General features: G+C 38.6%; 4 protein-coding genes across 5 annotated transcripts; 2 read left to right on the top strand and 2 right to left on the bottom strand.

Annotated features, from left to right (window-relative positions):
- Positions 1-5,523: 5,523 nt before the first annotated feature.
- LOC311268981 (sorting nexin-12) lies at positions 5,524-15,297 on the bottom strand (the record flags this gene model as incomplete). Of its 2 annotated transcripts, XM_084372969.1 has the most annotated exons (5): positions 14,873-15,297; positions 12,097-12,192; positions 11,658-11,782; positions 10,499-10,589; positions 5,524-9,969 (listed from the first exon to the last, which is right to left on the bottom strand). In XM_084372969.1, exons 1-5 carry the CDS (start codon positions 15,029-15,031, stop codon positions 9,964-9,966), a joined length of 477 nt encoding a protein of 158 aa, XP_084229095.1. In that variant the 5' UTR covers positions 15,032-15,297. The 2 variants fall into 2 exon arrangements, with proteins under 2 accessions (XP_084229095.1, XP_084229094.1); XM_084372968.1 differs by lacking the exon at positions 5,524-9,969 and having other exon boundaries at positions 10,487-10,589; positions 14,873-15,296.
- Positions 15,298-15,348: 51 nt separating this feature from the next.
- Positions 15,349-21,479, bottom strand: LOC311268980 (cytokine receptor common subunit gamma-like). The gene is made up of 8 exons (XM_084372967.1): positions 21,361-21,479; positions 20,654-20,744; positions 19,884-20,053; positions 19,509-19,642; positions 19,240-19,405; positions 18,064-18,172; positions 17,337-17,394; positions 15,349-17,222 (listed from the first exon to the last, which is right to left on the bottom strand). The coding sequence occupies exons 1-8, from the start codon at positions 21,422-21,424 to the stop codon at positions 16,959-16,961; spliced, it is 1,056 nt and encodes a 351-aa protein (XP_084229093.1). The 5' UTR covers positions 21,425-21,479; the 3' UTR covers positions 15,349-16,958.
- A 3,283-nt stretch (positions 21,480-24,762) lies between these two features.
- LOC311269643 (sodium/hydrogen exchanger 6-like) lies at positions 24,763-39,063 on the top strand. The gene is made up of 16 exons (XM_084373950.1): positions 24,763-25,150; positions 26,360-26,559; positions 26,897-26,974; positions 28,028-28,104; positions 28,209-28,321; positions 28,469-28,574; positions 30,024-30,165; positions 30,416-30,521; positions 31,167-31,255; positions 32,808-32,921; positions 33,176-33,287; positions 33,738-33,891; positions 33,979-34,009; positions 34,103-34,191; positions 34,467-34,572; positions 35,983-39,063. Exons 1-16 carry the CDS (start codon positions 24,874-24,876, stop codon positions 36,304-36,306), a joined length of 2,118 nt encoding a protein of 705 aa, XP_084230076.1. The 5' UTR covers positions 24,763-24,873; the 3' UTR covers positions 36,307-39,063.
- Positions 39,064-39,996: 933 nt separating this feature from the next.
- LOC311269293 (four and a half LIM domains protein 1-like) lies at positions 39,997-55,088 on the top strand. Its single transcript, XM_084373365.1, has 6 exons — positions 39,997-40,122; positions 52,587-52,772; positions 52,875-53,049; positions 53,356-53,525; positions 53,701-53,887; positions 54,003-55,088. Exons 2-6 carry the CDS (start codon positions 52,617-52,619, stop codon positions 54,152-54,154), a joined length of 840 nt encoding a protein of 279 aa, XP_084229491.1. The 5' UTR covers positions 39,997-40,122; positions 52,587-52,616; the 3' UTR covers positions 54,155-55,088.
- The last annotated feature ends 10,678 nt before the right edge of the window (positions 55,089-65,766 follow it).

Raw genomic sequence — 65,766 nt, 5'->3', positions numbered from 1 at the left:
AAGAGAGAGGTCTACGTTTACTGATTTTTTTAAATACCTGAACAAACTAAATAAACAAACTCTTTGTTTTCACGACTGAATAAACTGAATAAACAAACTGACCTTAAAGGACAACGCTATTTCATACTGTTTTACTTTGTTTACATTTGGCGGACCCTGCCACCTTTCTAGCTTCAAACGGTGTTCTGCGGACCTTATTTTCCTCTGAGAACAGCTTGTTCAGTTATGGAAAAATAGATATTTCTGAGGTTTTTTTGTTGTGTTTTTTTTTGCTAAAGAAGTCCTCCATCAGGTCACAAGTCATCAGATGTACTTTCAGTATTATTAACTAATGCAGCTGCTTTTCATGTGTTGCAAGAGAGGAAAAGGGAAAAAGGAATGTGAAATGATTGATTTCATGGAAATATATATAATAAATGTGTCCTGTCACAAAAACTCCAAGCCACTCAAATGCTGTTTTTCTTGACTGTTTAATTATTTTTAATAATTGTGTATTGCTCACTTTTTATGTGACAGTTTGGATTTGATTGTTCTTGTTCATGGGAAAGGCTGAATGTATTGCTTTTCATGCCTTGGACTAAAACCAGGGGTGTAACTTTAGATAAAATGGATTTGTAAATTGCATTTTCTCCCTCTCCCATCGCTCTCCGTCTGATGGTACTATAGTAGCCACTCGTCTCACCTTTTGTCCTTGCCCAGTCACACTGCTTTGGGTTGCTCTTTCAATTTACTTCCACTTTATCAGGCTAACCCAACTGGGTGTCTCTGCAAACACAACAAGCGTCATGGCTGCACACTGGGCTCCAGCGTTGGAACCGCTAACAAAACACCACCTAATCTCTGCCTTGGCCCGCTGTGTCCGTCCTGTCTGCCCACTTTCATTACTCAGGACATCAAAGCTCACTAGTTTTGTAGGTCACAGCTCTGACTGATAAGGGAGGTCAGGGTGGGTGCATGTATCCCAGGGTTCCTCTGCATTTTTTAAAATATCATTATTCATTTTGCGTTTTTTCTCTCTGGATTTAGAGATATGTGGTTGTGCTCTATATTATTTACTACTAGATGATTACTCTTCACAGCATGTGTGGATGGCTGGCAAAACAATCTCATCACAAGGCAACATCCACTGAGGTGTGACTGAAAGCTCAGAACTACTGAATGGACCTTGTGTGAAGTTGTTGTCGACTATTTACAAGGTCAAGGATGAGCTTTCAGTGTTTAATTCCAACATTATCTCTCCCAAGAAACTGTTTTTCAATGAAAAAAATAGACAATTTCACATAATTCTGGACCATTATTATAACAATATTTGTATATACAGTGTGCTGTAATATAAGATGAATGAGAGACAATACTGGTGAAAACAATTTTTTTCATTTGATGATCAGTTTTGAGATTTTGCTATTTTGCTACCATGTCTTATTTCAGACAAGTGGAAAGAAAACACACAAATTACAAATTAATTGTTAATATAAGTAATCACAATGGGATGTTTTATGGCGATATCTATCAGTTAATTTTTGTTTTTTACCTTATTTACCATTTTCTGTCTTTATTAGACTGTTGACCAGAATATGTGTGGAGCTGGACATTTTACAGGTGAAAAATTAACTAATATGATATAAATCAAACTATGTAATGGCCCCACTGTTTCATGACCACATAAAGCATTTGTGGACAGAAAAATCTCACCACAATTTACCTCATAATTGACATTTTTCTGAGCACTTTGTACGAATTTCATTCACCTTTTCACACCTGAGCTGTGGAACATCAAACCCGCATGAACCGTGTAGAGATCAGGGTCATGGCCTACATAAAATAATCAGACATTTTGAAAAGGGTCGCTTAAATTTTTTTTACTTTAGATTTGTCACCAGAACATGTTTGGGGTTGGACATTTACTTCCCTTAAACTAGGTTTAAGGTTTTTAAAGTCGTCTTTTTCCGCACTATATTCTGTACCTGCTTGGTCAAACTTGGTAAAACTATATGATGCTTATAGTGAGTGACATACTTAGTACTGGACACAGCACAGGGAGAGTCTGCATCTGCTTTTTCTCCAAGTCACAAGCCAACAGATGCACTTTCGTTATTATTTACCGGTGAGATCACTTGAACTTAGAGACTCATTTCAAAGAAATGCTGTTTGATGCAATACCATCACTATGTGGCATCAGCCATGAATCCATAAATCACATTGTAAAACCCTAATTGTGTTTTCTTACATAGAATAATAAGACATTTTATGAAAGGATCACTGAATTTATTGTGAAAGATTTGTGATCGGAATATGTATGGAGTTAAGACATTTTGAATGTTGGATAGTTTCATGGAAAATACGTGTTTTCTCCGAAGTTCTTTTTTTTGGTCTGAAAAGGATGTAGGACTGTGTGTCAATACCGAACTTAGTAACACAGCACAGGGAGTGTCTCCATCAGTTTTTCCTGCAAGTCACACCATGGTCCTAAATTAACAAATGTACACGTAAACAGATGTACTTTCATTATTATTAACTAGTGAAGAAATCCATAACTGCTTGAAATGTGTTGCAAGACAGTAAACGGGAATGTGGACGTGAGTCAGTTCATGGAACCGTATAAATATTGTTTATTCCATTTTAGCATTTTTTTTCTTGATGTATTTTTTTAAGAAGTAAAAGCAACAGCACGCATAATTTTTTGTCTAAAATGTATAATATCTAACAAATATATATCTTTAAAGGCTGTTCATTGTCTGATTTACAGAACATTTGATTCTTATAAACATAGCAAAAATTGATAATTTTCTTTGTTTTTATTGCTGCTATTTTATGGACTGATAAAAATAAATATCCAAAATTCCCTCTGTAAAAACTCTAATATGAAACAAAGGGTTTGCACCTTATTCATTTATTCAATGTTAAGATTTCTGTTCTCCTTATGCCTCATTTGCACTTCCCACTTTTATTCCCATCTATATTGTGAAGTTTATGACAGCAGGGTTTCCTTCATATATCATTCATTATCCGATTTATATAACATTGTATTCCTAAAAACATGGCAATAATTGATTAAATAAATAAATATCCCAAATTCCCTTTGTAAAAATCGTTGACTCTAATATGTCAACAAAATGAAACAGTTAGTTTTAACCTGGCTTTAGCCAATGTTCAGATTTCTGTTCTGGACATGTATGCAAATCAGTGAATTTTTAATTAGATAATGCCTAATTTGCATATGCTAACATAACATTTCAGAAAACTTGTGATACAAAAAAGTAATTTTCTTAATGTAAGTGATCAGCTGGGGAAGTTTCATGGTGGAAACTATGAGTTTAATTTTTTCCCCCTTTAAATTTAAAGATGAGCAGCAGCATTTCCCCTGTTTCGACTAATGCTGAATTATAAACCTGTGATTTTTGGAGATTTTTTTTTTCTAACAGGGAACCTTGTGATCTTGTGCAGAACTGTACAACTTGCAACAGTGTATGAGTCTCCAGTGTATAATACCTTTCTTTAATTCATGTGGAAGCCACAATTGTGTCCAATTACAGTCATGTCTGCTTCGGATCGCCTGCAGGTCAAGATCTGCATCACAAGATCACTATTCTGGGACAACTTTAATCCACCTGTGGCCAGAATTCCCCTGTTAATCCCTGAGTTTCCTGATGGCGAACTACATCAAGAAAAAGATTAGAGGACTTTAACATTCATGTTCAGTGAAACAAACAGACCCAGTGTTGCCACTTTAGTGCCACAACTTGCACTTATTATTATTATGATGCTTCCTTCCTGCTACAAAAACTAGACTTTGCTCAGGTTTAATCTTTTTGTTCATAAGATTGTTGTGTATGTGTTGGTAACACATAAAGACTGTTTAAAAGCACTGTAAAGTGTACTTTTGTTGAAAGGTATGGTTCAGTACATTAGTTAACACATTGCTTTAGTTACTAGTTACTTTACAGATTTGGTGGATTGGAGCCAAAGAAATACATTTTTAAACTAGAATGGCAGAGTGAATAACTCCACCAAGGCCCAACAGTTGCCTTTAATTCAATCAAGCCTAATCCAACATCAATTAAAGCAGGGTTGAAAGGTTGAAACACATCTCGCAATGTTAAAGAAAGTGAGAAAAAATTATTGGATCCGCTCCAAAGGTAAATGGGGTCTATTCTGGACTGAGACTCGTCCTCCATGCAAGTTTCATGGGTATCCATTCAGTAGTTTTTGTGTAATCCTGCTGACAAACCAAGCAACCAACCAACCAACCAACCAACAGACACAGGTGAAAACATCGCCTCCTTGTCAGAGGTTATGAATTTATTTTATGAACAATCAGATTTTGATCTGATACCAGAAAATTGCTCAATATAGGATACGTAAACAACCAGGTGGGTAATTGGTTGAACCATAATATACAGTATATACATACAGTACATGTAAATATATATGTATAATTGACTAAGTACATTTGTTGCCAGAAAATTACTTTTGATACTTTCAGACTTCAACTCAAGTACGATTCATATGGATGACTTTCACCTTTACTGAAGTAATGTTTTAACACATAATCTTGACTTTTGGGTACTTTTTACAACACTGATGAAGAGCCATAGCTGCCAACCTTTAGCATTTCTAAATCAAAGCAGGGTTGTGAGGGTCTAGCCCTTGAAAATGTTGAGATTCAGGGACTGTGTTTCCTGCATTCTGCAAACTTTTAAAGAATGAAAATGACAAAATTAGGTAAAATGCAACAGCATGTTTATATTTAATACTTAAATTCTCAGCCTACAACTCAGTATACGTCGCCCTCTAGTGTAAATCTGACATAAATCAAAATTTAGACCTCCTCCCCAGGGCGTCTGAAATTTGTTCAAATATTCCTTCTCCTCTACATTTCTGTCCGTCTCTCACACACTAAAAGGGAAAAAGTGTTAAAAAATTGTCATAAATTGGGAGAAATACTGGAGAACTGTGACCCCGAGAGGAAACCAGGAGAGGGCAAAGAAAATCGTGAGGTTAGGTAAGTTTGCAAATAGTTGCCAGTAAACCATGTCAGCCGTAAATAGTTACATAAACAGCTTTAAACTGGGAGACAAGTACCGATTTAACACTGCTATATTATTTGTGACATATTGTGGAGGGTGTTTCAGTCCAAGGAAAATTAACATTTAACAATCCTAGGAACTCACAAAGATGAAACATGGTGCTCTTCTGATCTCACCGCACCTGCGATTTTGTTAAATTACAGGTGCGTGTTAAAATGTAGTCAAATCTTTTCGCATGTTGGAAGATTTATGCAAATAATCGTAAAAACTTCCTAGAAATGTACACTCGGTTCAACCGCTTCCATGTTCTTTCCCATTTCACTGTTGAATTAGGTCATCCGTCACTCTGCAGCCGTTCATCCAGCTGCCGTGACTCTCTGATCTGTCTAACTGCTTCTCAGTGTGACGCACTGATCTCACAGAGTAAATGGGGAGTTTGAGTGGCTTTGTTTCCATTTCTTCACTTTATAAACTGAAAAGAGACATGTAGACATGGGACAGCAGGCAGCAGGAAATTTAATTGGTGGACAGAATTAACAAGGAAGTTCCTCGTCACCCATAGTGGAACTGCAATGGTAACATGTATTAATACACTTCACAATAATATTGATAGAAAGAATTAAACAGCTGAAAATAAGCGCAGAATAAGCCTTATTTCAGATCAATAAACCAGATGCTGATTACGCCTTTAAACAATGAAATATTGTTCATATAATGAACCTCTTGTCACAGTGCTTAGATATGGTTATTTATCTAACTTAACATTCCCAATAGCTGATTTGACAACACACAGCCAAAGTGTAGGCATGATGATGTAACTAAGACAGCAGAGTTAAAACAATTAATCAGGGAACAATCCCGTCTAAGAGCATGTCCAGAACATAAAACTCAGGGGGAAAATAGTTTGATTGGAATGACATGTCTGTGTCCTTTTTCATGATGCTACATGTTGCTCAACTTTGGGAGGTTATCATCAAACTCACATCTCCGCTAGCGAAAGAAAACTCTAATCAAAGCAGGAAATTACCCTCATTTTAAAGTTGATCAAATCAATTAAAAAAAAAAACATTCAGAAAAAAACAAACAATCATTGTAAAAAAAAATCTAGCTATGACAAAAGGATATATGGAACATTTTCTTCGCTGATTACTGAATCAAAAATAATGTACATAGTTTATGTGGAATGACTGAATAAAGACACGACATCAAACAATTTATAGATTGGATCTCCGGGAGCAACAGTTGTGTTTTTTTCCTACACCGTTGATACTCATCAGTTCTGACATTTTCCACCAGCTTTTTAAATGACGTGATGTAGAAATAAATGTACATGGGGCAGGTGCAGCAGTCTGTATTGTCTTTGCAATAAGAGAGAGAAAGAGACAGACAGCAAACATGAGAAATAATGTACAGACATGGTCGGGCGGTCAGTGCTGCGAGTCTCTCTGAGCAGATGCACTGACCGATGTAATGGCACAACATTTGAATATTATACAGAGAAAACATTGTTTGATGATTTGCATTTGTTTGTTAGAGGAGGCAGGTGCTTGGGCAATAGTTAAAAGACATTGAACAGAATTGCATTATGGTCTCTAGAATCATTTTAAATTAGTGTATTCTTGTTTTCCTTCATGGAAAAAGGAAAACAGACAGAACCAATATACAGACTTTTGCTGTAACTCATTCTGAAAGCACCACACGTATTTTGCAACAGGAAGAGCTGGGGAGTGAGACGTTGTGATGTGAGACGATAGATTTAGGATATCATTATATTGTGATGTGGCCTGAGTGTTGTCTTTTGTTCCTGGTTTTAAAGGCTGCATTACAGTCAAGCGATGTCATTTTATGAACTTACCAAAATGTTCTTCTTGTTCTAATACTCGCTTTTTACCACGTAGTCATCATATCCACATTACTGATGCATATTTATCAAAACTCTCATGCACCAATAGTCATCCCTACAATATTATATATATCGATATCCAGGCATCTGGCTAAAAATATCACGATATTTGATTTTGTCGTCTAGGCCTAGCATTTATGAAGTACTTTAGAGGAGATTTCAAAATATCAAGATATTTATAATTTAATGCAATATATAAAAAAAACCCTCCCAACCATCACTTGTGATTGTTTAGATAACTACATTTAATTATAATTTTAAATCGTGACCATTTTACATGACTATCATTTTATTTTACCTAATAGATTATCTGGCATAACTGCAAACTTTTAGGAGTTTTATGTAACTGAATATTATATTACATTATTTAAATTTGCATCAACTTTTTCAAACTTTTTTTGTTTTGTTTTTTGTAATGGCTTTGGCTATTTTAGCCTGTTGTGGTACACAGAATCTTCCCTAGTATGTTTTATCCTTTTTGTTTGATATGCTGTCATTATAAATGAGGGTCACTCCTCAGTGTTCTCTCTACTTCTGGCTCCCTTGTCCCTCAAAAGTCAATAGCCTTTGAATTGGTTTTTGGTTTTATGCCTGAAATAAGGTCTGTGGTTAAGACAAGCTTAGGAAATTTGAACTTTTGGTTTTACGACATAAAATACGTCACTCATTACCCCACATTTGAATTATAAAGCCTTCATGTGGTAACAAAATGCGGTTGCTTACAAGTGGCTAAATGAGACGACAGAAGTTGTCGGGGAAATTAAACGAGACTTAAATGAGACTCATTTACTCACTAGACCATTGTAAATGAAAACCAGTTATCGTAAAGTGTGTGTAGTATACTGGTGACGTTTGAGATGATGCTACCATGACAGTTGGTTTCCAGCCTAATGTGAGCCTTTTACTTCTGGAGATCGCATTTATGCTTCAAAAAACATGAAAGTATCATAAATTTGTGTTTGCCACAGAGCTTATTTTCTGCAATAATCTCATAGGCTTTTTGTCAAGGGAGCCAGAGCGAGCCTAATTTTTTTTTTAAGTAAGTCATCCCTGCAGCAGTCTACAGCTTCAAAATATCCAGGTATTATTTCAAGGCCATATCACCGAGCACTATTTTGTAAGTGTCGTTAAATCCTGGAATAAAACTGAACATGCTAACGCGTGCTCTTTGTTGGTGTCAGATTTAAAGCAATAAAATGTATCTTTCTGGCAAGAGAGCTGATGGAGTCTCATCCTCGGGTCATCAGATACTGACACTTTGGGCTGGCAAACGCACCAACCCCTGACATCAGCATTTGACAATCTGGAAATGAGACGTAACAATCAACGATCTTTCTCCAGAAAGTTATTCATACTCAAACTATACTAAATCATTTTCTTAAACAGCTATTTGCTTCTATTAAGGTACTAAGATTGACAACACTGGACTTATTCAGTTAGGCAGGCAAGTAAAAAAAAAAGAAAAAAGATGGCAGCTCTAATACGAGCTAAGCATGGTACATCACACAGGACTGCATGCAGTTTTCATGACATGGAGTCGGAACAGAAAAGACATTCCCTGAGCTGAGGGGTTACTGTGCATCAGACTTAAAGAGTGGGCATCATGCAGTGAAGATGTTCGCATCACTAATGTGTCATTTTCAATGTTTTCTGCAGTGCTATTAATTCATCACTTGCATGTAACCGATATGCAGTTAGTGTAATGCAATCCTTATGTACGGACATTCAATTTAATAGGACATTAAAACGAATTTAGCTCATTAAACATAAACAATGTCTAATGAACTGTACATATTGATGGTAGAATCGGATGCAAAAGACAAGGGTGACATAAAAACGCTGTTTTTTCAATATTTACTTATCAGCTGCTTTGTTTTTCATGTCTGGAAAAAAATATTGAAAGGTTACTCTGCCAATTTTATACATTAAAGTGTGTTTACATGTCTTGGGGAGTATTACTGCATATGTGAAAAAAGTAGTATAAAGCCTTTTGTGGCTCCAGAGGAAGCTGCATGTAATCTAATAAATTGCCTACGTTGATGTCACTCAGTGTCTATATTGAATTGTGGGTAATGTGGGCATCAGGTTTGAAAAGTGCGATATCTTTGGTTCTGCTGTATTGATTTTGATCATTTGTTTTAAAACTGTCCATAATGAGTCCAAAAATGTCAGAATAATTGATAATGGTCGATGCTAGACCAGTGAAATGCTTTTCAAAACCAGGAGCCTACATTACCCACAATGCAACTTAGTCACTGACTTTTTTCACATATGCAGTAGCACTCCTCAAGACCTGTTAACACATTTTATGGTGTAAAATTGGCAGTTGCCTTTAAGCAAGTAAAAATCTGAATCAACAGACTGAACAACATGATGGTGATCAGAACATGTAGTGTGTAAAATGAGCTGTCAGCGAGACTGACACACATATTGCAAAAAAAGCGTGCAAGTTTGCCATGCAGCCAGTGATTAGCGTTACTGATAATGACAATGTATCAGAATTAGTTTGAAAAGACATGTTTGAAACAAAAAGCAGCTCTAGTCATTGGTGATGTACAGTACTTAATCCCATTAAACAATAGTTCACATAACTCAAAACATGAGTGGTGGTTTGTATTTCCACTGGTGGACTGAGAAACTTCTGCAAGCCTGTTTCTGAGAAATTAACTTTATTGCACACATTATCAATAAAAAAAGCTTTTTTTTCTCTCTTTTTTCCCACAATTTTTCTCTTCATCCAAAACAGGCTTGCAGGATGTTCTTCCCTTTGCAACACACCATGATCACTACAACAATTTGGGGGGAATAACTGGTTGTTTTATGTGACAACCCGGGACTATGTGCGGCACATTTAAAAGGTTAAAAACCACAGATTGCAGTCAGATCTCTTGTGATCATTTACATATGGTATTATCATTGTTTTCCTCAAGTATTTGTGAACTATCGTCTTTGGTCTTTATGGTGCCCATGCAACCCCCTTTAACTTCCAGAAAGCTCTTGAAGACAAGATAAAGTAAAGCAAACTTACTTCATTCATACCTAAAAAAACAAAGAGAACAAAACATGATCAGTACTCTCCTTCACAGTCTACATGTATCCCTATGGTACACATTAGCGCCAACACACATATTTGGACATTATTCTACTTTATTCACATTATATTACAATCATAGATATATGACACTTGTTAGGGAAAGACTGAATGTATCGTACATTATTTTCATTCCTGAAAATTGTGATTAAGAGCCAAATCTTCACGATACAATCACAACTACTGAGGGGTTGCTTTCCTTATTGTACAATTATAAAACAAATGCACAGAAAGGGGGAGAAAGAGTCACAGAGTTGTCTGAAACATTATCAATATGTCCTGATATATAGCAGAAGAACATACTCTAACCCAAAGATAGTGTCAATATGACTTTATAATGATATACACAGACTGAGAGAGAGAGGCAGAAAGAGAGATTAAAGAGACGACGGCAGGGAAGAGAAAGGCAAGAGACAGTCCAACCTCCACCCCAGAGTTTAACCACCCCCACCTCCCTCAATAACCCTAGTGTCGTACTTTTCCAGGAATGTAGTTACGGTCAATGCTTTCCTCTTGCAGAAACATGTGAAGACAGCGCTCGTTCTGGGCCAAGGGGTGACCTGCAATTCTACAGATACGTACACACAGACGGACAACAGACATAAGGTTAAGCCGTGTGAACGGCTTAACATCTTTGGTAATGTCTGACTCTGCTAGATAAGTGGATTTCTGTTTAGGCTCACACAGTTTGTGGCTAGAAAATACAGCTTTAAATATGATTTACACTTAAAAACATAGCATGTATTTTAATGTATACCCCTATCACACTGGACAAAAGCCCCACTAACATCTGGCTTTCATCTTATATGTGAATATGTATAATCAGCATTTGCTCCTGGTTCAACAGAAAGCTCTGGGGTGTGATAGGCTGTGATGGAAACACAACACGCAGGTGAACAAGCTAATATTCGCCCCTCTTCAGAAGCGATTATACTGTATGATGTGACAGGTGTAGAAGTTAAGGCTGCTGGCTTGTAAGTACTTTTCCATCTGTCTTTGATCAAGCAGCACTCGAACATCATTCAGTTGACACCGAGTTTGATAGAGAGACTGAAGCAAAAGACATTTAAAAGTAACCGTTGTTCAAGGCTTTCGTGCTCGTCAGCTTGCAAATTTTGCTGTCGTCTCGATGAAGACTGATGGGATAAAGACTGAAGAGGATTATGATTTGCTCCCGACTATTAGTAAAATATCAGAAAATGTTGAGGCTGATTATTTTAAATGGTTTTCGATAAAAAAAATTGCAGTATCGACATAAACAACTGTATTTTTTATTCTTCTCTCTGACAGCAACTTGACACATGCACTTCTGAAGTGCCCATTTAGTCCCACCTCCTCCAGAAGTAAATTGACTTTGTTGCTGTTGCGCTTAACAGACAGCAGCCTTGTTATATATAAATGTTATTCCCTCATCGTTGCATCAATTGTTCCCTGTGGTATCGAATATGGATATTTTTAAAGGTATTGTATCGAAGTTAGGAATTCCAGTATTGTGACTACTTTCTACTGCTGCATTCGTGATAACGAATGTGGCACAAAAGACAAAAAAGTAAAAATCAGAAAGGCAATCTTGTCTCCTGGCAATGTGAAAAAGTCTAACACCAAAAGTGGTATCAAGACTGTTAAATTGACTGACCTGTTGATGAACTGCTCCAGGCCCATTCGCCGCTCCTCAATGAAGGACTCGTCAAAAAGGCCCTCATCTGAGCGGAATGGCAACTGTCTCTTCAGGGCTTTGCCCGGCAGAGATGGTACTACAATCTGCAGGTGACAGGGGTCAACACAGGTGATAGCAACAATGAAAAGTCAAAAATCCACACCTGCTGTGCTTTAAGGTCAAAGCTGCATACATTTCTATAAATATACTTAACTCACATTTTCATTTACTGTCAACACAGAGGACAAACCTACAGTGTAATCATACTGTTTACTTTACATGATCATCCATGTAGGGCTTCTATTGTTCTAAATGCAACACAAACATCGTCACTCATCAGATCACTGTAATTATTAGTTTGTACCCACCAGCCTGCTTAAATGATGGATCCTGAACCATGTCATTATTGTGCACTCACCTTACTGTCTCTTTCCAGCTCATTCTTTAACCACTCAAAGTCACTGTATCTTCTTCTCACACAGGAATCCTTCAGTTTGAAAATGGGAAGGTTTGTCTACACAAAAAAGAATAAGAAAAAACACACAAAATAGCCACTGATTTAATCTACATTCAATCATTATGGGTTAGGGTTAGTTACTATCATGACTGAGTGATGAGGGTATTGTAGAAGTGCCTTCAGAGACAAAGGTGTGACAAAACATATCTCTTACTGCCATATTTTGACCAAATTATTGTGATACAAGTCAAGAATTAGACTAACAAACTAGTCTAGGGTGAGAATTTTCTGTGTAAATCTCTGGTGGTTGATTATTTTATGGGCAACTGATCATTTAGATTTCATGTCGGTAAATAGTGAGAAATGAGCGTGCCCCAATTGTCTGTGCAAGTTTTGCTCAGTGGTTTGTGGTTATTGAGGGGGAGACCCTTTAACATGACTTCCTCATGATTCACTGCTGTAGACAGTGTGAGTGGGCTGTAATGAAAAATGTGTTCCCGTAAAGATTGGCTGGTTTGCTTTGGTCTGTCTAAAGTTGTGAGACAGCACTATTTAGATATGTAAATGAACAAAAATTAACATTGATTAGTGGACTTCACCTCCGGGGTTGCCACGTTTGTTTACCATAAGTGACCTTGAGCTTGCAGCTTTTTCTGCAAAGTCACTTACAAATTTTAGCGAGTTGCATATTTTTTGGGCTTGTTTCCCAAGTGTAGCTGCTTCTTTGAGCTTGGTCCCATGTTTCCTCCCTACTCTGTCAAATAAAGCTTAAATGCTAGAGTTTGACATGTTTTACTGTCAGTTCACAACGCCGTTCCCTCCGCCCCTCCCTACCCCCCATACACAACACAGACACGGATGACATTTTAAAGAAAAACAGTGTGATTATAAAAGGTATTTTTTAGCTACAGAGCTAACAATGCCAGGGACAGGGTGGGCGAAATATGGGAGAGTGGGAGTAAGAGACTGTTTTGAAGGACTGGATTAGACGTCCTTAGATGTGGCATTCAAAGGCATTCTGCAGATACTGTAAGTTTAGTGTGAAAAATGAAGACGTCATGCAGATCTTCTTCAACATACCAGTTTTCACGGATGATAATGCAGTAGCCTACTTGATAAAGTGCAGTGATATGATTAAAATCCCAAATATGAGGTTACATTAGGCTACAAAGAACCACTGACATTTGGCCCGCTCATTATATGCAAATTAAAACATACCAAAAAGATGTCAATTGAATGTCTCTGAAGCCGTCCAGTGGACAGCCAGAATGAAAGATTTTTTGGACGTCTTTTCAATGTTCACTATTGATGTCCAAGTGACATCCTTGCAGTTTTTACAATGAAGTCTTGACATCTTTTCAACTTCAGTCAAAGACGTCTAAAAACTTCTTGTCGCTCAAAATGAAAGTTTTTCTGATGGCCAAATTTTATTCCATGCAGCAAAAGCTACAGAAGGAGTTTGAATGAGCCGTGCACTCTACCAGGAGAGCTATTAATCAGGTTTACAGACCATGTTTTGGTCATCCAACCTGTCACCTGGACATCACTGATGAACGCTGAAAAGACATCTAAAACAGGCGTCATCTTTCATTCTGGCTCTCCAATGGATGTCTTTTCAACGTTGAATAGATGTCTTTTGGATATGTTTTTGCATGTTTTTTTGTCAAAGCCAGGTCGCTTCTTTTGGGCTTGTTTCTCTCGCCAAATCTGGCAACCCTGCTCACCTCTGCTCCAAATAACTATCTACTCAGTGGCAGTACACCTGCATGAGATCACGAATGCTATTGGCAAGCTGTCCAACAAGTAGAGATCCACAAAACACCATGAGTTTCGGGATCTCTTGTCGAGACAAGCCTAATAAGTCTCAATTACGCAATCACGGCTTTAGCATAAGCTTCCTGAAAATGTTGCTCTCAAACTTAGCTGTGTCAGGGATTTTTCAGCCTCCCGCTCGTACAAACTTAACTGCCAGTTGACCAAACGAGGAAGTTAAACGTACCACACCTCTTACTATGTGTGCAAGTGTTCGTATATTTACCATTAAATAATGAGAATAAAAAACAGGCGACGCTGCATACCACTTCTCCCGTTTCCATACAAACATCGACATTGTTAGCATTACCATTTATTTAGCTACGTCGCTAGCGTTTTCACTCGCCTCATGTTTACTGAGCAGTAGTATCGTTTCTTGTATGTCTGTTGACGTTGTCGACCAACCTACTTTCACATCTCTATATGCTGGTAATGTTAAATTAGTCCTTACTTTCTTGACAGGGAGTATGTAAGCGCCTGTAGCGTTTAACGTTAGCTTCTAGCTTCACTGTGTCTGCTGGGACTCTAGTGATGTTTCATTACGTTTCACAGGATTTAGTTTGTTTAAAAGACTGTAACTTTAACTCTAAACACGTCACATGGCTGAAACTGTATGGTCACAAAACTTCAAGCTAGTTACACGCCAACCTTGCTGCTTAACCAACTACATCAAGCAGCCTCTGGTAAAAAAAAACCCACACTGCAGGCCGCTGCCAATCCCCGGTGCTTGATTTTTACTGGCGCGCCATCTTGAGCTACTCCAAGCGCCGAATGTCAACGTCACAGCCGCGTCCCTGCGTTGACTCCGGCACAGCGGCTAGCTATGCTAACTGGCTAGCAACAACACTGTAATTACCAGTTAGCCTAGCGAATAAAAGCTAATGCTGCGAAAAAGGTGTTGCTGGCTCGCGGTTCGGACACCTACCCGCATGCGAACTTCGTAAGTTGTGTACCGGGTCCGTCCAACTCCAATGGTTTGTGGATCATAAACGTCTATTTCCAGAAAATTGCTGGGGGGGCCGTAAGCATCCAGCAGGTCCTGGGGCTTAGAATTCAACCGGCGAGTGTCGGCCACCTCTGACATTTTGTCGGGCTGTAATTTTTTGGACGACCAACGGCGAATTCAAACCAACTAGATGCACATTAAAATCTTAAATCTCATCTGAAGACATCAATTGATTGCGATAGCTGATCGGTTCAGCTAAGGAAGTAGCTGACTTGTATCTCTCTCTTCTTGCGGGGGCCAGCCGCCCTGCGCCCTACCCTTCTTGAATCTGAAAAATGCGTTGACTCAGTTCCGTGCTGTGCGGGACACTGCACTCCCTCTAATGGGCAATGAAGATAAGTGGACAGGGCAGATTGAACTAGGTTACCCTAATGTCATGTACAGTTGCACACGTATTGTAGCAGAGGTTTATTTAGATTTATTTAGCACACAGGAAAAAAATACAGCAAGACTGCACAGCTGAGATACAGATGTTGGACACAAGTATAAAAGTATAAAAACAAAAATACACAACCAAATTTAAAAAGTACATTCAAATACAGTAAGACATTAAAAAATTAAAGGAATATAATACACACATTATTATGTTCATCTTGATATCAGCACATTAGATCACCTGAGTATTAGACTATCAGTTGTGGTGTCACTATACATAGTAACTAATGGCTTTATTGATGCATAATGAATTATTCAGCAATGCTTTGTAGATCAATTGCAAGAGCTTAATTAACTATAATGGCACTCAGTAGAGTGCATACCTCCACCAAGGCCCGACAGTCGCCTTCAATTCAATCGAGCCGAATCCAAATTCAAATAAAACAATTTTATATCCGCTAGATTTGTGTTTTATTTGGATCTGCATCAAATTAAAGCTACTCACTCACAGACACCAGCCACCTATATACACAAAAAAAAAAATCATCAACATCCATGCATTGTACCCTGTGAAATTAACAAAAACATTGAAAAACACCTGATCTCACAATGTTAAGAAAGTCAATAAAAAAAAACAATCATGGATTCACCCCCAAAAGATAAAGAGGTGTATTGCGTGCTGAGACTCCATCCAAGTTTTGTAGAAATCCGTTTGGCTTTAGCAAGATTTCTGTAATCTCGCAGACAAACCGACAAATGAGCGGACGAAAACATAAACTTCTTGGCAGAGGTTAGAACAATGAATGCTGCCTTTCTAGACATTATATATTTAAAGTATAAGTATAAGTATTTATTATAAGTATTTCCCCTTTTTAAGTTGACCTAACTTTCAACCAGCTATTGAAATGCTTCCCTGAAATAGCCGAAGAGAGGTGAGTGAATGATATCATATTTCAGAGTCTGTAAATCATATTCCCAGTGCACAATATAAACTAGTCTCCAATTTAAGCAGAAGAATAAAACTTCAAAGCTGAAAATAAAGCTGCAAAAGTTTTCTTTAAATTGTTTTTTTGGCCTTTGTTGATAGAACAGCTTCAGAAAAATGACAGGAAGCAGGGCAAAGCCTCTGCACATTGGACCCGTTCTACCAACTGAGCTGATGGGCGCCCCAAGTCAGGGAGTTTTAAGAAACATTGGATATTATATTCCACATGCAGACTTTAATATATTCGCTTGCCATAAGTAAGTCCCTAATGTGAAAGATTTTTCTCTCATAATAAACTATGTTTTAGGAGTAACTGATGTGTTTTTAGAACATTTATTGTTGTTGTTAACCTTAAAGCAGACGTTGTAAGGAATTAGAGGAAGTGATTGTTTTAAATGCCCTTTGTCTTTTATGTGAGGGGAACTTCCATTGTGGTCCCCTGGTGTAAAGAAACACACAGACCATTGATAAAGGTAGGACTCACAGTAAAGCACTTTGTGCTGCACGCCCGTGTATGGAAAGTAATCTATAAATAAAGTTTGATTTGATTTGATTTGATAAATATAGGTCATTTATCCACTTTTTTTTATCCTTGGCCTTGATTATAAACCTTTGGTAAAAACCCAACCGTGCCTGAGCTGCCTCCTAAACAGAAACCTTCTCAGCCTCCTCAGATGAGACGGACACTGTGGAGGTGGAAGAGGAGCAGGAGGTAGGCAGGTCTGACCCGTCCAAAGGGATGAAGATGGAGCAGTCGGTTTGGTCGGTCGTGACGGAGGAGGTGGAGCAGTCGGAGCTGTCGCTGCTGGACTGGGAGACAGGAGAGTACTCGCGGACGGGACAGACATGCTCATTGTAGTTAGGGTAGAAACTCTCAGACTTCAGGCAGTTGGACTCTTGAAACCATTCCTTTAAAAAAGAAGTTGTAGGCTGCTGAATGTACACTCTCAGTCTTCTCATATAATCCTTTCAGTGACTGCCTAAAAAAAAAATAGTACAAATACAAATCTGGATGGCACTAACCTCTTTGAAGTTGAAGGTCGGCTTGGGAACAGGCACAGGCATCAGGATGACTCTGACCCTGTATGGAAGGAAGGCACATTTTCACTTTTAGACGATCAACAACAACTCATGTTTGTTATGTTTGTTCTCTACTCTTGTGCTTGTTCTGTTTTTGATTCTGCTGTACATGACCTCACTAGCATCTCGTGACGACATAATCTCTCAAAATGTTTTGAATTACAAAGTGCGTTAAACAAACAGTGTGCCATTTCTGCCACTAGGGGTATCTCATCAAAACAAAACAAGAGAATTAAGTAGCGTGAAATCATGAAACCTATCTGGTGTGACTCAGGTTGAAATGTTCATCGACAAACTATAATTCGCACAATGTTTGGTCATGTTACTTTCTCACTTTTTGATTCTTTCCAGGAATATAGCAACATTCGACCACATGAAACACATCGTTACCTTGAGTAAACGTGCAGATTTCCCTGGTTTGAGCTTTGGGATAATGTTAGTGCCCAACTCAAGAAAATATATAACATTGTCTAGTTGTTTTGATGCAGAAATGTCACAATATCTTTAAAAATTTGGCTTTTATTCCCATCACCACTTACATTTACTCTCCCTTTAAACAATTCACATTTCTACAGCATAATGCTAACAGCTGATAACAGTTTGATCAGGAACATGTTGGTGGTACTAAAGAAACTACCATGATTTACACATGACATATCTGCCAACTCACCTTTCATGGTGCAGCAACATTATGGCCATTAGGATGAGGGTGAGAGCACCCAAGACATACATCAATGGGGTCCACACAGACATTGAACCATCCTTTGGATATGATTTGTCTGTCAGGTGGATAGAGAGTGAGAGAGAGAGAGAGAGAGAGAGAGAGAGAGAGAGAGAGCAGCATTTCACCACTGACCTCCAGTCATGTGTGCTTACAGGACATTAAGATTGCCAGTAGTAGTACTGGCTGTGATAGGCTGTAAATGGGCTCTATTACATTTCTCGCCATGAAAGCTGATTTATCAACATGCATTGTATTTGGGAACAAACAAATAACAGTGCGTACCTCTACCAACACTATGCATTATTGTCAAACTGCCAATTCTGGCATGATTTTGATTTACAATTTAAATGTTTCCTGTTTTATTTTGTAGAATTCATCCTCATGTGTCTTATTGTGACTTTCAACGTCCTGTCTTAGTCTTTTTTCTTGCCCCTTTTCTATGTACTCCTGTTTTATTTCTTAATAAGTCCCTATGTATTAAAGACTGTGTTTTCCCTGTAATCTTAGTGTTTGTCTGTTTCCCTGCGTCAGTCCTGCGTTTCCGTTCTCTGTTCCTGTTTTTTTCCTTGAGTCTCTTTGTTCACTCTTCTTGTTCTCTGCCCTCATGTTTTTTTGCAATTCTGCCTGTGTTCCCCCGAGTTTCATCCTGATTTGTACTTTATTTAGTTTTTTTATTTTCTTTAGTCTTTTGGATTCTCCCCATCTTGTTTTGTCAGTATTGTTGCCTGCCCTTTTTGTGGCCTGGATTTTTATACTCAGACGACAGTTCACGTTATTGAAGCTCGCTTTTTGTTTCTTCACTGTCATCGTGTCTGCATTTGGATCATCATCTTTTTGCAAAACCAATAACAAGTTTCACATGTTCGAATTCATCAATGATCATAACGCTTAAATCTATCTTCACAGAACCTATGTTCATTTTTGAAGAAAGTATAGGAAATAAGTCATGAGACACATCTGGTCAAATTTTAGTCCCATTTAGGCATTCTAGCTCATAATAACTTTAGCATGTGACTGTATGATATTAGGTAATGATGCAGTTTCTATTGGTTGCCAGCAGAAGTCAGTGATTACTTCATTCTTTTAGTACAAACTACTCTAAGTTACTGTACATAAGCTTACCTGTGCTGTTGTTGTTTCCCCAGGACACAGGCTCACTCCAGTTACTCCAGATGTCAGATTCTGCACAGGTTTTCCCAAATTTGCTCCGCACCTGAACCTCATAAAGTGAACTGTTGGAGGGCAAGTTGATGCAGTAATTCTGAATCCCAGTACTGACAGGATCTGACTAAAATGGATAAAAACAATAAAAAAAAGGCAAAGACACATGAACAAAAAAAAGATTATTAAAGATTGAATGGTAGCTTTTTTATTTCTTCAATTTCACCTACATTCCAGATCTTGTTATTGATCCTGTAGCGAGCTTCACTCTCCACACAGCCTGAATAACTCTGGTTCCAGTAAAACCAAAGGTTGGCGTCGGATTCCATCTTAACAGTCAGGTTGGCTGGTGGATATAACATGACTGGAGACGACACAGACCATTCAATGATAGAAAATATACAATGTGATGAAAAGGTAATGCCAAATGCTAACATTGTTTTTTCCTTGCCTAGAAAAAGATTATAGAGTTACAGTAATTCTGCACTAGTAGATATAAACACAAATTCTTCCCATAAAATTAAACTGCCTCTCCTTCATTAATTGGTTTACTGTTTTGAATAAAGCCTCCAAATATTATATTGCCCCCCAAAAGATAAGCATACCTTTTTCTTTAAGCTCATGCTGCTTCTGAAAAACATCTTGGCCATGTTGCAGTTTGGTGTGAAATGTGCTGAACCTGTCGTTTCTGTTCAGATAGAGGTGGTTACATCCAGTGATTGTGCTGTTCTCTGACAGATAAGTGGTGCACTCGCGCTGGTTTTCATTTTCAAACCTGTAAAGAAATTACATTTAGTCATTCACACACAAGGCAAAGTAGCTAAAAATGTGGTAGTGATCACTTAATCTTTCAGTCATCTGCAATAGGAATATTTGGGAATTGACACAGAAAGGGTCACATGTCCCATTGGCCTGGGGACAGGATAAATTAAACATATTACAATATGACAAGTTTTTCTTTTCTTTGTGATGTTCCTGTCTGTAATTTACTAAATTGAGATATTAGGGCCCATATTTATTTATATTTTATATTTATTTATACTTTATATTTATTAAACCTCCAAGGGGCCTTCAGTGGTGCACAGTGCAGAACAAGTGTCTTCAGTTTACAATGAGGTCCCTTAACTCCCTTAAGTGATCACATGATTAATCGCAAACAAGAAAAGGAGCATTTTAGTTAAAAAGAAATGCCATTAACAGCTTTTTTAAAATCATTTTTAAGTTTGAGGGTGAAAGTAAAAGTGAGGGATTTTGACTTTTATCTTTTATCAAGTCCAAAATGTTGCTCTTGGCAGTTTGATCAATTCAGATGTCTTTACAAAATGTGTTTCATGGTTTCGAATTTGCTCGGGTTAAAGTCACAAGTTATACAAACCAGCCGTAGAAGGTGTAATTGACCTCTGGAGTCCCCTGCTTATTCCAGGAACAGTGGACATATTTCATATGCACCACCAAACAGTTCACATCTGTCAGAGACACGAGAGGGATGGGACCAACAATTCATGAAGAAAACTGAACAAACATCATCAGAGTGACACACACACACACACACACACACACACACACACACACACACGTAGACTACAGTAATAGCAGACACACACATAACTAGGAAATGGTGACTCATTACGTCATGGGGAATTTACAAAGAAATGCCCTTAATTTACAGTTTGATTCAATTTATTATTGGATTTCAATGTATTATTTATTCAATCATTATTTACTCAATCACAATACATACATTATTTACAATATGATGACTTAATTATATTTAAAGACACGTGCCATCCACGTCTTCTTTCTAAACTGGGTTTTATTTTTTAGGTAAGTTATCAAAATGATAATGGCGATAATAAAGATTTCTGTTTATTATAGATTATTACTAATACAAGAAGACAAGAAAGGCGGATTCACCCCATGATAACCAAATGTAAAACAATATGATTAGATCAGCAAGAAGCCCTTTAGCAAATTGAATAACTGCTCAGACAAACACAAATAGTTTAAAGACAGGTATCACTGATGTCGTAGTTTACCTATGATTTAAAAAAAGTTATTTGTTAGCCTTGAAAAGGTTGTTACCTGGCGGTTTCTTGGCAAACACATGTCCTGTCAGACAGAGAAGTAAAAGCAGGCGAGTTGGCATCGTGGAACTTTGAAATAGGAAGCTTTCAGCGAGAGCTAGAGGTCGTCTACATCTGAGTTTCTCTACATTTTATAGTTCACTTCCTTGTTCGCTGCTTGATTGTGTGGGCTGCTTCCTTTCACCGGAAACTGATAGGGCTGTATATTAACATGACATGGCCGCAGATAGGCCTCGTGCTGTACGCAGCCTACGTATAATGTAAAATAACACACAATTTTCTGATATATTTTATAATGAAATTTGGTGAAACCAAATACTACATTTATCCCAGTTCTTTTCAAAAGTTCTATAACCAAATTCTTAACTTTCAAAAATGTATCATTTAAAGTTAACAAACTGAATACCTTATGCAAAGTGGTCTGGCTGATGCTGGGTCACAGGTGACCATGACATAAATCTGGGTTCTGGGCCAGACATACTGATACAGCTGCTAAATTCAGGCCCATTTCATGTGCACCTGCATGAGCATGGCTGCCAGATCTGGACCACCTGTGGAGTGTAATTCATTGCTGTATGTGGGCCGAGTGTAAGTGGCTGTGTTGCCCGTCACTGGGTCGAACCGACTTTGCTATGTGGTGTGTGTTTGTGTATGTCTTTCTGTAAAAATGTGGTTATGTTATTGGCCACTACAGCCACTACCACACCTGCTTTTAGCCAACTGGCATGAACACAAGCACTTTTACTTGACCTCCATGCCTAATTTCAGCCTCCAACGGTGAAAACTATGCCTGCAAAAGGGTGGGGAAATTTTTTGTGGCCGGACCAGACTGATCAAATCTATGGAAAATGTCTTGCCGGTCTATGCAGATAAAAATCTGTTTTGCAAATGTAGCTTTATAGCAGATAGTAAAGTCACAGTATGTTTCAACACTTTTTGAGTCACAAGGATATCTGACAGTTGTACAGCACATGCACAGTCAATGTCTGTTTCAAGGATAGCCATTACCGCTCTTTACTTTTTAACAAAAGAAAGATAAAGTAGAGAGAAAGCTGTCAGGTTTTTTGATGAAATGTGAATGCAATAGTTTACCAAATTCAAATTTGGTTGTTTCCACCAGCATATGAATGAACAACGTGTCAGAAAACTCTCATGTTGCCCCAATTAAATTATCTGTCAATCATTATTTCTACACTTATAACAAGCAACCAAGAGCTAAAATGTATCTTGTGCATGACATAGGCCTGTGCATGTCGCTTTCTGTGTGCGCTCCAAACTTGAGTTTTGTGGGTTTTTGTTTCCTACCAGAGGAAACCATGTCAAAAATAATGATTGGGTAGGTACACCTAGTGTGTATGACAGCACCCAGGCACATTTTCTAATCTTCATTGAATAATCAGAGATATGCTGATATTTTAAGAACCTATGTGCTGCAATTCTGGAGAAACTAACCCTCCAAATATGTACAAAGATTCATAGAGAGGAACACAAAATGCATACAATGGCAAAATACACAATGCTGAAATAGGTTTTGTAATGTTTCCTTAGAACATAAACACGGTCATCTTCTGCCCACATCAGCGAAATCAATAATTTCATCAAGAACAAGCACCCAACCCCCATATTTGCGTCAAACCTTTAACTTGCCATTTGATCTCTGACTCAGTTAACAGTCAGCTCATCTCAGCTCATTTCCAGTGAATCGGACATTGGGTTTTTTTTTTCTTGTGACTGCTCTTTTTCCTGTTTTGTGTCTCTCACACATGAACATGCAAATGAATTTTAGCTTTTATCAGATATTGAAATTATTCAGACATGCTCAAATACCACAAAGAAGCTGAGGGTGAAACTACATTCATGCAATATTAATGTTACACAAGATAGTGGTTGATGAAATGTATATATGATTGAAAATCATATTTTAAATTCAACTATCCCTTTCCGTTTCATCATTATCATGAGTATACTTATTCTATTTCCATTTTGTTTTTCCTATATTTATCATTTATTTTATTGGGTTTTTGTGTCTGTATTCTTAGTTTTTGCTGGTGGATTTCTTGTGCAATCTTGTGCAATGACAACAATCCCCAACATAGAAAGTGTCTATGAAGATACTATTATTATTATCATTATTATTATTATTATTATTATTATTATTATTATTATTATTATACTATAGTAATAGTAACAGAGTATTATATACAACGCTGGCATGTAACTAAGTACATTTACTTAAGTACTGGAGTTTTACTCCACTACATTTTTTGATAACTTTAGTTACTGGTTACTCTACAGATTGCAGGCTACATCAGAGTCAAAGTAGCACAATATTAAATGTATTTATTTTATCAGCAATCAGATAAAAAAAAAAAACAGAATCAGAATTGATAAATGAAAAATCGAAGGCTGAATATGCAGATCACTAATCAGCCAGGCAAATAATCTGTCGACTGTTAGTATACAGTATGTACAGTACATGCATGTAAGTTTACTACATACCATCCTTACCATTAATCACTACTACTGTTATCACTAGTAATCACATTTCCATGTGCATTTCATTATTATTGCTGTAATACATCTTTATGTACTTTCACTCCTGTCAACCATCGCTTATAATTGAATACATTGTGATCTTGTTGATCTGCTCTGTACATGCGACATCTATTGCACGTCTGTCCGTCCTGGGAGAGGGATCCCTCCTCTGTGGCTCTCCCTGAGGTTTCTTCCGCATTTTTTTTCCCTCTTAAAAGGGCTTTTTTTTGGGGCAAGTTTTTCCTCAGTCGAATCGAGGGTCGAAGGACAGAGGGTGTCGTCTCTGTACAGATTGTAAAGCCCTCTGAGGCAAACTGTGATTTGTGAATTTGGGCTATACAAATAAAATTTGATTTGATTTGATTTGATTTGAAGTATATGTATAATTTACTTGTACTTGTACTTTTTATACTGAAGTACATTTGTTGAAAAAGGTGTAACAAAGGTATAACAACATGGAACCAACACTGAAACAATGACAGCACAACAGGAAAACAAGACATAAACGTAGACACGATGGGCAAATGTATATACAACAAACAATTACAATTACTGTGATCAGCGATTATATTAGATGATATGATTAGAGTTCAGCATAGGTAGGTTTGGTAGGTGTGTGAGTGAGGAGAGGCCTATGAGTGGCAGGGGTTTGGAAATGTGGAAGGAGGGAAAGAAAAGAAAAGAAAAATTGATATTGTGATTCTAAATATCATGTTATTGCAAAAAGTAGGAGATAATGGTAAAATATATATAGAGTAATACAAAAAAGAAGATTGTATATACTGTATATATTTTTGCAGGGTTTAAAGTGTCTTTTATTTTGAAGAACCGGAAGTCCCAGTGTTTTGATAACGGCTGCGGAAGAAGCAGTCATTCGCTCCCGTCTCGCCGCTGTCTCTCGTCCCAGCTGTAGTTTCCCATCAGAAAAAACGATACCAATTAAACGACAGATGTAACCGTTTCACAGAAAGCCACAATGGGACTTTTACCGAGACGCTCTCCCGATGTTAAACCGTCGAAAGCGCTCCTGTTGTTGCCTTTTCTGTTGACATTCCTGCTCGTCGGGAGCCAAGGCGAGAGCAATGCGATGGACAACGTCGCGACTGAGAGGATGGCTGAGGAGAGCCACCGACAGGACAGTGCCAATCTACTCATATTCATCATGCTCTTAACACTCACCATTTTAACCATATGGCTGTTCAAGCACCGGCGATTTAGGTTCCTACACGAAACGGGACTTGCCATGATCTACGGTAGGACCACTAATGCTAGCTAACGCTAATGACAGTCAGTGAGCCTGGCATGCTAGCTGGCTATGATGCCGTTAGCTCCACCAAATTAACCACTAAGCTAACGTTTACTTGACAGCTTAGTGTTAGGTGTCAAGGTAGGCCTGCTTATATACCAGCACACTGTTCGTGTTAGCAGCTCATGAGGAGTATTATTTATCTAGTGGTAGGGTGTACGTATTGTTGATATTCAGCAGTAACCAGAAGGAATGGGGAATTGGAAATATGTGGTATTTTTGTTAGTTTGTCTTCTGTCAGTACATAGAAAATACAATAGGATACGAGGTAGTAATGGTAACAGCGTTTGATGGAATGTAACTTAAGTAAATTTACTCAAGTACGATACTTAAGTGCAGGCTTGAGGTACTCGAGTATTTCCATTTTCTTCTACTTTAAACTTCCAATCCAGTTTTTACTCACTACATGTATTTGGTAACTTTAGTTACTAGTTACTTTAAAGGGGCACTATGTAGTTTTGGAGAGGAAATAGTTACAGTGTAAGACAAGTATTTTTTTTCCACGACTGAATGAACAAGCTGTTCTCAGAGGAAAATAAGTATTTTTAAGCTCGAAAGGTTGCAGGGTCCGCCGATGATAAACAAAGTGAAACAGGATGAAACTGTGTTGTCCTTTAAGGTAAGTTTGTTTATTCAGTCATGAAAACAAAGAGTTTATTTAGTTAGTCAATGAAGATATTTCTCTTCTGATTACAATTTCTTCCCTAAAGCTACATAGTGCACCTTTAAGACTATAGAAATGTATGTATTTGATTGGCAATCAGGTAAAAAAAGAAAAAAGAAAACATGTTCTCTTAAAATCAACTAACCCTTTCAGTTTTTCTTAATTCAGAATTCTACTTAATATTTCCATCATTAGCCCCTTAAACTAGTTAGACAGCTGCACCATCAGCCATATTCAGTGTTCAATGAGAAGCTGCTTTGATGAATCTGTTTATTAGATCATGTCTTCTTTCTCAATAAAGCCCATCGCTTTCATAAAAATTAACTTTTGGTAAAAAAAGGTTAAAATATTTTGGTTAAAATATTTAGCACACCCAAATAACTCAGAGCAGGTGTTTTAAGTAGGATATCACCCTATTTTGCTGCAACCTCAGATGATTTTACATACACTGGCCTTTAATTTTTTTTACGCTGCATTTTTTCCTCACTGCAGGCCTGCTGGTGGGTGTGATCTTGCGGTTCGGTGTCCACGTGCCCCAGAGCATGAGTGACGTGATCCTCAGCTGTGCTGTCAACGCCAGCCCCGCTACTCTGCTGGTCAACGTCAGTGGGCGATTCTACGAGTACACTCTGAAGGGGGAAGTCAGCCGGGGCAAAGGTCACCAAGTGCAGGACGATGAGATGCTGAGAAAGGCAAGGGGGTTACAGATGGAGGGTTGAAGTGGTTGTGTTTGGTGTGTCGCTCTCACCGAGCATATGAAATAACAGCTGACAGGCTCTAAATGGCAGAAAAATATGTCTTATAGATAAATTGAAGGATTGACAGTAGCTGAGATGAAATCTAAACATAATCTCTGTCTAGTAAATGTAAAAACGTTGGCATTTAAATTATATGTTGATGTACTAGTTTGCATACACAAACGGACACTATGGTAACACTAGTGTTTGGTAAGATGTGTCCGATTCAGCATGCGGGGTGTTAACTTCTTGAAAATATTCATGTAACCTCATAACCTACTACTGTGTTCAGGTGACCTTTGACCCAGAGGTGTTTTTCAACATTTTGCTGCCTCCCATCATCTTCCACGCCGGTTACAGTCTGAAAAGGGTAAGAAGACTGACTATGCACTAATGGACTTGTCACGATAACTGCTACGATATATTTAGAGTTGCAGCAATAACAATGATTAATTTAATCCCCAACTATTTTGATAACCGATTAATCAGGTTGAGTAATCTTTTTAAGGTCAATACAGCTTCTTAAATGTGCATTTTTTTCTGGTTTCTTTACTTGGAGGATGTCATCCTAGTCTTTTGGAAGCACTTTATTGACATTTTCACAGTTTTCTGACATTTTATAGACCAAACAACTAATTGATTAATCAAGAAAATGATTGACAGATTAATCGACAAAGAAAATAATCATTAGTTGAAGCCCCAAATATATAAACAATATCATTGTCATTTAAAGACCATTTTATGCCACTGATATAATGAGAATCTACTAGAATATTGATACAAGTACATCCTTTCAAAGACCATTGATTATTTAATTCTTCATAATTTTCAGATATTGAAATTGGAAGGTGAAAAAATATTAAATATCTGAAATAAAGAAACCTAAGAGAAATAAAACAACACGTATTTTTATTTTATATTTTTATTTTATAAAATAATTTTTTTATTTTATTATTATATTTTTATATTATTCATACTTGAATATTTGGAACAGGAGTATAGTCATTCATCCCTTAACAGGCAATATACTGCCAATACAGTTTTTGTTGATTTTTGTTGGGCGTTGTCCATATATTGAGAAGTCGGTAAGATATGTATGATAAAATATGTACGATAAGTCAGTAGCATAATGATTGTGACAGGCATATGCACTAATTATTTGAATTAAAGATTCAGATCTATCATCGATGAAGTCAAACTAGATGATATTTTTTTATTTATAGGCCGTATCATTCTCTATCGTACATTGTCATTCAGCAGAATGCAATGAAAAGCTTTAAATGTGATATTTTTACATTTAAATTTCTAAACATATTGAGATATCTTTATGAGATTAATGATATATATGTCTATATTTCCCCAGCCTGACTACCAGTACTAGAAAGCCTCTGTTTTAATAAATCTGTGTTCTTGTCTGTCTCAGAGACATTTCTTCAGAAACATCGGCTCCATCCTGGCCTACGCCTTCATGGGGACAGTCATATCCTGCTTTGTCATTGGGTAAGTCTTTGTGTTATCTTTAAAATTATTATAATTTTTTTTACCACTTTGCCCTACATTGCCAGTGTCTTTAATGACTTGTACATGTCCCTATTTCCTTCTAGGCTGATCATGTATGGCTTTGTGTCGTTCATGAAAGTTGTGGGCCAGCTTGGGGGAGATTTTTTCTTTACTGACTGCCTCTTCTTTGGGGCCATTGTTTCAGCAACAGACCCAGGTAGGTAGCGCCATAAAACATGGTTTCCAGAGTCAGGCTTTATTTTTTTCCCAGATTTTACACAAATTTAATAAGGGCTTTCTGCACTCCTGTCCTGCTGTACGATATTTGTGTATCTTTGAAGTGTTTTTCTCTTCTGTGTCTCAGTGACAGTGCTGGCTATCTTCAATGAGCTAAAGGTAGACGTGGACCTGTATGCTTTACTCTTTGGGGAGAGCGTCCTTAATGATGCTGTGGCCATCGTCCTCTCTTCGTAAGCATTTAATAACACACTGCAGAAATATACACACACACAGCCCACGCGGCAACAATATGTACATTTCAAGAGTTATTACTCGCCATCCCCTGGTCCAAAGTTGCCATGAATAGATCCCTTCCTGTTGTCTTGTCTCGCACAGAAGAATAAAAAATCAACAAAATCCAGCCTTTCATTTTCCTATACAGTGTTTTGTACCTGCTAAGCTGCAGCTGTGGCACAATAAAACAAGTGGGACAACTGTAACTCTAGAAGATACCTGCTTGTTTTGTCTGAAGTACAGTTGAAGCCTAATATCAGCTTCTGTTGAGCTTCAAAATACATTTTCACACATAGCAAGGACTGCAGATTTCATCCCCCATCACTTAACTTAAGATAGTATGAGATATAAAGTGTCCAGTAACTCTTGAAATGTACATAAGTATTGTGAATTTAATCTGAACCCACCCTACAATTTCTACTGAGGCCAGCTGTGGCAAATTCAGCTTTGTGTGTTGTACGTTGCACATGAATGTACACTAACCATACTAACATCACTCCCTGTCATTTCACTGCTTGCCTACCTTCACCCGTCCGTGTCATTCATCGCCCACCTGTACGTATGTATGTATGCAGTGTTCTCCTCCGCTTGGAGAAGCAGGGTAGACGGGGGGCTGGAGCTGTGCTCTCCCCAGGTGATAATGGCCCAGTGTGGCCAGACAGGGCGGAGGAATGGCTGGAAGACAACCAGACATTAACTCCCCGGTGGGTGGGTGGGTGGTCTGGTGGGCTGTTTGCGTTGGTTGTGCTGGCAGAGTTATAGCTATAGTTATAGAACCTGATCATCTGAGCTGAATAGATGTGATGCAGATCTTTACTTTTAGACTTGAACCACCACCCATTAGGATGATCTCCACCCTCCCCTACACCCTGCTGCCAATGCAACCTTTTCTTTCCGTTTGTGTGTGCTCTATAGACCCTGTAAATGACCAGAAGACAACTTTTTTTTTTAATAAAAACCTGAATATTAGTGCTGGTGATTTGCTTTGTTGGTCTTGAGGTAATTTGGACACTGCTCCTCATAAAGTTGTAGCATTCTTATTAGATATCAACCAAATGGGGTTGAGAGATCCAAGAACCACTTAGAATTAAGCATGCAAGACCCCAACTCCCTCCCTTTTTATGACTGTAAAACCCAACTCCAGCCCACGTGTGTGAAGTCTTTGTTGATATTTTTAAGGGGGAACCAAAATCCTCTGAATTTAGATCAAATCAGATAAACACTTGACTGGAGATTTGGGTTGCTGCAGGTTTGATTTGATGCCACCTCATTTCATTTGAGAATCTCTCTGTGTTTTTATGTGAGCATGAACATTTGACCACTTCCCCTTTCTGGATTCTTAGTGTCTATTTCCTGTTTCCATGTAAATTATACATTTTTTCCCTCTTTGTCTCTCTGTCCCTCAGCTCCATCGTGGCCTACCAGCCTGCAGGAGACAACAGCCATAGCTTTGAGGCCATGGCCTTGTTGAAATCCTTTGGCATCTTCCTGGGCGTCTTCAGTGGATCCTTTGCTCTCGGGGTTGCCACTGGAGTCATGACTGCTTTCATATCCTTTCACCGGTTTCTTATCATCACATCATGTACATTTATGTTCATAAGCAGGGACAGAATGACACAACAGAGTTTAAAACAGCTGCTTTCTGGCTGTTTGAACGTGTATATAGGCACCTTCAAGTTGTATTTGAACAAGTAAAACTCTTGTGTGATGTGTTTCTGTGTTCACTTGTGAGGGCTGCGGCTTGACTATGGATGTGTCGCCTCTTTGTTTTTGCTCCTTGACTTTCAATTTCGGTCACGTGACCAAGTTCACGAAGCTCAGGGACTTCCCCCTGCTAGAGACGGCTCTCTTTTTCCTAATGTCCTGGAGCACGTTTCTGTTGGCTGAGGCCTGCGGGTTCACAGGTACGCCTGCACACAGCACTCAGGCATACAATTTAAACAGTGAATTGTTTTGCATCTCACAAAAATATAAAGAACTTGTAGTGGCATTTTAGTTATTTAATAGATAATCTGTAGTGCTGTTTCTTCAAGCACGCAGATATTTTTTAGCTGTCTTAGCTGGTAAACAAATCCTGTGTACTACTACTACTACCACTCATGGTTTAGGAGAATAACACACCTATGACATGGCGTGATAAACCAACACCAACATGTAGCTTGAGAGGGTGTTTGAGATGGTCTGATGTTTTGCCCTGGTGTCACTGACTCATCCTTCTTTACCACACTAATTACTAATCATGTTTGATGTTTCATGTTGCTCTATTGAATATTACCAGCATCAGGACTTCGTACAGTATGTTGGATTGACTTAAATTTAAAATAAACAACAGGCTATGTTCATAATAAGGGACTGTCTCACCCTGTGCAATGGTGTAGCTCATACAGTATTTTAGGACTAATTCATTGCCCTTTTTGGTCTTTTCATGGGTTTTACCCACAATAACAAACACAGAATATCACCAGACTCATCTGATTTCTAAATGCGTTCGTTCTCCTTCTGTTTTGTTTTGAGAGATGTTTGATTGAGATCTGTGTAATCTTATTCAGGTGTCGTGGCTGTGCTGTTCTGTGGGATCACTCAGGCTCACTACACCTTCAACAATCTCTCCCCTGATTCACAGGACAGGACCAAACAGGTAAGATGCAATCACATACTGTATCTTTTATTATATTGTTATATTGGTAATAATAAATACCTTTTTTGTGTAAGATTTCAAAAAGCTAGCGTGCAAGTACAGAACAACACAGAAGAGATTAAAACAGAGAAATGCGTTGAAAGACAATAAACAGAAGGGAGGACGTTTTGAAACATCTGTGCTTCTTTGGAACTGTTGCAAATGTCAGTCATATTTTTGTTAAGTTGCAAAATGTTATGAGAAATCCACCAGCTGATGTCTTTAATGTACTGAAACACAGCTGTTTCCCCCGAATACAGCTGTGTTTCATCTACTGTTGAAAATAGATGAGATGCTGAATAACATTTACCCCGGTGCCACAGGGTAGCACACTGTTTCTGATGATAGGATCTGAACTTGTGTGCTCATCTGTACCAACAGCAGCAGTGAGTCGGAGAGTTTCTGGATCTGTAATTACCTAAAGATGAAAACTGTGGGAAATTCAGTTTGAGCGCCTGAAAACCAAACTGAATGTTTTCTTAATAAGATCCTTTGTGTTTATGATGCACATTATCCCCTCAGTTATATTCAGGACAACAGCTGACACAGTATAAGTCATGTTTAAATGTAAGAAGGAGGCACAGTTTGAGGATTTTCAGAGTAATGTAAGTAAATAAGTTGACATGAATCTTATCTTTTGTGGCCGTAACTTGACAGTTTTCATGTGATGAGGATTTACATGAGAGCTCTATAGCTGTATATTTATATAGGTAGGCAGTAAATAGGGTTGAGCAATACTAATTGTATTTATGTTAACTGTGTTCTAGCATTGTACACAGTAGACACACAGAGACTGTAATGAATATTTTTGACTGACTTGAAATGAACTATAAATCCTGCACACTGTAGGTCACGTTTCCTCACTTTATGTAGCTGGTAATCCTGCCTAGTTTTGGGTTTCCAGACTTTTTGGTGTTTTATATGTTGTCAAAATCAACAATGCAAATTTGTGAGGGGTGTCGGGGTTCACCAAATTCACACTAAGATTTGACTCCCTAGCGATCAAGCGATAGTTGGTTTATTGCCCTGACAATGGTCATTCACATTTAAAAAATTCTGTAAAAATATGCAGGTATTTTACAACAACAGCTTGACTCTATACTGGCGGTTTGGGTAAGGCAAGTTTCTCATATCTGTTCAGACAGATCAATAAAGGATCTTTGATAAAGTAAATTAACGCAACATCTCCGACGCAGTGTGAAGTTTTTTTTTTTCTTTGGATGTGTGCAAGTAGGCAGCCGTGATAGAAAACAATACTGGGAGAATCACTGATCCTGCTTTTGATTGTGATGATTGAAATTGAAAGCTTTCCGGTCGATGTTGTGTCTGTGAATTTAATAAGACATTTAACATTTTGCACTAATTCCAGCTTCCAACAAATGCTCAAGTGAATAAATGAAAAGTTTAACCACAAGAGAGTTTCTCATCAAACTTTCCATCCAAGGTGACGTGAATTTTTCCCTTTGTTTCATCATTTACAGTATGTATATTTGTTTGTGTCCTCCCCCATCAGTTGTTCGAGCTGCTGAACTTCCTGGCAGAGAACTTCATCTTCTCCTACATGGGTCTGACTCTCTTCTCCTTCCAGTCACACGTCTTCAACCCTCTGTTCATTATTGGAGCCTTTGTATCCTTCACTGTGCTCTATGTCGAAGGGCCACGCAAAGAACTCAGATAAGAACGTTGTTCCACGTAACCACTTGTTCTTTTGACACCCAGAAATTCAGTAAATGTTTTGATGATGCCATAGTTCTTATAGCAGTCAATAAGTATTCATACAGAATATGTATTTTGAAGATTATGTAAGAAAACAAATATAAAAGGGCCAGTGGTATGTTACTTCGCAGTCTGTTGTGTCCTTGACCTTCCTGCGTTGTGTAGATTGCGGTGTTTCTCGGCAGGGCGGCAAACATCTACCCATTGTCCTTCCTGCTCAACCTGGGCCGCAAGAACAAGATCGGATCCAACTGTCAGCACGTCATGATGTTTGCAGGTACGGACCTCAGACAGTCTCAACAGTGTGCTAAGAAGTCCTTTAAGTTTCTCAGGCACAGAAATGACTTTGTCTCACCTGGGAGTTGGTTCCATTAAAGCAGTAAAGTAGAACAGAGCCAGACCCAAGCCTGGAGTTTAAAAAACATTAGCCTAGATAATGGTGTGTCTCCTTCTGGAACATCAACTCCTACTCAGAAACGGTAATGTTGTGAATAACAGACCCAACGTCAGCTGACCTTACATATGAAACCGTCTAATAAAAGAAATCCCCTAAATGTCCCTGCAGGTGTTTCTGTGTCTGAACCCACAGCAGAACATTTGAACCATTTGTGAGCTTACCGACTAATGTGCAGCTGCAAGTAAAAAATATTTGTTTGTATTTTTTTTCCGTTAAACACACACACTGCTTCTCATTCTCACGCTGTCTTGTTTTGTTTGTCGCCCACAGGTCTGCGTGGGGCGATGACATTTGCTCTGTCAATCCGAGACACGGCGACTTACGCCCGTCAGATGATGTTCTCAACCACCCTCCTGATTGTCTTCTTCACTGTCTGGATCTGTGGAGGCGGCACCATGCCCATGCTGTCCTTCATGAGCATACCGTAAGGCTGGGCATCTGTTTGTGTGTATTTTGTCTGTCTGTCTGTTCTGTTGAATACTTTTCACTGTTTCTACCTTCTCTCCTTCAGGGTGGGTGTGGACTCTGATCAAGACACCTCAGTAAGTAATAAATACAGACTGAAATCTCTTGTTTTTGACCCCAAGTAAAAAAAATAATGTTTAAGTTATTAAAACAAATCTTGTGCTTAACAGAGTTCTGCAGTGTTGGATGGGTCACAGCGGAGGAACACCAAACATGAGAGCGCCTGGCCCTTTAGGATCTGGTATAACTTTGACCGCAAGTATCCTTTGAGCCACAGATCACATGTTTAAGAGCCTGTCCTCAGAAGTGTGGGTGCTATATTCACTTTTGGACACCAGGGGGTGCTCTTTACAAACTGTGAGAAATAGGCAGCAAGCCTCATCTTTCTGTTCAGGAGGTTTACAGTTCTTCAGCATCAGACACATTATTTCAGTTGTTTGTAGCATCTACCTTCGACGTACCAGAGTCGGCACAGTTTCCTTTAATTGTTGACCAATAAAAGTGTTAATAATTCTTGACAAGCTTGTTCTCCAGCTACCTGAAGCCCCTCCTGACCCACAGCGGCCCTCCTCTCACTGCGACTATGCCTGCTTGTTGTGGACCGCTGGCACGATGCCTCACCAGCCCGCAGGCCTATGAGGTTTGGACACACAGTAGTTTTTAAAGGCCCAATATGTAACTTCTTGACCATCTGAAATACATTCATACTTACATTTACAGAAGATTAGTGTCATTCGAGAGTTTGATATTTTCGAGTTTCTTGACTAATTCTCTTTTGAAATATAGGTAACACAAGAGACACGTATTCATCATTAACTTATATTGATATATCGACCAATATACGCTCATTTTTTGCTACAATTCCTTCAATTGTGGTTATCAAACACTCCTGACAAAGATATGTAATGAAGGTAGGATATTTTACAGTTCGACAATAATCTTTATAGTTTAAACTGACATGGTATACCTCACTTTACTAATTGAATAAATGTGTAGTTTATGAATGACCTCAAGCATCTTTTTCTGCATCATACTCTCAATAAACAAAAAAGTTGTAATAAAAATAAAAAGCAAATCAATAAATCGGTCAGACATAATGTAGGTGCTAACTTCAAACAAAACTCATTACGTCAACAATGTTATGTGTTGAAAACAGACACCAGAGACACCATTCGCCCTATTACAAGACACTACCATCAAAATGATTTTGGGGCTGTTATTTTAAGGTAAAAAGTTACATAATGTTGCTTTAATAGACAGTTAGAAGCAAGACTGTAACCTGATGCTCTAGATGGTCTGGTACACACAACAATCTGGAAAGGAAAAGAACAGGGAGTTTCAAAAGATACTTGGCAAGTGATTGGACGAACCATCCGTCTGTCATTGTCTATCATATTTCAACTTCAAACTGTTACTGAAGCCAGTCGAGAGAAGAGAATACTCTCAGGTTCTGATATAATTGATGCTGTAGCAGCTGCTACGCTATACTCAGGAGGAGCTGCCGTAGTTTGTTACTTCTCTGGCTGGTTGTCACACCTAAACCACAACATCCGCTGCCAGTATTTCCTCAAAGGATGCTGATCCAACTGTTGTGTGTTCGGCCACAAGCGCATAGCTTGAAGCCAGGCTGGACTGCAAGGCCTCAATTCAGAATGGGAGACATATTCTGAGTTAGAAAGACGTAATTTAGAGTTGGTTAGAAACTATTTTCATTCCTAGTTTTGTCATATAAGAATAGATTAAGTTTTGAGCAAAGCAATTACAAATGCTGATTGTAATTAATGAACCTTAATGAAACAACTTCCTTACTCACTATAAGTAAGCAGCAGTTAGCAGGTTACTGAGGGAAAGTATTAGTTAAAGGCCTAGTAGTTGGAGAATACGGTCATGCAGACTAAGGCATTAATAAGTGCTTTATAATGACTAATAAAGAGTTAATATGCTACTGATATGCATGCTAATAAGCCACGTAACCGACGTATATACCTGTATTATCTTATTAAAGAAAAAACTTTGAAACTTCCCTTTGCTTTTCTTTTTACCCTCTCAGAACGAAGGCCAGCTCCACGACGACGACTCTGACTTCATCCTGAATGACGCCAGCGTGAGCTCCATGTACGCCGACGTCACAGTCAGCACGGATGCGTCCGGATCCCGCACCATCAACCGCAAGCGCTCCTCCACCGCCAGCACCGGGGGCGGCCCGTCCGACGAAGGTCTGGATCACGAGCTCGCCTTGGCGGAACACGAAGTGGCGATCAGGGGCACCCGCCTGGTCCTGCCCATGGATGACCCAATTGATCCCCCGACCACCGTCACCCTGCCTCCGCCACCCTCCCCGCCCCGCTCCGACCCTCGCAGGCACAGACTGTAAGACGGCTCGCACTTTGTTGCTCTCAACTTCAAAAACCACAAATCATCCAAACGGCGTCTGATTTGTTTGGGTTTTTGATTGAGACGTCAAACTGCTGCATACGAAAGCACCGCCTCTCTGTCTAACGTGGTTTTAAACTAGTCTCAGCTTCGTGACAAACTTGAGGCTTGCTTGATTTAACTCACCTTTTGGGTGGATGACTGTAATCTGGAATTTGAATGCACTACATGTAAGGTAAGGTACCGTAAATCAAGTGCACCTCAAGTTGTAAAGGTTACTAAAAATCATCCAAGATGCACATTTAGCAACCGTTTGAGGAAGCTAAAAAAATATGGGGCTATGTGGTATTTGCTCCTAAGTTTGTACTACTGTGGTGATATGCCAGTGCTGTTATCTATGCTCTCTGAAAGCCCCAACTTGGGGGCGATTCCTAAACGTTTCATATGCAGTTTACTCTTTTCTCTGTGGTGAGTTGCTCCTGACTACAGGACCTGTATTTGTCTCGCTTCCTTGTAATATGACCTACAGTAACACTAACATGAAGGGCAGTTCACTTTGCTCTGGTACTGCTGTTAAAGAGCATTTACACTACAGTTACTAATCTTACTTACCTATCCTCAGATTGCTCAGTGTCTCGTATGTTTGCCTCCCTCTCAAAGTTAATTAATTGAGAGGATTGATTGACTACACAAAGACAGTGATGTCTGTGACGGAGGCAGTCGTTGCAGTTTTGAATTGAAACTTTATTGGGCCAAAAACTCAAACTGCTTCCACAACAGTGTCCAGGAGCGTCTCCGCTATCTTGAAATTTTTTAGCACTGCCTGCCTCTTCTCTCTTCTTGATCAATCTTTTCACTCATTAATTTATTTATTTAACAACAAAATGATTTATTTATGTAATGATTTATTTTGTTATTTATTATTTATTTATTGTTTTGTCGTGTGTGTGACATTAATGATTATCTTGCCCCGTTCAAATGGCGAAAGCACTACCACTCTTCCCGAACAAGCTACGTTGTACAGGAGGGGAGTCAGGAGGGAGGATGTTGGATATTCATTCTTTATCATGTGTGCACGTTTAAATATCTCCTTCCTGTACTGTAGCAGATGCTTCTACTTTATACGTGGAAACTAGAGCTTCCCTGTGTGTGTATTTTACAAGTGTGTGACTGTGCGTGTGGCTGAAATCTGAATTGTCTAAATCTACTGATGTGGTTTTTAGGGCTAATGTCTGTTTCTGGGTTTTCTGTCGTCATCTGGTTTAATCTTCTTTTCTAAACAAAAAAAAACAAAGTAACTGCCGTGTCTTTGTGACGTTGTATCATCAAAGATGACTGAGGGCTGGCTGAACTGTTTATGAATTAAAGTGCCTATTCAGAAATTCAATTACTTAATGTAGATTTGTACATATTTTGAGTTGCAAATGTGCAGTAAGATGATCTTTCTTGATTTTTATATGACCCCGTTGATTGCTCTTGAATACTTAATAAGCATAATTAGGCCATTCGGTGACTTCCTGTAGTGCAACTTGTTGCTTTTATTGTACTCAGAAGTACTGAAGAGACTGCAAACTAAAACATTGTACTTTTATTAACAGGAAATAACAAGTATCACTAATATTATATTGGATGTGATTATTTTGAGAACAGTGTTCTATTCTATATCAAAAGTACATGTTGCTTTATAAAATGACACTGAAATTGAACGCAACAAGAACCTGGCGACCTCTTTTAGGTTTATGATTTGCTGAGAAAGACAAAACATTTCATACCAGGGACCTCATTTATAAAATGTCCTTCAGATTATTTTTCAATCAATCAATTTTTTTTTTTTTCGGTGTTTTTTTCCAGTCTGTAGACTTGGAAAGCACAATAGAAATGCAAGTCCATTTACCATCCATTTAAATCTTAGAACATTTTTATAAACGAGGCCCCTGTATATTGACACTTGCTGTCAGAAATGTAATGATATCGTTTAGGTACACAGTAAATGAGGTCAAATGATAGTTACCACTACAGGAAGACACCACCAATTTTGTACCGATGCAGTTTTACGTCTTTTTCTGCTCCTAGTTTTGCAGCCCAGCTCCTCTATTCTGTTCCCACCTCAGTGAGATATTTTGCACTGAGGCATCTCCTTAGTAAAGAGACCCTTGTTTTTACTTTTTTTCTGTTGAAAAGGTACGATTTTTATAACTGAGGTAGAAATGAAGTCTGGGTCAAAATCACATTTTTCAAACGTGGAAATGCTTGTTTTGTGTCAAGGTGCACATGAGTTGTCTTTTTGATCTTTAAGCAGTATTTTTAATACGAGTTTGTGCATAATCATCCAGAGATGTGGACATGAGTGAATCTACATTTTTTTTTCTTTCAGTAAGGTACCCTTTGATTTTCCTTTGTTGTCTAAATGCAATTAAATCATAAAAACACTCATATAAATATATACTTTATATGGGAATTTTGAAGGAACAGTTGTAACATTACAATAGCGACCACACCTAAAACTAAAAACACGAACATGTTTATGTTTCTACTGTTTGTAGAAACTGTTAACGACAGGTGTATTTGTGAAAAGTACACCTGCAAAAGGTCTTTATGTAAATGTTTTGAAAATAAATGTGAACTTCTGTTGAGGGGGAAAATAAGCTGAGATTTTCCCCCGTGTAGTCCTGATTTCTCCCTGTGTAGTTATTAACAGTGTTTCCTCAGTCAGACATCTTGCAAGTGTACTAAAAAATAAAACATTCTTCAAAAACAACACGAATTGAAATGTTTCTTTACGACTTAAGAGAAATGTTCCTACTTATTAGGCTAAATAAACTATTTAAAAACCTTATTGGATTAGCTGGAAATAGCAACAAAAGTTCACTTTTTACTATGGTTTGACAGATCGTCAGCCTCTGATCCAATATTCTGCATTTTCCTGCTGATCAGAACCAGTGTTTTTCTTTTTGTTTTTTTTGTCCGATTGATGATAAAAACAAATCAATTTGAAAGTGCGCTACTTTGGCTCTGATGCAGCATGCAACCTGCAAAGTGACTAGTGGATTGAGTCTTGTTTGTTGTCTTTTTGTTTTTCATTTATTCCAAGTTTCCAAGTAGGGATGCAGATTTACAGTAATTTCTTTACTCTTACTTTAAATCGATCGTCAGCTGCCTTATACAGACTTCATAAATAAATAGATACTTAATTGATCCCGAGGGAAATTTAGACATCCAGTAACTTATGTGACGTATACAAAACACAAAAACAAACATATTAGAGTATAAAAAAGAAAATGTAAACAAGAATTTAAGAGTATAAACAGCATATATTGATATAAAACACATACAGCAATGAATCGACCGAAACTGTTAACTGTCATGCTACAGTATGTAACTAGTGTGATGCATTACCAAGATGCTGCAGTCTCACCTGCTGTTTCCGGTCTTTACAAAGAGAAAAGACAAGTTCCTGTCTAATAATTATATTATGGAATTGAATTTATATTCTCATTGATATTCAGTGTAATAAATGTAAATTATATATAATAAATATAAAGTAAAAGTACTCATTCTTCAATTCTTCACTCGCCCTTCAAACAGTTACTTTTATTTTGAAGGCAAACTCACCCCGCTTCTTTCCGGGCACTATTTTATTATGAAGGTGAGGTATCATATTTCCGGTGTGAGCCTGGTTGCCTGGTGTCGAGCTTGACGCACGCGCAGACGGCAGTACTTAAAACGTGTGAGGGTCTGGTTAAAGCGGAGTGCCGCTGCTCGCACACAGCCCGGAGAGAGCCGCTCATTCCCCGCGGCAGCCATCACCCTGAACCCGGTAAGCTAGCTGCTGAGCACCGCTGTGTGTGACTGTAACAGATCAACCAGAACCGGTTTCCTCTCAAACTGGTTTCAGACTAAGCGGACCAGTTTCTGCAGGGGCTGTGCTGTAGGTTAGTTGAGCACACAGGTTTTTATGACGCCTAAAACTCTGTGTTATCTTTTATTTTCCTGGCCCACTGTTAATATGTGAGCATTATTATAAAGTTATCGATTCAAATGTCTGGTCACTTGAACGCAGCATGCCTCTCTCTAACACATGTACAGTAGCATGTAACTGTCTTCCTCCCTCTCACATCCTATGGCTTCATACACATCTCACTTGCAAAGCTGTGTTTTGATATCCGGAGAGGAAATAAGTCTTAAAGTTGTCTGGGGCGTTGGCTGTCTGTCTGTCAGTCTCCTGTAAGTGTGTGTGTGTGTGTGTGTGTGTGTGAGCTACAGTTACATGCTGACTTGTAGAAGCCTGGACTGCTCCTGAAATCTGTTTCCAGTTAGGAAGTCTCCTTTTTTTCGCCCAGTGATGGAACCACTGAGGCAAAAAATGCATCACAGAGGTCGATTAAAATTCCTGTACTGCTATGTTTCATTGTCCTGTATGTGTGTGTGTGTGTGTGTGTGTCCGTGTGTCCATGTAAGTGATGAATCTGGCTTCAGTTCTGGCTCTGCAGGCAGCTGTGAAGTATAAATTCAGGATCAACACCTGCAACTGACCTCTATCTCTCTTACACACTACAGCTGCAACAATTAATTGATTAGTTGCCAACTATTTATTATATTAATAATGTATATATATATATATATAAAAAGCCAAAATTGCCTGAATCCAGCCACTTAAAGGAAAAGTTCACCCAAAAATGAAAATTCAGTCACAATCTGCTCACCGTTATGCCGAGAACAATTGTGAAAAGCGTTGGATCAGCTCAAAGAAAACAGAAAATATTCACCTTTTCAGAGGAAAATTTACCCAAAATTTTAAATTCGATCTCTGTCTTCTCACCCTCGTGCTGATGAAAAGTGGGGTGCGGTTTTGTAGTCAACAAAACATTCCTGGAGCTTCACAGCAAAACAGCGTTGCAGCATTCTCCTAAACAACTGAAGCAGATGGGAACTTGTTTTAAAACATAAAAGCAACCGAAGTCAAAACATAAAATGACATAACTTAATATATCACGGCATAATTCAAGTCTCCCAAACTGATCCCAAATAGATTTTTAAACAAAAAGACGTGATTTACACCCCTCTAAGACAAAATCGTCTTAAACCGTTAGCTGCATGGAGCCGTTTAATGTTTTTATTTATTTATTTTTTCTTGGTTGTTTTTTAAAAAGTCCCCATCCACCTTAGTTATTTAGGAGAATGCTGCGATGCTTTTTTTGCTGTGTGAACGAAACTTTGGTTTAACCCTAATCCATTTTACCATCGGCATGTGGGTGAGTAGATAATGCCAGAATTTTAAAGTTTGGATAAACCTTCCCTTTTAAAAGGTGAATATTTTCTGGTTTCTTTACTATACTAAAACAAAACATCCGAGGATGTGACCTTTAGCTTTTGGAAAGATCGAATTTCACAATTTTCTGACAAAAGAAAGACATAAGGAAGATTTCCTATTTTTCTCTATTTCTGAAAAAAATGTCAGTTAAATTACCAAAAATCAACGATGAAAGAGGAAGGAAAGATGTCGGACATTGTGAAATACCTGTAAAGACTTCAGCCGTGTTGCAACTGGGGTGAAATGTCATCTGAGGGCTGAGTGTCGCTGATTTTAACAGTCGATTGGAAGAATTTGCAGGATTTTTTAGCAGCGCATGCACAAACGCACAGACAGTAAGCAGACCAGGACCAACATGTGTAAAACACACACACACACACACACACACACACACACACACACACACACACACACACACACACACACACACACACACACACACACACACACACACACACACACACACACACACACACGTACAAAGCAGAGGGCTGTAGAGAGTTTGCAGTCTGATTTGAAGCTGCTGCCTGCATGTTAAAGAAATTACCATGAGCTCATTCCCATAAAATACATCACAGGCTCATAAAACTTTATGCAACTTGTCTGACTTCATGTCGAGTAACTCCCTGTTGTGTTTTGCGTGTTGTGATTTTAATAAGAGAGAATGTAAATGGGGTAGAGGCACTGCGTTTTTCTTTTCATAGATCCCCAATGTTCAACTTTATCAAAGGAGATTTAAGTGGAGTTTTACAGCGCTGACAAGGTAAGGTAGGTTTGGATTGAGAAATTTGGCAGTGTGTTATCTATGACCTGCAGCCTTTAATGCCTGTGTGAATCAGCGGTTGTGAAATTGATAGAACAAAAGCTGTATTGTACCGTTTTGCGAAAGAGTAGTAGTTAAAGCTAGATAGCTATATGCTTGGGGCATCTCAGCCCGTAAAGATGTCTACAAGAAAAGGGGCAGCAGGAGCCCGAACAATTAAATGGTTAAATGTCACAGATATGTTTTAATTGGTATTATTGGCTAATATTGGCCAAAAATAGTTGTTTTTTTTAGATAATAATGCAGAAAAAGATGCTGTCAGTGTTCGATAACCACATTTAAGGGATCATTTCAAGAAACGTGTGTGTATCTGCCAATACATAGATATTAGAATCTTTTAACTGATAATTACCTTATTCTCATGGGTCCCTAACCCGTAGTTAATGCACACCCGAGGTTAAGAAATGTGAAGATGTAGTGAGCAAGATGGATGATTCAATACTCTAGTTTTCATAAGATGTGTCGTGTTAAAACTTGTGGACTTTCCCCTCTTCTCTGAGCCCTTGTGAAACATGTATTGCAAATTGCAGTGGCTCTCTCGTCTCTACTAAGTGGTTTTACCCATGAGTGCGTTGTGCTTGTCTTTCTTCTTCTTTGTTTTAATCGGTGGATTGTAAACCAACTTCAAGGTGCGTACTGTCACCTATTGCATCAGTATCAGAGTGTGTGGATGCTGCATTTATTAAGTCAATGAAAGAAATTCGACTTTATCGGCTCCAGCATCACTAGCCAATTATATAAATTCCCCATAGGCCCAATATTTATTGTGCATCCCTAATACTAAGCTAAGCTATATAAACTTATAGAAAAAATAAAAATTGAAAGTTCATAGTCACCATATTACAACCTAACTGAAAACCTAAGGGAGATATCCTTCAAAGACACTTGACTGTGTTGGTTTCTCCTTTAATTTGGTGCCCATCTGTGGCTACATTCAGCCTTGCGGTCTAACAGTTACACTAATGATCTAACGTTTGGTGCCCTGAAGGGAAATTTATATATAGGCCTATTATTTTATACGGACACTGTCATGTTTGGCATTGGTTTAGAAATGGTTCAGTTCAAGTAAGAGTTTGGTGTGGTCACTGTTGGGGTAGGAATCTGGAAAAATGGATAGAAGCTGAGATTTTCAGGGATTTTGGTTGGTTGGAGATTTATGGAGGCGATTGGAACAGTGAAGCAAACAACCCCTGACGGCAGCACTGAGGGCTTAAATGTCCCATCTGATCATTTTAACGTTAAATCCTTCCTGTTAGCGGACCTTCAGTGGTGCTCCAACCGGGCTGGTGTGTCTCTCTCTCTCTCTCTGTCTCTCTCACACACACACACAGACGGGGAAAATGTCATAGATATTCATGGTAATGGAAATTAGCCATACATCGCTGCTGCTGAAGGTTTCCAGTTTTGTCAGCTGCTCCGTTCTGAAAGACGTCTCAGTTACTGACTCGAGAACAGAGGGAGGGAGAGGAGAGAGCAGCGCAGACAAAGCGAGGACGGTTGACGTAGAGCTAACCGGCAGCTTCTGGTAAAACCATCACGTCTGTCCTGTTGCAGCGGGACATGCTGCGTTTCTTCAACCCCACTCTACAAGACTCGGATCTGTTGTATCGGCTTTATTCCACCGTCTGGAATGTGGCTCACCAGCCGGAGCCAAATAAAACAATTATCTTTCTTTGTAGGCTGATTCGGAGTACAAATGTTTATCTGAACTCGCTGCTCAGTATCAAATACTGATGTGTATTTATGTTTGAGTTAGTATGACTGGAATTGGGGAAGGGAATGCTCCCAGTGTGATGGTGCTGCAGTTGGGCATCTGTACAGTGACTTAAAAATGACTATGTTTAGTGAAAAGGTTTAAGGTCAAGTATTTATTTATTTATTCAATTATACAGCCCAATATGATAAATCACAAATCTGCCTTAAGGGCCTTATGATCCGGATAAGAAAAAACTGGCATGGAAGAGACCTTAGTGACCAGGTTTACATGCGGAAAATAGTGCAGCCTTCCCAAAAAGACAATATTCCTACTAAGCTGTTTACGTGTCTAATGAAAGTGACTATTCGTCTCTTATTTCAGTTTAAATTCAGCCCCGTGGACTCAATTAAGGTGCCCCAACATGTCGTTTATCACGTTAAAAAACAGAAAAGTGGAACAGCTGGAGCTACTTGTGCCATTTGGGATCTTTAGATTAGATTTTCTACATTTCTTAACTGACAGCCTTGTTCAACCTTGCGAACCAAGCCTCCCCTCTTTCACTGCTTCAACCACCTCCTTGAAAAGGTTGGCCTTGGTCAATGTCAAAGTTACTTTCATTACATTTTAAAGTAGGCGTTTCTCCTTCAGACCAGAAATGTGGCCTTTTTGGGTGGCATGTATCTCTACCCCAGCCTTGCAAACTGTTGGCTTGTTTGATTGTGTACAGTGGATCCATGACAACGAACAGAGCTCAAGTGTGTCAGTAAAAGCCCCAACTGAGAAACTTATTCAGGATGCGCTGTATCCATGGAAAGACTGCTCCTATAAAGCGAAAATTGGCATATCACATGTGTCTTATTGGGAAAATGCCTCATTCTGCATGAGGCCTAATTCAGAATATCCAATTGGAATATGGTATTATCGTGAGTCGTATCAAATGTGGAATAATTGCGATATATTAGTGTACAACAGACAGTTATTAGTAAGAGCAACAGAGGAGGGATCCCTCTACCAGGACAGACAGAATAGACCGACATGGTAAAATTACAGTTCAGACAATCAAGATGACAAAATTATAGATGGATAAAGAGGCAGATATTTCTCTCAGGAGTTGGTGGAGACCAAAACAGAGCTAAAAGAACGGTGAATAATCATCATGGACGGACACGACTCCAAATTACTGTTGTTCTGTGTCTTCTAAATAAGCGACTGTTTCAGCTGAATTAATTCAAATGAATTAATGGAGGTTTTAGTCTGAAGGTTTTCTGTTAACTTTCCCAAGAATATTTGAGAAGCCCGATCTTGCTCCTGTCAGTATATAGTAGTCTTGACACAGCCAGCTAGTTTGTGGACAATGCAGCCTGTTTATTAAGGCAGCCTCTTACTCACAGGGTGTTGGAATTGCAATGCATTCTGGTATTTTGTTGGTTCAGACATCTTGGTGCAGCTGCTCTTCAACAATGGATTTCTTCTAGGATGATAGCTGAAACTCTGAATCTCTTGTCGCTTCATTCTGAAAGACAAAAACATTTTAAATTTACTTTGGACAGCTATTTATTGTCCTTTTAAATGAATTTTAAGATGCACAATGCTTAATCTTAGAATTATGTTATTTAATTTAAAGTTAAACAACAATTTGATGAGTCAAAAGAAAGCAAATCAATATGCATTCAGTCATTTGTTGTCATTTTTAATGCAAAAATGCCAAAATCCAGATTTATTATGATTTTCATCTTTTTTAGTACATTTTGTCGCTGACGTGTGTTGAGCGAGACGATGCAGTTCACTGAGAGGTTTCACACAAAACTAGATGATATTTGACTTTATTTACAACAAACTGCAACTTTGACCTGGAAAATTATCTTTCAAATTGACAAACATCATATGTGTGGTTCATTTAAGCAGGATCAAAAAACTAGGTTTTTCCAAAATAAGGTCACATGGGGTCCACCGGAAAGGGTGTGACTTGGGCACGCTATACAATATCTACATTATAACCCCAATAGGAGGAAATGTAGATTGGCAGGCAAGTTGAACAGACATTTTTTGGCATCAACTCAGCTCATGAACATAAGGTGAACTTTTACATTCAGAGTTTCAACGCTCATCTATTTTTAAACTGCCAGGATATCTCGTTAAGAGACATTTTGGACTGGCTGCCATACCAAGTCAATGATTCAAGAGCGAGGGTGTTTTCAAAGTCTGCGTGCAAGTAGAGGTCAACACCTGCAGCACACATTGAATGTAACACGAGTTCAGCCAGGGTTTATAGTCTGTGAATCTGCAGGTTTTAATGAGATGGTAGTGTAAACACAGTGAGTGATAGCCACTACATTAGAGAATAAAGTGTGTGTGTGTGTGTGTGTGTGTGGCCGTACTGTGCCAACTCCACCGTTCTGACGGAGACTTCCTGTTTCTCAGTTTTCCACCACATTCTTCAGCGATAAGCTAATGCCAACACACACACACACACACAGACACACACAGATGGTGGGTACATGCAGTTGCTCTATAAAACAATATACACTATTTTTAGTTTGTCTGGTCGTGTTTGTTCCAGGCTGTTTTCCATCCGTTTCTTTATTTTGCCGTCTCCGTCTCCTGTGTTTTTAACATGTGCGTGATTTTGCTCTTGTCCACATTACATGATGTCACCTCTCCCCGTTTTATTTTTACACCACAGATCTACTGCAGAGTAGCAGGTTGGGGTTTCTGAGAAAGAGAGCCGAGCTGTAATTGTAACAGTCGAGTGGCTGAAACTTTAGATGCATCCTGGATACAAAGGCAAAACTTGTTGCCTTTGTATCCAGGATGCAGGAGACTTATTCTTCAGTGTCGTAGACCTCCATTCATGTTAAAAAACTATTAAACAGTTGCCAACAAATGCACAATTTTCTCCTGTTTGAGTTGATTTGTTGACAGTAAGGAAAATGTAGAATAACTCCAGTGTTATCCTTTACCCATAACCACTACATGGCCTTACCCCAACCCTCGGGTAAACCAAAAACCAAGTCTTAACGATAAAATGTTTACTCTCAGGGCCCGAGGTTTTTGAGTGACTTTCCTGAACAGATTCACGTCGCCACAATGTGATTAACAGAAAATACACACACAGAGTTATTCTTGGCTGCAGCGCTGCCTCCAGCTTCGACTGCGTGACACAACTCAATTTCACATTTCACTGTTTCCATGGCAATCAAACAAAGAATTTTGTATTGGCAGCTTGGCTACGAGAAAAAATGATGTATACGTGCTGTCGAGCCGTGACACAGCGAGAACATTTATTGCAAGAAAAAAAACAAAAACAAGCTGCAACACTGTCCTCAGAGCCGCCTGACGTCAGTGTGTAATTTATTTTCGTGCAACCTGTGTGGACACTGGCTCGCTTCCTGTCAGCCATTGTGTGCCTCCGATCAGATAACATTTTCTAGATGCTGGTAGACAAGCATTGTACTTGCCTGCTCTAAAGGCCTACACAGCAGTTCATGAAGGTGTGGACTACTACAGTCTGCCAGTGGAGGGGAAAACAAGAATAGACAGGAGCAGAAAGCACAGAAAGTCATCACTATCTTGTGGAGAAACAGGAAGTAGAATACAAAATAAAAAGTAAATACCAGGCGTTGGCTTTGGCCGGCTTGACTTGTAGTGCTGGATGGATGAGCAGCCTCGCCCAGTCAACAAATAAAGCAGCTGCTGGTTTTTCCATTAATAAGTGATGAATTAGCAGGTCACTGAAAGGAAGATGTATGTCCACTCCACATGATGTCCGTGTCAGTTTGTAGCTTTATTGTCTGGCTGAGGAGACAAGACACAAAAGAAGTTATTTAATCAGCTTTATTAACAGCAGCACCTTTAACCTCAGACACAGCAGGCTCTGGGTAACAAACTAAAATATGTGAAAATGACTTAAGGTGGACTGTTTAAATATTTTACTTCCTGTATGTTGTGCCATCAGCTACTGGTGTGATTGATTTCCTTCTATATTAAAATGTTGGTTTCAATTATTTCAAATCGTTAAATTGAAAGAGTTAATTATCAGTTTTCACCATTCTCTCATGGGAAAAAATAGATGTTTTAAACATGGGCTGTATGAAATAGTGCCACTGTGATGTCACTCATTGGTTTGTGGACTACCATTTTGAAGCCTTGAGTTTGGCTTGACAGCGGTTACCATCTTAGTTGTTTGGAGCCAGAAGTGACATCACTCCATTGCATCACCTCTATCCTGGGTTAGCTGGTTGCCGTAGTAGCGACTTTAAACATAACTTAATACATCGTCTGTTTACTGTTTAGCAGGACCATAATTTGCTGTATTACCAATAATCATGCTGTATTAAAGAAGACTTGAAACTAGTGACTGAGACCATACAGTCAGTAGGAAAACTGGTTACAGAGGCAATAAATCAAGTGAAAAGTAATTTGCTCATAAGCTTACATGCAATCAGACTTCTTTTTGAAACCAGGGGCAGTTTGGGATCTGCTTCACTTTTCAGACCTGGAAGCTTTGTTTACTATAAAATAAGTATTTTAAGCCAGATGCCTTTTAAAAAAGTTAAGTTTTCTGTTGCTGGAAGACAAAGTTCAAAACAATTTACAGCAAATACTGTCATCTGTTCGTGAGTAGGGGTCAGCATATACATCTGCAGGCAGAGAATGAGGAGAAAATGTGAAGAAAACCCAAAATAGCCACCGAGTCGTAATTCAGAAACACATTGTTTAACTACAGCCTGTTTGGGCTGCAGATGATATTTTTGGCTATACTAGAAGGGGCTTCAGGAATGACAACATCTGTCAATCAACCTAATTGGAGAAGACTGAAATATCTCAACTATAAGTTAGACTGTCATAACATTTTCGGCTGATATTTGCAGTATGATCCCGGGAAGATGAATCCTACCAACTTTGCTGAGGCCCTTACTTTTCCTGTAGCGCCAACATGAGGTTCACATATGTGGTTTTGAGACAAATGCTCTAAACAGTTGCATTAAAATTGATACACACATCCAATGAATTGTAGTAACTCCTCAGACTTTCATCTAGCGCCACCATCTGGTCGTAATTTCAGTTTGTGCAATATTTCACAACGGGCAAAACTACTTATCAGTGTGCTAGTTTGCTAAACTAAAAGATAGCGAACAAGGTAAATAGTATTGCTGCTTGGTACCAGCATGTTAGCGATGCCATTTGTCAGCATGGTATTAGCACGTACGTTAGCATGCTGACGTTAGCGTTTAGCAGCCACACACAGCAACATGGCCTGGCTTTCATCCAGAACTGTATTTATTTCAAAACCAACACAATTTTAGCTCCTCTTTTTGAATGAAAAAAGGACCCCTTAAAGAAGAAGATGAAATTCAAACCCAGAATTTTAATATTTACTCTGTTGATGAGATAATAAAACAAACTCAGAAATATTTATATTTTCCATAACTGAATAAACAAGCTGTTCTCATAGGAAAATAAGAACACTGTTTTAAGCTAGAAAGGTGGCAGGGTCCGCCAAATATAAACAAAGTTAAACAGGATGAAAGTTTGTTGTTCTTTAGGGTCAGTTTGTTTATTCAGTCATGAAAACAAATAGAGTTTTATTTAGGCCTAAAAACAAGTCCATGAAGACCTTTCTCTTCTGATTAAATTTTTTCCCCAAAAAACTACATAGTGCACCTTTAGATGAATGTTGGCCTGACCTACAGTGTGTTGTATAAGAGCTGTTAGAGACCAAAAAAGGAGAGACTAGTAGGACAAATATGAAGGTCAAGTCTTGAATCTCAAAAAAACAAATCTATTTTCAACCCAAAACCGTTACATAATGATTTCCACATTCAAAAAGGGAGTGTTAATGGTAGGATTTTAAAAACTGGACTACCTCTGTCCACCTGTGACTGATAAAGACAGCCATCACCATTAAAACCCCCACATCTGTGGACCCTTTGCTAAAAAAAAGGAATCCTTGATCCGTCTGTGATTTTTGCTCAGAGTTTGAGGAGAATCACAACAAGGAGGAGGATTTGAATGTTTGTGAATGCAGCCAAAACTTGTGGTAACATCGGTCCTGTGCCAAAACCAGAACTTCCTCATGAATCTGTGCTGACATGCTGCTCCAACCGGGATGGTGAACGCTATAGTTTGAGGTTTCAGTGGTCTGCTAGGGAGTGGTCCATGTAAGAGGTGGAGTGTGCGTGTGTGTGTGTGTGTGTGTGTGTGTGTGTGTGTGTGTGTGTGGAGGTTCTGTCAAAGACTTGTCAACCTTCCAGATCTCACCACAGTAGTCATACCAGGCATTCCTTCATGTGTTCACCTTACACACATGCACACACAGGCGCACACGCACACACACACACACACACACACACACACACACACACACACACACACACACACACACACACACACACGGCTCTCTCACAGCACTTTTGGAGAATTCCTCGCGGTCGGCCAGCGTGAACTTGATGTGGGAAATAACCCGGTGAACAGATTTGTATTCCTCGACATTTCTATGTTTGTGTCGTTGTGATTTTGCCATCGTGTTGTTTATTATTGACCCTCTGAAATCCTGACCCTGTAATCACGGCTCTTTGATGGAGTTATGATGAACAACATGGTGATTTTGGGTCTATGGTTAGGAGGTTTGTGTGTGTTTTTTCTTCTTTTAGAGAGAGCGATTTTTGGACTGTTGTGTGAGAACTCAGTTTCATAAGGATGCTTACGACATCCTTACGGTAATTAGTCTCAGTCTTTCATCCAGTTTTGGAACTTTTTAATATAACCTGAAGGTAGACAGTAAGAAGTATTCAAAATATTTACTTAAGTAAAACTACCACAATGTAAAAATAAACTCCATTATAAGTACACATCCTGCATTCAAGCTACTGAAGACAGATAAGCATAATTTAATCAATGGAAAATAAAAATGTTCATCACGCAGAAAAATGGCCCATGGTAGTGTGAGATTATTGTATATTATATTGTGGAAATGTTAATAGTGAGACATTTATTTGCAAGCAGCATTTTACCCTAGTAGTTGATTGAGGTGGAGCTTATTTTAACAACTTTTTACATTGATGGGTAGTTAAATTTAGAGCAACGGCAACATATTTTATGAGCTTTTTTGTTTGATTAGCATGAAACTTTAATTTGTAACATTAACTATTAGTTATACTGTAGAATAAAATAAATCGAGTGAAGTAAAAAAAAAAAATCTCTGAAATAGTAGTGGGTAGAACTATAAATTAAATAGCATAAAATGAAAATACTGAACTAAACTACAAGTACAAGAAATCTGTACTTAAGTGTAGTACTTGAGTAAATGTTGATTAAACCTCACTATTACACTTTCTGTACTGAACCTGATTATCTTCTGACTAACCGATTACATTTTAGTTTTTAGGGATTTTTAAAAAAACAAACAAACAAAAAAAACACGTAGATGTTTTAGGAACATCTGGTTGAATTGATTTTGCTGTAAAAAAAAACAAAAAACAAAAAGAAAACGCAAAACACTGAAAATTACCGTAAAATAGGTTCTTGACCTGCTGATTAAGAACCCTGAAACAATAAATCACTTGATGGTTAAACTCCACACTGCATGTTGTGCAAACTGTATTTTATTTCCCAATAAAATAGATTTGGCAGGGACGTATATGTGAAAATGCCAGAATCTGATTCAAAAACAGGAAATAAGATTTTAAATTCCCTCATCAGAGTACACGATCCAGACTTGTGTCGTTAGTCATTTGTCTGCCTATGATACCAGCTTCTTTGTCCAAGTTATCAGTTGTATGAGCTGTTTTGTCAGGCAGAGATAAGATGTATGAGTGAGGACGTGGATGTTATGCACATACGCAAACACACAGAAACAGATACGTGCACCTGGTTGCTAGGTTCTCTCACAAAACAAATATTTAAAACTCAAGAGCAGGGAATCTTATCAGCGAAATGCAGCAGTAAATATTAAATAATATTTTTAATTTTGCTTGAGTCCCACATGTAGTGGGACAACAGCACCTCTATGTGGTGGTTTCAGCTAAACTTTTCAAACCTCAAGAGCAGCTGATGAGTGTTACAAACAACTCTAAAGTGTACCAAACAATACAGTGACATTTAAACAAAGCTTTAAAGTGGTAAAAGGACCAAACCCTAATTGTTCACTATTTGTGCAGCAACCAACAGTGCCCCTATGTGGCGTTATCAGTAGTTTTCTGTGTTGGAAGAAAGATATAAAATTCATATCTCTCCTTTTGTGTGTACTTTTTCTTTTCTTTCATACTGTATATTGCATTGTTGGTCATTGATATTAGTTTATTTATGTCAAGCACAATATCAGGGGAGGCACAAAGCATTTAACTGCACAATGTATAAATAAACACAACATTGTAAAATCAGCATTGTTTTTAACATGATTCCTACATGATGAGCAGGATTTTTACCTTTTCTCTCGTCTTGCTTTATTAGTTGCAGTTCTGAGTCTCCCTCGGCGTGACGATGTCTGACAGCTCACACTGTTTCTACTGTCGGGAGGACCTCGGGGGAAAGAGGTTCGTCCGCAACGAAGGCAAGCCGGTGTGCGTCCGCTGCCACACCAAGTTCTGCGCCAACACCTGCGCCGAGTGTCATCGACCCATCCCTGTGGAATCAAAGGTGCGCTTTATCATGCATGTACTTGTTATCAGGTCTGTGTTGCCCGCATGTATTTCCCCCCCACATACCTCTCATCAAACTCTCCCCTCCTTCCTCCATCAGGAGCTCAGCCATAAGGGCCGGTACTGGCACGAGGAGTGTTTCCGTTGTGCAAAGTGCTACAAGCCTTTGGCCAAGGAGCCCTTCAGCACCAAGGATGATCGCATCATGTGTGGGAAGTGCTGCTCCAAAGAGGACGCTCCACGCTGCCACGGCTGCTATAAACCCATACTGGCTGGTAAGACAACCAACTTTAAACCCTACAGAAGACTTAATAAAACTAATAAACTAATTTAATTAAAGAAATATGCAGATTTAGGGTTGGAACTAAAAATAGCAGTAAGAATTCTTCGAAATCAGCTACAATAATGGCACCAAACCCTTGTAAAAACCCCATAACGTTTTATACAATTTTGCCACTATCATGCGTGATTATTTCTAATATCTCATGTTGAGCTTTACAGTCGAGTTGAGCCTTAACGCTGAGAGCCAACTTGCCTTCATTACCTGTTTTTTTGACCTAATAAATCTCCCCCTTCTGCAGGCACAGAGAGTGTGGAGTACAAAGGCAACTCGTGGCACGATGAGTGTTTCACCTGTTACAACTGTAAGCGACCAATAGGATCGCAGAGTTTCCTCTCCAAAGGAACGGACGTGTACTGCAGCCCCTGCTATGACAAGAAGTTTGCCAAACACTGCGTCAGCTGCAAAAAGGTTTGTTTTTTCTTTTCAAAACAAGAACAGACCGACTTTTCTTATTCTTCCTTAAAGCAAGAGTTGAACATGAACAACCTGAACTGGATATGATAAACTTTTTCAAGGTTGTCGGAAGGACTTTAACACAAATGCTGTGGTAATACTGCTGTTCTTCTCCTCCATCTATCTCCAGCCTATAACCTCTGGAGGAGTGAACTACCAGGATCAGCCGTGGCACAGCCACTGTTTCGTGTGCAGCTCCTGCTCAAAGCCCCTGGCAGGGACGAGTTTCACCAACCACCAGGACCAGGCCTTCTGCGTCGACTGCTACAAGAGCTCTGTGGCGAAGAAATGCAGCGGCTGCCAAAACCCCATCACAGGTTGCTTGAAATTCAAACTGAGAATTATGTTGTTCTAAAACACAGATGAAAAAAAAAAAAAAAGTAAATAGGATATAGTTAATGATATTTTCTAATATAAGTCCTCTCTTCTCAGGTTTTGGTAAAGGAGTGAACGTGGTGAACTACGAGGGCAGCTCCTGGCATGAATACTGCTTCAACTGTAAGAGATGCTCCCTCAGTCTGGCCAACAAGCGTTTCGTAACCAAGGGCAAAGACATCCTCTGCAGCACCTGTGGCGACAAGTAGAGATGGAGCGCCTGCACACTGTCTAACAGCCATTTATACAGTATCGTCATTATTTTTGTCTGTTTTATTTTTACATAAAGGAAAAAGGCATTCAATATTCTGTTTGATATTTGGGCGATTACCCACGAAGTGATGGGAACATTGGGACCGAAATGTTGTTTGTGTTCATTGTTGATTGTTTGCTCTGACGCTGTGTGCTAACATACAAAGTGCTGGGTGAAGGTAATGAAATCAGTTAGAAGTGAGATGCTCAAAAGATAAATGGTATGTAGCCAAGTCTGGCAGTTTCCTGTGTCACACAATATGATACGAACACATATCAGAACAATGTACGTGTTTTACAAAGTAGTGTTTTGAACCACTTCTTCTCCTGTTTACATGTAAACATCTAAAGCAAATGAGCAGCAGATGAATTATTCTTCTTCTTATTATTATTTTTAATAATTATTATTAGCATAACTTACCCTCATGGAAGACAACAGCAACAGATTTTTTTTTTAATGAGCTGATGGTTGTAAGACTCATAACTTTCATTCAACACAGCGTATGCATAAGTGTTAGCATAAAGCTAGAGGGCAGCCTGTACTTTTCAGTTAAAAATCAGTGCTTGTATGTTGTAATTACGTGAAATTTTAGAAATTAAAACATTAATTTTTTGATTATATTTTTTTTAGCACAAATATAATACCATTAATGCCTTGTTTTTCTGTGTTTTGTGTTTTTATAACCAAAATGATATCTATATTTGTAATTGCTAACTGCCAAAGGATTCCTATTATTTTTATTATATGTTTCAAGTAAATAAACTTTTATGCACTTTTCTTAATCATTTTCCCGACAAAAAAAGAGGAAATATAAATATTAAATTGGAATTTATACAAACTGTATGCCTTGGTGTGTTTTTAAAGTGAAATAAACTTTCTGCAAAACTGAGCATTGCATTTGTTTTTATTCATTTCATGTTGCTTTTAGAGACGAGATGAAATCTGTCATTATTACCATGTAGATAAGAGTTTAATAATGAACGTCTGGTGGGAGTGGGACCCTGGAGCTCAACAGGTTGTTCTATATGTAGACAGAAAATAATTGTCTCGCTCAAGTAACTGGAAAAGTCGATGGCAATTCTTAACGTTACTTGTTTAACACAGTAAACGACCTACTAAAGGTCAATATAGTGTTTTTATATGAGCTTTATAGAGTAATTTAGCTTCACATGTGCGGGCAGAGTGTTTAGAGGAAGCAGCGCTTGTTTGTCACAACCAATCATGTCTTTGTGTGGGAGTCAATTATTTTTTTCACCTGACAGGTAAGATGACATGTACACACACATGGTCTCTCCCTCCTCTCTCTCTCTCCAGGTGCAGACACACATAATTAAACGAGTCGACCAATCACAGCAACGACACACTGGTCTCCGCTCCACAGACAGTCAAACTATCTTTGTTTGCAGAGACGTGTTTGTGGCTCATCTTAGGATCCGACTCAGGTTGTTGTTTGAAACCAGTGAGGCACTTTGAGGTTCTGTGCAGTAACAAGTATCGCTGCTTCTGTGAGTTTGGACCAGGATTTACTTTAAGAGATCTCTTTTGCTTTTAGGATTTTATTTATGCAGGTAAGTGGTTCTTTCATTTTCTCAAGGCTTGGAAGGTGTGTTTCAATAAATCTTGGCACTGTGCTTTAAAATCAGCATTACAGAATATTTACATAATTAAATGACCCTCATTTTTAAACAGAGACAAAAAGATGAAGATTTTCTTATTAACATCTACAGTTTCTTGTTTTAGTAAATAGACCACAAATGTTAAAAATACTAAAATGGAAATAAACCTCTGTTTCTGTGATTAAAACCTGAAAATCCTAAATTTCAGATGAATAAAAAGAATTTAATGGAATGAGAATATTGCTTTTTTCACATTAAGTCTTTGTAGAAGTTGTTTTACTCAGTTAATATATAAAAGTTCCTCTAACTTAAAAATACTCTTCTCGTAAATAAACTTCTCTTTTCAGATTTGAGATGATTTTTCTTCATGAAGTCCTGAATGTGTTTCTCACTTTGTCTCTGCTGAGCAGCCCTACCTCCACGATGGAGCGAGGTAGGAAAATGTTTTGAATGGATATGGTTTTATAGTTTGATAGAATATAAAACATACTTTCATAATCATACATATTAATAATGCATTTTATAATAATTCATAGACAAGACGATTGACTCTTGTACCTTTCTTCCAGACAAAATCTATTTCTTTTTAGATTACCCTTCGTTTCTTGTCACAAAGTCACTGTGTTGATAGTGAATAAGTCAAGAACATCTAAAACAAACACATTATACAGTATAGTAGTTAAGCACTGTGTGGCTGTGTACTTAGATATATGGATGAAAGGTCAAAAGCTTGAAGCTAATGTGAGACGCAGAGTTGTTATATGTAAACTAATTTAAAGGGCGGTCATCTGTTGTTTTTCACTACATTTTAATCTCCAGCCTCCACGGACTGGAATTCTTATTTTTCCTGCAAAATGGTAAACAGCAATAAATTTAGTATTTGAAAAAGACCACAAGAACAAACAAGCTAATAAAATGAATAAAACATTTTTAGACTGATACGGCAGCCTTTACAAAAAATTGTGATGCATTTTCTGATGTTTTTAGGCAGTTTTTTGTAATTAAATTGTGGGAGCAAATGAAAATTGTAAAAACAAAAATTGTGTTTTGATGTTTGTGTAGCACATATTCGCATCTTCACGACAAGAAACAAGTAAGCGAGTTACGTGCATGTGGTTTAGCTTTTTGCACACTGCTCTGATTGGTGAAAGTCCTAGAAGATTGATCAAATTTGCAGAAAACCTTAGGATGACAGGAGAAAAGTGCAAGGTCGCACAGAATTCACTGAATTACTGTAGTTGAATTTGCGTTAATTGTTGCAGTCACGACATAGCAACTTCCTGGAGGGTCTGTATGTAAATTAAATATCTTTATATGGTTCATACAGTGTGTATGGACAGACAAAACAAATAACTAGAATAAGGCATTGACCTGCAGTGCAAAATTGTGTCAGGCATTGTTACTACTTTCTGATATTTTAAACACTAAATGGTCTAAAATGTTTTTGAAAATGGACAAAAAGCAGCTTCAGAGACACCTTGCACTATTTAGCCGTCACCCTCTTCTCAGGGCTGAACAGTTCTACTTCTAAGTGCTGTATATTCACGATTTAACTGTATACTGTCTGCTTCTGTCAGTCCCTGGGGTCAGTCTTTGGGGGAACGTGGCTGACTTCACATCCAAGGGGAGCCACTGGAGACTAAAGCCTCAGGTCTCCATCCCCGCCCTGCAGGAGCTCACTGTCTGCTTCAGCTTGAAGTTTGAGCAGGTATTGATGAAAAACGTCCTGTTATTCCAGTAACTTATGCTGCTATAACACTCAAATTAAAGGAAATCTTGTATCATATTTCAACCACATCTAGGTTGCGGCTTCTCCAACATGGACCGCCTTCATGTACCGTCATCCTGCGGCCCAGTACACTGAGCTGGGGTTTGGGGGAAAGTGGGATCGTTTGGTTGTCTGGCTGTTTGGGACGGAGTGGACTACCAATCAGAACATACTTCATGTGTCACAGTGGTACTCGCTGTGCCTGACCTGGACACACACTAAAGACAGACCCGCCCTATACATCAATGGTAAACGAGTGGACCTCATGGCAGGTTGGTTTGACAACTGGGTTACAAGTTTCTGAACTCTGGAGGGTGATATAGGGTGACTTTAGCTAACACAACTATTTCTAAGTTTGGCTCTGAGCTCCAAATATTTTTTTCAGGTGTTTCAGGTTCAAACTTTGATAATTTTACTGTTGATTTAGACCCTCCTTTGTGTTCTGCTACACTCAATTCTTCCCCTGTGGCCCACAATGTAGGTACATATCCCTTCATTTCCCTCTTGGGCTGCAAACTGGCCCCCAATGGAACGCTTACTCTGGGCGCGGCACACACCCTGGACAACGGGAATATCCAGGTCATTTCATTCACCAGTCTGTTGGGCAAGGTGTCTCTGTTTCGGCTATGGGGCCGAGAACGCAGCGAACAGGAAGTGACGTCACTGAGCTGTACAGAGGGGGACCTGGTGAAGTGGGAGAAAGACGACTGGGACACTCAGAGCTGTGCTCCGGTAACCGATTCCAGCCTGCAGTGTGGTGAGCCAAAGAAAATGTCCTTTACTTGAACTGATACGTCTTCTCTGACTGTTTAACTAGGGCTGGGAAATATATCGATATGATGTCGATATCATGGTATGAGACTATGAATTATCTCGTTGTCTTCCCCTGGTTTTAAAAGGCAGCATTACAGTTAAGTGATGTAATCATCTCAACTTACTCATCTCCGACCAGAAAGAGTACAATGGAATGCCATGCCTCGTATACTCGGGGCTAATCCATCTGCCCAGACTTGAAGGAGCAGCTGTGGGATGTCACATAGCAATGGCAGCACCCATAGGGAGACTAGAGTATTTTTAGAAGCCTTGTGAATAGAATATTTTGATATGTTTCCAAGTATTAAAGTCTATAAGGAGGAAATATAAGGAGGGTGCACTTGCTATACTAAACATAATGTTTTATAATGGTCGGCCGAGTTTTTTGTTCACTTTTGGCGTCTTGCACCTGGAATACTTTGAGGTCTTCAATTTCAACTGTGACTTTCCGACCTCCGACGTCGACTGAAACACAGCATACTTCTTGCCTTTACCCACTCAGTCATTGTATCCACATTACTGTTTTTTTATACAATCAAAAATCTCACTGGGTTAATATTTTGTGAAAGTATCGAGCATGGTATACATTTGTCTATCACGATATTGCCTAAAACTATGGCAAATGTTATTTTAAAAGGTCCAATTTATGAGATATCTGATTGTTGGCTGGTTGGGCCGGCCACCAACCCAAAGTCATTTCCCCCAGCCCTTGTTTCTACTAAATCAAAATGCTTTGTCCAACAATATCTACCTCAGCACCTGTAAATTCTGAATGCATCCTCTCACAGCCATTAGACAAAAGTCAATGATTCACTTTTAATGCAGTAAATGGTTTTTCTCAGTTTCATCAAGCATTTTACAGAGTGTTCCTACGTTTGCAGTAGCCTCCATGGCCGCCTTAGGTTTACTGTATGTCCACAGCGCTCTGATTAAATATTGACTCCCTGTCTATTTGTGAGTTAAGTAAATATAGACACCACTCTGTGATCAATAACAGTAGGATCAGAAGCATTAATCATAAAGCTGTCGTAGGTTGTTGTTTACTCTCTGCAATGCTGGAAACTGCCGTCATTTTCATCTTAAAAATTAACGCTTAAAGTCTTAAATAAAACTAAACTTATTGATTGGATTGAAATTCTTGGTTGTTATATATTTGCAGAATTGCCATCAGAGTTTTAAACATTTTTATATGAACAAAACAAAATGTTGTAATTACTGATCCTTATTTCTTGGCTAGGCGAGAGAATAACCTGAATGTTTCAAAGTGTATCAATTGTCAAAATTATCAATTATTGTCTTTAAGAGATGAATATTACAGTCAGCTACACCTCAGCAAGTGAGGGTAAGAAATTACATCTTCTGACCGAAGATTTAAATCAAAATCGTATTAGGTAATGCCCTTCACAATAATATTAAACATTGACAGTCGATAGTAACAATGAAAGAAGAGGTCGTTCTGCAACATTATTGTTGAAGTACCAAAATTAGTTCACAACTTCTGCTTTTCCAATTCAGCCCAAGTTTTGGTTTGACAGACTCAGTTTGGGCTCAGCCATGAATTAGAAGCTTCCATTCTCATCATATTTTACATTTTCTATGTTGTATTAAACCATAATGCACATGTTTATCATAAGGGAAGATAATCTGGAATACAACTAAGACAAAAAATCGGTTTAACAAGAACTTGAAATGCATTTAGGAAGAACTGTAGAAAATAAACTTGTGCTACAAAATACTTAACTGTACTTGAATGTCATGAGCTTTACTGGTATACAGTATGTTTCCATTGTTCTGTGTTTAAATGCTCATTAAGATAAACCTAATGGTGTCCTATATCGTCTTTGGCTGATTGGCAGAATGGTCCATTTACGAAGTGAAACTTATGTTTGACATCATCCGTCTCGATGGGAACACCGAGGTCTACACGGCCAGAGAGATCGCACATCACTGGGTAAAACAAACAAATACACAAAAACAAAACAGATAGTAAAAAACGGTCCAGTTTTGACAATGTTGTAATGAGCAAATCTTTCAGGGGTTTTAACTGCTGTTTGTTGTTCCTGTAGCTCAGAACGGTTCTGCCGAAAAGCATCTATTTACACAGAGTGTCTGTGTTTGAAGTAACCAGGTATGAGAAGATTCAAGTTTACAACATTAAACCTTTTCTAATGGTATATGACCGAGAGGAGGAAGCACATTGAGATTCTCTGATCTCTTACGCAGATCAAGTACAGAAGAAAGCCTTGTGAAATCATCGCATGAAGACGGGCAAGTAAGCCAGATATAAGCTTCCTGCAGATGTAGCTGTAGTGTACGGTGTCGATAAGTGGTGGTAGGAAATTGATAGCCCTCTGAATCAAACTCAAACATTGATATTGGTATTAACCTTCACAAATCCAGTATCGTTCAGGCTCTAAAGTACATTACAACATATCACAAACATTTTACCATCGCATGGATAATCTCTGTGACTGAAATCGATTTTTAGTGCAACTTTAAAATCTACTATGTGTGTATTTTATTCTTCAGGTGCGGTGGATTCGCTCTAATGACAGGTAACATCATCTATGTTTCACTTCATGATTTCGCTTTTCTAAACATAACATAATCCAGAAGTGGCTGGGCCAATTCATGGGCTCCTTTCATCATAATACATGTTTATATGAAAACGTATGATAACAAATATGTAAAATGTGTTGTTTTTTTAAAGTTTATCTATATTGCAAAAGCTTCTTAAGACTATGATGTCATCACATTTAATATCCATGCTTGGGGGACCATTTTTAGAAGAATATTATGACGTCATTTGCATTTAAACTCTGACCTTTTGGACGTCAAATGTCATCACTTCATCATGTATGTAAATTCCTACTTGATGTGTAAATCTCAAGTAGGAGAGCAAAGCAGAATCTCATACATCCTTCAACACTTTCCTGTTGAATATTGGAAACTTCAACTCAAAATAAATACCTTAAAATGAATTGCTCACACCTCACGTCCATATTAAGGCCATAACAAACAGACCTGACTTCATTTAAAGGGGTCACAACCAAATCATGTGGGAGCCACTGCAGCAGAGGACAGTATAAACACAACATCTTCCCTGTAGGTTCGACTGCCTGGTTCATGTCACCGTTATCCCCTGCACAGACGTGGCCATTGTGCAAAATGAGATGCACACGCACCTGAGCAAAGCCTACCACCACCCCAGTGGTGTGCTTCAGCTGCTGGCTGATGCAGAGAGCATACACACTACACCTGTTGGTAAGAAATAGCTGTAACCATGCATACGTGTGTCTGTGTTTACTTGTTGTTTACTGTGTAAACTAATTCTGCTTCACAATTATCTTTAATCCGTTTTTAGAGCGTTTCGATGCTGCCACCGTGAGTCCTGCCGTTGTGGTGACAAGTCCCTCTCCAGTCACAACTACCACGTTTAAAACCACAACATTCGTTCCCACCACCACCTACACCACCACCACCACCACCACAAGTCCCTCTACCAGTGCAGCCACAACTACAACCTTCACAACAAGTCCTGCAAACATCTCTGGTCAGTTGATCATTTACAGTTATAGAAATGCTCTCCATGTGTGGATTATCAATATGACTTATGGAAAACGGCTAATTGTTTATTTTGATCTTCTCTGCAGCTCTGTATTTTGAGGTTAGGGTGAATGTTTCCTTAACAGGAGACTGTGACGCAGAAGAGACTCTTTCCACCTGGGTATGTCTGACAGAGTAGCATAGCTCTTTTAATTTTAGGAGTACAAAACAAATGTACCTTTACTGGTCTTAAATGTGGCCTCTGACTCTCTGCAGCTCAACTGCAGTCTGCCAGATGACATGATGAAGGTGATTGACCTCCAGCTGCTCCCCAAAGCTCAAAGGTATTGTATGTGAGCTAGCTGCCACATCGACAAATCACCATCCATTTCTACAACTATCACAGAATCTGATTTCAATGTGAACTATTTGATTTAGTGACTGATCTCACTTACAGACATCATCGTGTCCTGCGGTCAGATCGCTCTACCTCTGAAGAAGTAAGTAACGACTTATCAAACTCTTATCCAAGCTCTGAATGAATGAAATCTTTCGCTAAAACTGTAAAAGGAATGACTTTACTGATGTCAATATTCAACATCCCTAAAAGAATAGTTGGACATTTTGTGTTTGACCATTGACCTTTTGGTTTTCCACCAAAATTGGAATCTTTGGCTAACAGCCCTCGCCTTTTGCAGGTCGTCATTTCCAAACCGAAAGAAGCTTGCTGGGGAAGGGGCGATCGCAGTTTTATCATGCAGTTGCCAAGTAATACATTAAATGTAGCCTACTGAAAGTGAGCGTATTAAATTGGATGGCAGATCATTCAGATATGTGTGCTTTTCATGTGTCAAAATGGTGGACTATGCCCCGAGGGCAGCACTTTGAGAAACTAAACTCTAAGACGTTGCTGTGCTCTGGTCAACAAGAAATAGTGACAGCACGTCACTTCTCCTTGTAAGACACAGTATCTCCTTCCATGTACAGATTAAACAGGAGAGATAGAGTGTGTTAGTTACATAACTGTGAATTGAGCGTGCTAGCTGTTTCCCCATTTCCAGTCTTGATGCTGAATTTGGCTAATTGACTCAGTTTGGGCTCCACAGTTCAATCTTCTCATCTAACTTTCAGCAAGAAAACAAATAAGAATATTTACTAAAATGTCAAACTATTGCTTTAATATTTCCATTTCTTTTTGCTGCTAAATTTCAGACTTTTATTCGGGGGGAAAGGTGGAAAAACCTTTCCACTGACATCTTAGGATATTAAAATGATTTTCACAGGGTCAGCAGATCAACTGAAAATGTTACGCAGGGTGAAATTATTGAACACTTCCCTCAAAAGACAAGAAATACATACATGATGAAATAAATGTGCACAGTGTGGCAAGATGCATAAAGTACATTTCACTGGATTAATACACTTTACATCTGGTTGCAGGAATAAATTCAATTGAAATGCAAATCTTTAATTGTATCTTCCGTCTTACAGTGACATACAGTACTTATCTCCTCCAGTTTTGATCTGTATTTATTTATTTATTTTCCAGGTGTTCGTATACAGAGTTTCAAGGTATGGGTTTACGCTTTTTCACTTAGATCAAGAGCAAATTAAAAAAGAAGGAAAATGAAAACACCGACACGCACAATAAGGCAAATAATGACACAGTACCAGTATATCGGACATATTTACTTGCACACTGCTTTCATCATATATATCGGTTTAGGAAAACATTTACTGCCTGAGAGGTAATAATAAGATTAACTCAGTCTGGAGCTTTTTGCAGCCCATAATTAAATCTTTTTACGGTCTGCAGAGAGAGCTGCGTTTTCCAGGTTCAGGTCATGATGTCGCTGTCAGACACACAGGAAATGGAGGAGCAGATAAGAAACCTACTGCTGACGCCTTATAACAACGGATCCATCTCCACTGCCGCCGAGGACATACAGATAAGCCGCATATGTGAGTCAGGTTCAGCCAAAGATAACAAAGAATTAAATTTGAACACTGGAATTATTATTATTTTTGATAATTGATATTAAATTCTCGACTAGGTAATACGTTTTTTAAAAGTTGAAATAAGTTTGTCCTTCTCTTTCTCCACCTCACTCTGTTTTAGTGATAGTTAACTGCAATGCAGAAACTCACCAGACGAGGAAAGGCCTGTTTGAGTGGCCCGCCAGCTCAGGAGGACAAAATGCAACTCATCCGTGCCCAAAAAACCCAAACCGCTCCGCCACCCGACACTGGTGAGCGCTCAGACAGTTCATTCATTTATTTGTATTATACTATTATGATATAATAATATAATTGACTGGGATGTCTTTGGTATGTGTGAGAAAAACCAAATAAAAACACATGCAGCCAAGTCCAGGGTCTTTTAATGAAAAAAACTTGAACTATTAAAATATAATCCTCAAATGTGAGGCTGCTTTTCTCTGTTTATCAAAACAAATAAAAATATGTTTGATTCTAGGACTGTTGCTTGCTCAAAAGAAGCAACTATTAACATTTGTCATTATTTTCTGATGATTAAATAACATTACAAAGATTAAATGTTGATAGTTTCTCATATTTTACCAAGTAAAAATAAAATAACTTGTTTTATCTCTACCAGTTGCAGGGATACTTTTTTTTTTTTTTCCTTTATCACATTGCTGGATGTGATTATTTGATTTAATCATCTAAGGGAGGAGAGAGCTGTGAAGAATTTGAGAAAAGCAAAAACTCTTGTTGGTACTGCTGTCATTTATCACTGAACTTATGATCATGCATGCACGTTGAGAAAAGAGTACATGTATTTAGCTGGCTGTCAACTTGAATATAACACATGAATACATAAAGGCCTATCTGGGTATTGATCACATCCGTTGGTATATTTACATGGCTGTGTCACTGCGTTCAGGACTCTTTCCGTGTGTTGACTCAGTATGACAACACTTATTAATGGCTGCGTATGAGCAGTAGGAGGCTGTGCTGTAAATCCATTAATCAGATGGTCGGTGTCACTAATGAGTGGAGTTAAATAGATGAGTGATTTTCAGGATCAGCAACCTCCCAGCTGTCTAAGATCTGTTTTTAAAGGATGCATTTTCTACTAGAGTAAGCATAAATGACACAAAATGAAATATGGAATACAAATTTTAGATCAAGAATATCTAACTCCTCTCCTCCTCCCGTGCTCTCCCCACCAGTAAACTGTGTCTCAGTACCCACTGGTTGGTCCCCGACCTGGACGACTGTTTTCTTGTGGTGGAAACCATCCCTGATCTGGAGCACGTCGAAGTCACCACTGGTATGTTATACAGTTTAACTTCATCTGTCTTATGTTGTACTCGTCAACTTACGAAATAAATGCATACTTCACTGGTCGGTTTTTGGATTTGGGGTGAACTATCCCTTTAAAACTGATCTATGGAAAGCTAAATTTCTCTAGAGGCTGTTGGTCACCCATGAACTGAAACTCCCAGACTGATACAGATACAGATACATTACTTTTACAAGTTGTACCTTTTTATCTCCAGAGAATGCACTGGATGTGGTGGAGATGATTGAAAGTTTACTCAGAGACCACTCCACACTCAGCTACCAAGAGCTGGTGACGGTCCTCAACAAGCTGAAGGATATCATCAGCCTCAGCGTGGTCACACCACACCTGGGTCAAGCTCTAATCAACATCATCTCCGACATACTGGAATCTGACAGCGACCTGTTGCCTTTTACAAACACGTAAGGATGGAAAACTAACTAAAAATCCAAATGAAGGAACTTCTCTGTTTTACATCAGTTTACCCTGCGTCTATGTCTTCCTTTCAAGCATCCTTA

Source organism: Pagrus pagrus, assembly GCF_965226575.1.
Source record: "Pagrus pagrus genome assembly, chromosome: 14".
Classification (NCBI taxonomy): domain Eukaryota; kingdom Metazoa; phylum Chordata; class Actinopteri; order Spariformes; family Sparidae; genus Pagrus; species Pagrus pagrus.
This window is presented reverse-complemented; position numbering and strand designations above follow the sequence as displayed.

Excerpts from the sequence above, each read along its gene's own strand:
- LOC311268980 (XM_084372967.1), bottom strand. The coding sequence starts at position 21,424 with ATGCCAACTCGCCTGCTTTTACTTCTCTGTCTGACAGGACATGTGTTT. Across the intron at positions 20,054-20,653 it reads AATTACACCTTCTACGGCTG|GTTTGAAAATGAAAACCAGC; the intron begins GTTTGTATAACT and ends ATTTCTTTACAG. Across the intron at positions 19,406-19,508 it reads TCAATAACAAGATCTGGAAT|TCAGATCCTGTCAGTACTGG; the intron begins GTAGGTGAAATT and ends TATCCATTTTAG.
- LOC311269293 (XM_084373365.1), top strand. The coding sequence starts at position 52,617 with ATGTCTGACAGCTCACACTGTTTCTACTGTCGGGAGGACCTCGGGGGA. Across the intron at positions 53,050-53,355 it reads CTATAAACCCATACTGGCTG|GCACAGAGAGTGTGGAGTAC; the intron begins GTAAGACAACCA and ends CCCCTTCTGCAG. Across the intron at positions 53,888-54,002 it reads CTGCCAAAACCCCATCACAG|GTTTTGGTAAAGGAGTGAAC; the intron begins GTTGCTTGAAAT and ends CTCTCTTCTCAG.
- LOC311269643 (XM_084373950.1), top strand. The coding sequence starts at position 24,874 with ATGGGACTTTTACCGAGACGCTCTCCCGATGTTAAACCGTCGAAAGCG. Across the intron at positions 30,522-31,166 it reads TGAGGCCTGCGGGTTCACAG|GTGTCGTGGCTGTGCTGTTC; the intron begins GTACGCCTGCAC and ends AATCTTATTCAG. Across the intron at positions 33,892-33,978 it reads CTGTCCTTCATGAGCATACC|GGTGGGTGTGGACTCTGATC; the intron begins GTAAGGCTGGGC and ends TCTCTCCTTCAG.